This window comes from Aegilops tauschii, chromosome 6 (assembly GCF_002575655.3).
Source record: "Aegilops tauschii subsp. strangulata cultivar AL8/78 chromosome 6, Aet v6.0, whole genome shotgun sequence".
NCBI classification, from domain to species: domain Eukaryota; kingdom Viridiplantae; phylum Streptophyta; class Magnoliopsida; order Poales; family Poaceae; genus Aegilops; species Aegilops tauschii.
This window is the reverse complement of record NC_053040.3, coordinates 230,574,162-230,646,250: the sequence shown is the minus strand read 5'-3', so window position 1 is coordinate 230,646,250 and position 72,089 is coordinate 230,574,162. Positions and strand designations below refer to the sequence as shown.

The following is a 72,089-nucleotide window of genomic DNA, read 5'->3' as shown; positions in this document are numbered from 1 at the left end:
CCTAACGAGATCTTGGTATTTGATCTGAGTCTGGCCACTGGCCTATACGCACTAACCAACTACGCGGGAACAGTTATGGGCACTCGACGTCGTGGTATCAGCCGAAGCCTTCTTGACGCCAGCGAATGAGCGGCGCGCGCCGGGTTGGACCGTGTAATGCAACTTCCTTTGTAATGGAGGTTGCTAGGTCTGCTCACTGGCCGCCCTCGAAACGTGCAGGAGTGCAATGGGCGATGGGCCCAGACCCCTGCGCCATAGGATTTAGACCGGCGTGCTGACCTCTCTGTTGTGCCTAGGTAGGGCTGCAACGTGTTGATCTTCCGAGGCCGGGCATGGCCCAGGAAAGTGATACGGGGCTAACCCGGTGTAGGCCGATCTTTCACGATTGGAGTGGGTTCCCTCGAAGAACACGATGAACACGGGGAAGAACGGAGAGAAATCACAAGGGTAAACACTCAAGAACAAGTCCAATCACACATCCACTAGACAATCAAACACACGAGATCCACAAGGTACATGAACAACAAAGGGAAAGATACAAGGTAAAGTTCATCTCCATGAGGAGGTCTTGAAGGGGGGCCGCCCAAGAGGGGGTCTTGATGATATATCCCGCAGGATCTTCTCCTTGATGGAGGTCTTGGCCTCCATAAGGAGTAGTAGTCTCTCTCTCTCTCTCTCAAGAGTAGAGTGGTACAAGGAGCAAAGCTCTCTATCAATATCAAATGAGCTATCACTTTGCTAACCCTAACTAGAGGAAGGGGAAGAGTATTTATAGTCCAAGCCACGAAGGGGTAAGTGGGGAAGGGGATACATGGGCCTCTGGCCCGTGGCTGCGCGCAGGCATGCGCCGGATGTCCGGGCTGGGGGCCGGATGTCCGGGGCTTCGCGAGTCGCCGGATGTCCGGGGCACTGGCCGGATGTCCGGCCCGAAGATGGGAAAACTTCTGGTGCGTTCTGTCGTCGATGCCGGATTTCCGGGGGAGGCGCCGGATGTCCGGGCTTTGGCAAGGCGCCGGATGTCCGGCCGCTGAAGCTTGTTTGGCCTTCTGTTGGTGCAGCAGTTGGGCGGCTGCACAGGCGCCGGATGTCCGGCCCTTGGCCCGGATGTCCGGCCGATGTAGCTTCAGCAGCTCCATCTTCTTCCGTCATCGCTTCCAAGCTTCCCTCGCGGATGGTGTAGTTGTTCCTTGGCGCTTGCACTCCTCCTCCTCGTCTGTAGTGTTCCGACAATACCTATGCATGCACACGAGTGGAGTGTCAAGTAGTATACCATCCTCGAAGGTGTCAAGTGAGCACGTGTAAAGGAGATGATTCACCTTTGCGTATGTGAAGTAGATGTCGCATGTGTCACTTGCCAAACGAACTCTTGACATGGTGATGTCCATAGGATGCTCCGCATCATCTCCCCTCCCTTGGGAAAGATCCGACCTTGGATCGAAAACCAAATCACCATGGGAAAGAGATGGCTTCTCCGTGTAGAAGTGGACGTTCACCAAGTACTTGTCATCTTGAAGCTCGAAATGGGCACTCTCCAATGTCGCACCGTCTTGTGATTCCTTCAAAAGGAGTAAGGACAACAAACACTTGGAAAAATAAATGTGGTTACAGTTAGTGCAAAACCAAGCATTCAAGAGGTGAGTCACCAAACAAGTGTCGTCATCATGCAAAGCATATGGTTTGACAAAGGATTGTGACATGGCATGTAAGCATATCAATTGATCACAAGCAAAGATATCATGGGGACAAACATGTAAATGTGAGGTAGTGATGCAAATATGTGTGTGGAGATAATAAGCATCTACCTCAAGTTCATAGCAAGCATGGGCAAAGCGCTCAATGAAAGGTCTATGGTAGGCATAGGAATCATTCACAACACCTAAGAAGATGAGATGTCTAAACACATGGGTTAAGTGCAAGACAATCCAAGCATAATGTGCATAGGGTGTAGTGAACATAGTGTGGCACTCAACACAACAGAAAGAGCAATTGTTCATCATGTGTGAGGCAATCAAGTCAATCATGTGACAAGCAATGGGACATGGCATATGTGAAGTGATGACATTGTTGCAACCAAACATATGAGAGGAGCAAATAATCCAAGAATTGGATGCAACACACAAGGCATATATATCATGATGCATGGAATGGTTAAAATGACAAGTCGAAGCAAGATCTCTAACAAGTGTGCAATCAAGTGATCCAAGATGAACAATAAGTCTCATGGGGAAAGCAACACAAGTAGTATGATCCATAATATCCATGATCATGGTTTGGGGGTTCTCAAAAGAGAAGGATATCACCGTGAAAGCGTGTCCTTGTGCGTCCTTCACAATGCCGAAGTACAAGCAAGTGCGATGTAGAATCGTCGTGGTAGACGATGGTTCGCTCTCAAGAGCTCGAATGGTCAACTCACGTGAAGCGGAAGTCGACACGAAGTCCAAGTATCCTACACATGCACACAACAAAACAAAGAACGTATGCGCATGGTAGATAAACACATCATCCATCATGATGGTTCTCTTCTTTTGGACATAACCATTAGAAGCACAAGTGCATGAATAATATGATGCAACAATGGCAATATTCATGGCACTAGGTATATGGTGCAAAGAGGTAAGGCAAGCATGCTTCACAAGAAATATGTCAAAATATCCAATCATATGTGAGAATGCTATGGTTATCCTCCTAAAGGCATAATTGCACTCGATACATGGCAACTCATCTAGAATGAGAGAGGCACCACATGGAGATATATGACAAGAAGCAATATTAATCATGTGCAAAGCATGTAGGTGGTTGTCATCAACCGCATGAAAGGAGCAAGTATAAATCATTGGTGATACAACATAAGCAAGCATAGTAATCAAGTCGTGCAAGCTAGTGGAGCGAATATGCAACACACTAGAGGAAATCATGGCAATCATGTCATGTGAGCAAGTAATGGGCATAGGCAATGTACATGACATATCGCAAGCACGAACACAAATCAAGATCGTAGTATCATCATAGGCATGGGGCACAAAGCAATCATGGCAATAACAAACAATATCTCCACCACGCTTGCAAATAGACATACAAGTACTAGAATCAATCATCATGTGTAATGAAAGCATGGGTCACAAATGCATGGCAAAGGCATAGGAATGGGCATATCATGCAAAGTGAACATGGCAAGATGGTCAAAGGATATATAATGGACAACAACCCATAACCATGTGAGGGCCATGTAAAAGAAATGCGCGAAGTATTTGCGCGAAGTGAGCGGTGGGAAAGGCAATCCATGGGATCCCAAGTCATCATTGCTCTCTAGAGCTCGTTTTGTCAACTCGTGGGATTGCGAGGTTGACAAGTATTCATGGGTACCTACACAACAAATACACAAACGAAAGAAATTACATGTGTGGTAAATGTACACATCATCCATCATGATGTGTATGTGCACGTGTGAGTTAGCACAAGATAAGCAATGCTCGAAGAAATTTGATGCATGGTATAAGAACATGTCATCTATCATGAAAGAATAGTTGTTATGTATAACACGATGGGGATGCAAATTGAGCATACTAGTATATGGCACAACAATATCATGATGATTCATGGGGAGCATATTGTGCACACAAGTAGTGGGATCATGCAATTGATGGGATGGATCAAAATCTCCTAAAATGTATGAGGAAACTATGGGGGTCTCCTCTGAGCAATATTGGAAACATCATATGAAGAAAATGGACAACATCCAAAACAATGCATATCCGAAGCTAGGTGGTCATGGCATGGCATATGAGATAAATGATGCAAAGGAAGCATATCAATATCATCACAAGAAAAACAAATGCCAATAAACATGGGCTTGTCATCTATGCCATAAGTGTAAATTGGGTTAATTTGAATGGCATATGCATAGTCACTAAGATGAGATTGCAAATATGACATATGATTGATCTCATGCATAGCATATGACAAGTCAAGCGAGTTGTCAAACATGATGTGACCGAGAGAATTGTCACAAGAAATCCTATGTAACATGGCATCACAACTAATAGACTCCACATGAGAATCATCATACTCATCATAAATGGGCAAGAAATCATCACATGAGGAAGTCGCACTAGCATGAAGCATGGAAATAGGTTGATCAACATCATGCAAGCAATCAATGTCAAGAATGTCCACTATTGGGACTAGAGCATCACCTTCACCTATGTTACCTTGTTCATTCCACTCAAGTGGTGTAGGTGAGGTGGGAAAGACCAAATGGTGGTCATCATCATCGTGATGGAACCATGTGGGGGGTGCATCATATTCCACCATGGCCATCGTCTTGTCCAAAGGAAGGACGTAGTCATCGCGAATTGGCGCGTCATCATATATGGGACCTAGCACCAAATGAGAAGACACAATAGAGGTAGAGGTTAAGTCGTTAGAAATCATAGTGGCCTCACATGCCCTATCAACTACCTCACTCTATGTGGTGGTTCACTCACTCCCTCAAGGTAGGTGCACTCAAACTCACATATGGTGGAGTCACTCATCTCACTCAAATGGTGGAGGTTGTGGCTCTCCTCACATGGGAATTGGGGCAACACATCGTATATGGGGCTAGTGGTGAAATCACTCTCACTCTCAATATGGTGGCACAAGTCACTCAAGTCATCATACGTCGCCGTGGTCGAAGAGAAATACTCAACCATCTCATCGCCGTCACCGTGGATGAAGGCCGAAGATGGCACATCATCACTCTCGCCTCCTAAGATGGAAGCATCATCCTTGCTCGTCACCAAGTCGCTCGCCTCGAAAGCTTGGTCCTTGAAGGTCTCCGTAGTCGTACTCGTCGCCGCACCATCTTGAAAAAGAGTCGTGGAGGACTCGACATCATCAATGCCACAAAGAGGGATGGCGGTGAAGTCAAACTTGGGAGCATCGTCTTGGAGCTCATCGGGCTTGGACATCTTGGTGGTACTAGCCTCATGCTCGTCGTCTTTGAGCTTGGTCTTCGAGAAGTGTGCTTGGGGTGGAGAAGCCTTGGCCTTCATGAGTTCTTTGTCTGCCTTGAGAGCACCAATGTAGTTGTCGTCGAGGGACTTGTAGTTCTCGAGGAAGATAGTCTTGGAGATGTCGTTGTTCCATCCCATCATGAAGTGGAACTTCATTGACATGGGGTCGTCCACGCCGGCACGTCGCAAGGCATGCTTCATCTCCTTGAAGTACTCGTCGATGGACTTGGATCCTTGGATGGTGTTCTCCAATTGGCGTAGAAGTTGTTCCGTGTAGGTTGGAGGCACAAACTCTTGCCGCAACGCTCTCTTCGTCTTGGGCCAACTCATGTCGTAGTTTTCCGAAGGTGTGTGAAGCCACCATGTTGACGCGTAGTCGTGGAAGTTTCTTGTGGCGCACTTCACTTGATCTTCCGGAGTGACTTGATGTAGCTTGAGGTAGTCGTCCATTAGGCGCTCCCACTCGGGATACTCCTCGGGTTCTTGAGTCCCATAGAAAGGAATCGCGTGGTCGTTGTCGAGGTCGTAGTAACTCGTGGAAGTCGCGGACTTGAGCTTGGGGGAGCTTCTCTTGAGCGTAGTCTTGAGGTGCTTGTTGACGAAGATGTCGTATGTCCATAGGCGAAGATGCCTTGAAGTCGCTTGGCGAAGATGCCAAGGGAGATGGTGAAGTCGTTGAGCGGTTGTTGGTGTTGAGCTCTTGACCTTCACGTTCGTGGTGGTGATGGTGTCGATGCCGATGTGACCTTGCCGGAGATGTTAGCTCGGAAGCATGTGCTCGTGAGCGTCTTCTCGAAGATGAGGAAGATCGCTTGTAGGACTTGATGAGGGCTTTGATCTCCTCCATTTGAGCATTCATCTTGGCGTCGTTGGAGTTGTTCGTGGCATCGAACTCGTTGTTGTTGTTGTAGACCGAGGGTGAAATACCTTGCCTATCCATCACAAGACTCGAGTAGAGGTGAGTAGGAAATGAGAGAAACAATACCAAGTTACCTTTTCCCAAAGTTGAGGATGTATCCCGTTTCACTCAATGTAAGATGAAAGAATAGTGGAATTGGTACCGGACTTGTTCACTCACACCTATCAAGTAAAGCTTATGGAGTAGCTCGGTGAGGATAGTGGCACAAAAATTTAATGCAAAATGTTAGCAAGAGTCAATAATGTTGAAAGAGATTCACAAATTCGCAAGTGAAACAAGTAGACCAATAGCAATGGATGGCACGCGGAAACACACACACGGATAGATAGATGGGGTCATGCAACCAAGGAATGAGCACAAAATGTGGAATCCACGGAAAACGCTCGTGTTGCACAACTCAAGAGAGACGCTAGCACGATTGCTCAATAGGCGGATACGACACTTGTGCACAACCTGTAAGATGCAAAATGGATAAACTTTCTATCCGAAGTATGCTATATATGTATGGTTCCCGGTGTTTGATCCAAGATGATCGGATATGACAATCTTATATGCAATGTGGTATGATGCTATGGCTCTTGCTTACAAGCTTCTTTGCTCTTTCTTTTTTTCTTTGCTTAAAAGCTTATTCTTTCTTTCTTTTTTGCATGGCCACTTTTGCACAATGCACAAACCAAGATAGCAATTGTGTATATGCGGGAACAATCTTGTGACACAATGGATGATGTGATACCAAGATGATACCAATATGATATGGTATGTATGCAGTGGAAGGTGTATCGATGATCACTAATGTGCACAAGTAACGTTGCCGGCAATACTCAAATGGCTAGTCTCGATTGGCAAGTGACGCAAAATTGGCTTGGGGTTATCAATGCAATTGCATGGGGAATATACAATGGTGTCGTCGAGGTTACCGTCTGAGGCGATGATGAGTGGCGGTGTTCTTGATGGAGATACCAAGATGATGGAGACTCGTCTAAGTAGCCGAAACACCTTAGGAAACGCAAAAACTGCGAACTCAAAATCTCAAATGTCAAATGTCAAAATGGTGGTAGCGGGAATGCGGTGGAGGTTTTGCGGAAGCTCAATGGGATTGCGGAAATGCAAAGATGGGTTTTGGAGTACGCAATGCGGAAGTGGAGGGTAAGGTGGTGGACTATACACGGCGTCGGAGTTGGAAGCACGTCCCTAAGTAGCCGAAACACCTTAGGAGACACAACTCACAACACAAACAAAATTGGGTTAAGTTGGGGTGGCGGAAGTGTATGGTGGTCAAGCCTATGCAGAAGTTATGGTGGTGGTGGTGGTTGATGAAGATGCAACCGTCCCTAAGTAGCCGAAACACCTTAGGAGACTCGAATCACAACTCAAACAACCACAAATGCTAAGGGGAACAAAATGTGTTAGGTTGCGGAAGTCGGTGGTGTTTATGCGGATGAAATGGTGGAAGCCCTAGGCAAAGATGCCAAAATGCCAAAAATTTGATGGAATCAAATGGTGTTGAAACCTATCTAGATGGATAGAGGATGTCAATAACTACTCAACGAGCTAAAGAACGCGAAAATCGGATTCTGGATGTGAAAGTTACGGTCAAAACGGTGAAACACGGGAGGCTGATGCTCCAGGGGTCGGACATCCGGGGTCGGGGCCGGATATCCGGGACCTGATGTCCAGAACCGCGCGCGAAAATGCGCTCCAGGAGCCGGATGTCCGGCTTGGGGCCCGGATGTCCGGCCAGATGGCCCGGATGTCCGGCCCGACGATTCCAGATCGGGATTTGGACTTCGAAACTCTATTTGGGGCGGAAATGGATGATTTTGGGGGCAAAATTTGATGGATTTAGTGGATGGAAAGTGGGGAAACTTGGGAAAATGCTAGATCCACTCGAAACCAAGCAAATCCATGGATCAAAATCAACAAAACATCATCAAACCAACAAATCACAAAAAATTTGGGGGGCTATTTTTGGTGGGGATTTTCGAATTTAGGACGAAATCACACAAAACAAGGCTAGAAAACGGTGGGAGGGACTCCAAATACGTGATCAACCTGGCTCTGATACCATATGATATGGGGCTAACCCGGTGTAGGCCGATCTTTCACGATTGGAGTGGGTTCCCTCGAAGAACATGATGAACACGGGGAAGAACGGAGAGAAATCACAAGGGAAAACACTCAAGAACAAGTCCAATCACACATCCACTAGACAATCAAACACACGAGATCCACAAGGTACATGAACAACAAAGGGAAATATACAAGGTAAAATTCATCTCCATGAGGAGGTCTTGAAGGGGGGCCGCCCAAGAGGGGGTCTTGATGATATATCCCGCAGGATCTTCTCCTAGATGGAGGTCTTGGCCTCCATAAGGAGTAGTAGTCTCTCTCTCTCTCTCTCAAGAGTAGAGTGGTACAAGGAGCAAAGCTCTCTATCAAATGAGCTATCACTTTGCTAACCCTAACTAGAGGAAGGGGAAGGAGTATTTATAGTCCAAGCCACGAAGGGGTAAGTGGGGAAGGGGATACATGGGCCTCTGGCCTGTGGCTGCGCGCAGGCATGCGCCGGTTGTCCGGGCTGGGGGGCGGATGTCCGGGGCTTTGCGAGTCGCCGGATGTCCGAGGCACTGGCCGGATGTCCGGCTCGAAGATGGGCAAACTTCTGGTGCGTTCTGTCGTCGATGCCGGATTTCCGGGGGAGGCGCCGGATGTCCGGGCTTTGGCAAGGCGCCGGATGTCCGGGGCTGGCGCCGGATGTCCGGCCACTGAAGCTTGTTCGGCCTTCTGTTGGTGCAGCAGTTGGGCGGCTGCACAGGCGCCGGATGTCCGGCCCTTGGCCCGGATGTCCGGTCGTTGTAGCTTCAGCAGCTCCGTCTTCTTCCGTCGTCGCTTCTAGGCTTCCCTCGCGGATGGTGTAGTTGTTCCTTGGCGCTTGCACTCCACCTCGTCGTCCGTAGTGTTCCGACAATACCTATGCATGCACACAAGTGGAGTGTCAAGTAGTATACCATCCTCGAAGGTGTCAAGTGAGCACGTCTAAAGGAGATGATTCACCTTTGCGTATGTGAAGTAGATGTCGCACGTGTCACTTGCCAAACGAACTCTTGACATGGTGATGTCCATAGGATGCTCCGCATCAGAAAGTGTGTCCGGCCAAAGGGGATCGAGCGTGTTGGGAAATGTGGTGCACCCCTGCAGGGAAGTTTATCTATTCGAATAGCCGTGATCCTCGGTACCAGAACGACCCGGAGTTGTACCTTGACCTTATGACAACTAGAACCGGATACTTAACAAAACACACCCTTCCAAGTGCCAGATATAACCCGGTGATCGCTCTCGCACAGGGCGACGAGGGGAGGATCGCCGGGTAGGATTATGCTATGCAATGCTACTTGGTGAACTTACCATCTACTCTCTTCTACATGTTGCAAGATGGAGGCTGCCGGAAGCATAGTCTTCGACAGGACTAGCTATCCCCCTCTTATTCTGGCTTTCTGCAGTTCAGTCCATCGATATTGCCCCTTTACATTGATACCCATGCATATGTAGTGTAGATCCTTACTTGCGAGTACTTTGGATGAGTACTCACGGTTGCTTTTCTCCCTCTTTTCCCCCTTCCCATTTTTCTCGGTTGTCGCAACCAGATGCTGGAGCCCAGGAGTCAGACGCCACCTTCGACGACTCCTACTACACCGAGGGTGCCTACTACTACGTGCAGGCCGCCGACGACCAAGAGTAATTTAGGAGGATCCCAAGCAGGAGGCTTGCGCCTCTTTCGATCTGTATCCCAGTTTGTCCTAGCCATCTTATGGCAACTTGTTTAACTTATGTCTGTACTCAGATATTGTTGCTTCCGCTGACTCTTCTATGATCGAGCACTTGTATTCGAGCCTTCGAGGCCCCTGGCTTGTATTATGATGCTTGTATGACTTATTTATTTTTAGAGTTGTGTTGTGATATCTTTCCGTGAGTCCCTGATCTTGATCATATACGTTTGCGTGTATGATTAGTGTACGGTCAAATCGGGGGCGTCACAGCCATCTACTACTCTAAAGGGTGGTATTCCTCTCGAACGTCTTTCTGGTCGTTCTCCTGATTATTCGGCACTTCATCCGTTTGGTTGCGTTTGTTATGTTTTGCTTGCCCCCGTAAACGCATCAAACTGACCGCTCAGTCTGTTGTGTGTGTATTTCTCGGATATAGTGATGAGCAGTGGCGTAGCCACGTCAGAGGCACGCCCCAGGCCAAGCTTGTTGCTACAGTAGCGAACAGTGCTACTGCTGCTACAGGTAACGAAGCAGCAAGCTGCTACGCCCCAGGCCACAGCCCTAGTAGCCTGGGGCCTAGCTACGCCGCTGGTGATGAGCATAAGGGCTATCGATGTTGGGATCCTATCAGTCGTCGGATGCGTATTTCTCGAGATGTGACATTTGATGAGTCTCGTCCTTTCTACCCACGTCCATCTTCCTCGTTCTTTTCCATGGAGGACATCTCATTTCTTACATTTCCGGATACACCTCCCTTCTTGCCCAGTATTCCTACACCTCGTCCCACTGTTACAGATCCGACCCCGTCCTCTCCTACGGTTTCTTCTCCTCCATCATCTCATGACTCCCCACCTTCATCACCGATACCTTCCTCTTCTCCACCTTCATCACCGATACATTCCTCTTCTCCACCTTCATCACCGATAATTCCCCGTCTCCACCTCCAGTGATTCCACCTCTTCCCTCATTCCCTTTCCATTATACTCGTCGTCCACGTGTTGTGGATGAGTCTACTGATGTGCCCTCTACTTCTGGTGTGTCGTCTTCCTCCTCTCAGCCGACTTATGGTCTTCGTTCTCGGCCTTGCCCACGTCCTGATCGATATTCTCCTTCTTACTATGGTCTTTCGACCATTCTTGAGCCGAGTTCTTATCGAGATGTTGTTGTTCATCCTGAATGGCAGTTTGCGATGGCAGAGGAGATTGCTGCCCTTGAGCGCACCAACACATGGGATCTGGTTTCTCTTCCTCCCGGTGTTCGTCCCATCACTTCTAAGTGGGTCTATAAGATAAAGACTCGCTCTGATGGTTCTCTTGAGCGTTATAAAGCTCGTCTTGTGGCTCGTGGCTTTCAGCAGGAGCACGGTCGTGATTACGATGAGACTTTTGCTCCTGTGAACCATATGACCACTATCCGCACACTTCTCGATGTGGCCTCTGTTCGCCGTTGGTCTGTGTCACAGCTTGATGTGAAGAATGCCTTTCTAAATGGTGAGTTGCGTGAGGAGGTTTATATGCAACCACCACCCGGGTATTCTGTTCCCGATGGCAGGGTTTGCCGTCTTCGTTGCTCTCTCTATGGCCTTAAGCAAGCCCCCCGTGTCTGGTTTGAGCGCTTCGCCTCTGTAGTGACTGCCGCTGGTTTTTCGCCCAGTGCTCATGATCCAGCGTTGTTTGTCCACCTTTCTACTCGTGGGAGGACTCTTCTTCTTCTATATGTTGATGACATGATCATCACTGGAGACGATTCTGAGTACATCGCCTTTGTCAAGGCCCGTCTCAGTGAGCAGTTTCTTATGTTTGATCTTGGTCCTCTTCGCTACTTTCTTGGGATTGAGATTTCCTCCACCTCTGATGGCTTTTTATTTCCCAAGAAAAGTATATTCAGGATCTTCTTGCTTGTGCCGCTCTTAGTGATGAGCGCACTGTTGAGACTCCTATGGATCTTAATGTTCACCTTCGTGCTTCTGATGGTGAGCCCTTGTCTGATCCGACTCGTTATCGTCGTCTTGTTGGGAGTCTTGTCTATCTCGCTGTGACTCATCCGAATATCTCCTATCCTGTCCATATCCTGAGTCAGTTTGTTTCTTCTCCTACTTCGGTTCACTATAGTCACCTTCTTCGTGTTCTACGATATCTTTGTGGCACAATATCTCACCGTCTTTTCTTTCTTCGTTCCAGCTCGTTACAGCTCCAGGCCTATTCGGATGCTGCCTGGGCTAGTGATCCTTCGGATCGTCGTTCACTTTCTGCTTATTGTGTCTTTCTTGGTGGTTCTCTCATTGCCTGGAAGAGAAAGAAACAAACTGTTGTTTCCCGTTCGAGTGCAGAGGCTGAGTTGCGAGCTATGGCTCTTCTCACACTAGAGGTGACTTGGCTACGATGGTTACTTGAGGATTTTGATGTTTCTGTTACTACACCTACTACTCTCTTGTCAGATAGTATAGGTGCTATCAGTATTGCATGGGACCCTGTGCAGCATGAGCTTACCAAGCATATTGGTGTTGATGCTTTCTTTGTGCGCGCTGGTGTGCAGGACCATGTTATTGCTCTTCAGTATGTGCTTTCGGAGTTACAGCTGGCGAACTTCTTCACGAAGGCCCAGACTAGAGCGCAACATAGATTTTACTCTTCAAACTCAGTGTTGTGGATCCACCATGAGTTTGAGGGGGGTGTTAGAGTTATATTTATTGTAGCCTTTTGGTCTTTTGCATTCCGGCCTTTGACCTTCCCCTGTACATGTATATATGATGGCTTTTAGCCTCTTGGTAATATCAAGTTGCATATTCCTAACAGCCGCGACAAGTGTTGGAATATTTATTTATGAACCATGGCAAATTTTTACTTCATGGATCATGGAAATTCTTTAGTAATTCACCATGGCAGATTTTAGTAATTGATCATGGTAATTTTAGTAATTACCCATGACAAATTTACTTCATGGAACATGGCAATTATTAGTAATTCATTATTGCAATTTTAGTTTATAGATCATGGCAATTTTAGTAATTTGACCATGGCAATTTTTTTTTGTTTGAACCATGGCAAATTTAGTGCATAGATCATGGCAATTTTTAGTAATTCACCACGCCAATTTTGGTTTATGGTTCAGGGCAACTTCTAGTCATTTGAACATGGCTTTTTTTGAGTAATTGATGATGGATTTGTTTAATTATGAACCATGTTAAAATTAGTTCATGGATCATGACAAATTTTACTAATTCATCATGACAATTTTTAGTTCCCTTTTTTTCACACCATGGCAAAAAAATTTTGCAACATGGTAAAATGATGGAAAAGAATTATTTGTTGTTTGATCTTTGCACTTTTTAGCTTTTATGAGATTAGTGCAAATGTAGTCTACACTTTACCTTCTTCGACCATGGCAAAATTCATTATTTTTTGTAACATGTAAAAATTTAATTTAAAACCTAGGAATTTTGTAACGTGTCAAAATTTATTTTAAAACCTAGAAAAAAATAGTTGAAACATATCATGACAACTTTAGTGTAAACACCACGGCAATTTTAGCACTTTAGACATGATAACTTTTGACCATAAAAAATATCATCAAAACATATCAATATGAGACCTAGTTTTGAAGATCTTGCCAGGACAAATTTAATGGTGAAAACAGATTTTCAGTTGGATTTAATGGTATAAACAGATTTTCAGTCGAAGAGATAAAATATTTTAAAAACTGAAAACCCCAAAAGATTTTCGTATTTTTTTGTCCCTCTTTACATTCATGCATGAAATAAAAAAAACGATAAAAAGACTGACGTGGCACAGTGGGTGGCCATAAGGGCGTTCGGCCTAACCTCTTTCAGCCCACACGTTCAGCACACATCACCGTCAAAAAAAAAAGATTAACAAGGAGAGCTCCCCGGCTTCATTCAGAAAGAAGCCTGAAAAACATGACCACAAACACCTACAAAGATTCAAAATCCACCTAGGACAAATGGGAAGGGAACCGACTACCTAAAGGCAGAGAATCCATCTAAGTTGCTCCGGCCCAGGGCACCATTATTACAAAAATCTCATACATGGATAAGGAAACACGTCAACAAAGCAGTAATTAGGCGGCACCAGGTGAGTTCACACACATCACGTCCAGGGTAGACACTGGGCTTTCCATCGATCCAGCGACCTGCTGAGATTAACACTAAAAAAACGCCAGCGCCAGCTGCTATTCAGCCGGTCACCATACTGAGTGAGAGATACATGAGGGGGGACGCCTCCTTGACAAACCGTTTCAGTTTGTGCGCGAGTTGGAATCATATCACGCATATCCCATTCACTAATATGTAAACACAGCTCTAGTTTTTCATATCGAGCAGAAGGGTACAAAGGAAAAGGAGCTCCAGGTCGGGGAAATTGTGGTGGTGGTGGTGGTGGTGTGGTGTGGGGGTGGGGGGGGGGGGGGGGGGGTAAGAACAAACAGGATCAGATTTCTGTCATGCGTAAGCACCATTAGCCATGCATCGTGGCGGTCTTCTTGAAGTCGATCTTGTCAACCTTCACCTCGCCGTCAATGAGCTCGTACACGTAGACAACAACACGGAGGCCATCGATGTCCATGAGCACAAAGCTCGGGTTGACGTCATATGTGATGCTGCTGTGGGCGCCCGTGCCTGAGCCAGGGTTGATGACGACACCCCCCTCGTGCTTGTAGGCCTTGAACTGATGGGTGTGCCCGGTGACGAGGATGTCCACATCCAGCTGCCTCTGGAGCATCGCTAGGGAGTCCAGGTCGCCCCATGGAACAACCTGATGATGGTCATCAGAGTTGAGATGGTTAAGAAAAATATTCCAGTGACAATCATTAACAAACCGCACAATCCCAAGATGGAAGTAAGTATTGGTACCGACAACATGAAAGACAATTTTACTAGAATAATATCACATTGGTCTATCGAAATTCAAGAGCTACTTGTTCCAAGATAGAGCCCTCCTGCTAGGTAGCGACCTCCTCCTCCCCTCCCGCTCCCACGCTGGCCGCAACTCCGGCACCGGCGTCCACTCTGACTCCAGCAGCCACCTCATCTCCCCGTGCCACGTCCATAATTTGCTAATAGAAGCCTTGGGCGTGGATTGATGATTATTTCTTCTTGCCGGCTGTCGAAACGAGGGGCAGCATCATGGTGGCTCGGACAAGTCACGCGGTTGGTTGAGCAATTGCATTAGAGCAACTCCAACCGGGCGATCCATTTCGTCCACCAATGTCCGTTTGGGTCGCCGCGGACAAAAATGCAGGACCAACGCACCGACCCAAACCCAAAATGCGTCCGCTTCGTGTCTGCGCCGACCCATTTCTAAAATGGGTCGGCGCGGACACGAAGCAGACGCGCCGCACGTCCCCTCGGTGTGCGTCGCGGCCCCACATGTCGGCAGATGCGGTCGTATTTAACGCAGCCACCTACCGCGGGCCCACGCGTCAGCGACTCGAAGCTATGGGGGGTGTCCTTTTTAATCCACGCGTGGGGGGGGGGGGGGCTCGTGCACTTCCACTTCGGCTGCCCGTCCACATCTAGCCGCGTGCTCCCTCGCCGGCGACAAAGCAAACCCTAGCCATGGGCTTCTTCGGCGGCTCCAACAAGAAGGGGAAGCTCACCCCCGGCGCTTCCTCCTCCAGCGGCACATTCCGGTGCACCAAACGCGGTGGCACTAGGAGTTCAGGCAGCTGCTGCCATACCTGGACGTGACGCTACCGCACTACTGGCATCTGGGTCCGCAGCGGATTCCGGTGCACATGCGCCGGGAGCTACTCACGCCGGAGCAGCGACGGATGCTGGAGTACGCGTCGGACTCTCCCCATTGGGAGGTCTGGTTTGCCCTCGAGCACGAGGTGCAACGGCGCCATGGCGTGCAGCACCACCACACCAACCCGCGCCTCCCCCAATCGTCAAGCCGGAGGAGGAGGAGGCTACCTGCCAGGCGGCGCTGGCGGCGGCCATGCAGACCTCCATCAAGGAGGAGCAGCGCAAGGCAGAGGTGGACTACCATGCGAGGCTGGCGGGGGCCCTCGCCCCTCTCTGCGACAGACGACTGCGTGGTGCCGCCGTCGCCACCAAGACTCACCCCCTCCCCTCCCCCCCCCCCTAAGGCCAAGTTGACTGACCGCTACGTCTGGACCGAACAGCTGCGCGAGTGGGCCAGCCCCCACCCCCACCCCTCCGTTTGGCTCGGCGCGATACCGGCACAGGAGGCCGCGTACCTCGAACATTGGAGGCAACGTGCGCTGACGGAGAAGAGCGCCGACGGTGAGCGGCGCATGCAGAAGGAGCGCGAGAAGGAGGAAGAGCGCACCCGCCTCGCTGCAATGCCGCCGCCGCAGCAGACGCCGCAGGAGGCTGCCCTGGCGGCCTATCAAGTAGCGTTCGAGTGGGCTGGGCCACCTCCCATCTTCATCGACCTCACCGGCGGCGACGACAATGGCAAGGGCAAGGACAAGGCGGACGACTAGGGCAGCGTGCGGGCGCTTATGTTTTTTTAATGTTTAATTCTATACCTACTAATAAAGCACCTCCCCCTGCCCTCCCCCGCTCCCTGCCAGGTCAATTCCCGCTGCTGAGGTTCCCCGTCGCCATCGGCTCCCCACGTGCCCGGCGGCGGAGATGGTTGCAGACGCGAGGAGGACGACAAGGCGGCCGCCGTGCTCACGCGGGAGGAGGGAGGCCGCCTCCATCTGGCCGCCGACGGCCGCGTCCACACGGAGGAGCTGCCGCCACCACCTGTCGTTGCCTCGCGACGCGCAAGCTCGGCCATGGCCACCTCGAGTTCGTCTCGGGAGAAGATGCTCACCCGCGTTGACCCCCTACAGTCGTCCGCCAACTGGGCCGTGCGCGCAGAATCAGCTCGGATGGTGGCCGTGAGTGCAGTGCAGTTTGCCGTGGCTGCGGAGGAAGAGAGCGGAAGAGATGGTGGTGGTGCCCTCCGCTACACGGAGGTCGTCCAGGGAATCTCTCAAGGTGCTCAAGGCCGACATCCAGCATGCCAGCGTTGTTAACGTCGCGTCTCCGACTGCTCGAGGGACTATGACGGGCGTATCTGCAGATGCCGATGTCCTACAGCCCCGACGCAAACTTCTTCCTCTTCCTCCGCTCAGTGAACGGTCTGCAATCTCACCGGCGCTCCACCTCCTCGGATCCTCAGCTACAAGGCTCAGTCTTTGCGTTTGTGGGGTTTGATTCAAGAATTGGTGGCATATTGTGGTCACTGCACTTGTGTTCTTGTGGTAATTGTGCAGCTTTATGTTGCAGTTTGGAGATTGGACCTATGATACTGGCGCCCATTGTCTGTCAATAGCTGTGACATTTTTTTCCCTCATGCGACTGCAACGAAGGGGTGCGACAAGCAGAGGGCAGTTTGCTCGGAGTTAGTGGCGAGCAAGAGGTCGGTCTCCGAGATTGACGCTGACATAGACAAGGAGTGGGAAGTCTGCGTGGAGTTAGAAAACAGCAGGGGTTGTGCTGCCCAACTTCAGCCATGATATGTGCATCAAGTGCTACCATGAATGGTCAATGGTGAGAACAAGAACCTGATCCCCTCACCTTTTTCTCTGTCATGTTCAACCATAGCAACCATGTATGCTGTTTAGTTTAATGCCGTCTTCAGAGCTAGCTTAGTCGATACTAAATGTCCCGTGCTATTAAGTGTGTCACCAGTCACCACCGGAGCCTCTATATTCAGATGTCTATCCCATATAAGTAAGTTGGTGTGACCATCATTTATGAAAAAATATGCAGCAACCTCTGTATCTGCTTACCAGTTTTGTGCTTGGTTCTTACGAGGTCTGACTTTCACCACATACATGTAAGTATTAGAGATTTACAAGGTCAAATTTTTCTTTAGAATTTTATATGGCAAGTTCACCACATACATGTAAGTGAACTTAATGAGGTTTTAAGCTGCCAAATCAAGTTGCATTTAGATTCTGTTAGATTGACTGCCATACAGCTTTCAAACCCGGCTGACAATCATGGGGTTTTACATTGCATGTCTACTGTAGCAAAATGACTACAGGGAATTCCTTATCAGCTAGACGAGCATATGGAATGCACAAACTACTTACCGGTTCATAGTTCCTCACACACCAAAAAAGAAAACTTGCCTTTATACATTCAATGCATGAGCAGACGAGCTTTCTCTGCAGATAAACAATTATATTTCACTAAACTGCCTCCTGTCAAAAAACTGCTGTGGTCATTCAACCATGTATTTATAAACTAAAAATTCACATTTGAGATTAGTCTGGATCAATGATAAACATGTCCAGGCTCCAGATTATTCCATAAAGCATATTATGATTATTCCTTTATCTGGTTGATGGTTTTGGCTGCAGCATTCACTTTCATCTAGGATGCATGTGTATTTGTGGGTTATTTTTCCTTTGCACCTGACGCATGCCGTTTGGGCCTTCCAACTTTTATTCATCTGCATGTATTAGGAAATTTATGAAAATGGTTTATTCTTTTGTTTGTCATTGTTTCTGTTCTTACATAAGCAACCATCCTCAGGTGTTGGTTTTTCATTTCCGTTCGACGTCATTAAATTACAGTCTTACCTGTTTTGAAATGGTTCCAGTGTCATTAAATTACAGTCTTGCCTGTTTTGAAATGGTTCCAGCGTGTGCTTGATGCATTGTTCCCCTTAGTTTTGGAGGAACATGTGCTATTGCCGGTGCTTTTGGTTGTGAAAAAACTTTCGTTAGTTGGGCACTTTAATTATGAAGTGACCACCTTACTGTCATGTCGTCATAGCTGCATAAAAAGCTTCTTCTATAATATTTTTGTGGTACCATGTCTATACCACTACTGAGTTTTAAAATCTCCACAATACTACAATTTTGAAGTTGTGGTTTATGTGGGATGCGATGAAAGAGGAAATGAGATGGCCGAGTTCTCATGGATTTCCCCCAATCGACAATGACATTGGCCAATGAATGTGAAGGGTGGAGCCGCTCCAAGTGTGTGGCGAGCTCACCATGGTGTCCTTACTCTAGATTGAGAGCTGACAACTATGATCCGACGAGCCACCTTGAATAGAAGGTACACCGGGATGTGTTTTGGGTGATGAGGAGGAGCTCATGATTTCCAGGTCGGACTGTCCGCCTAGATCGTTGGCATTGTCGTCATGCTCGCCAATCGGAGAAACATGTGCAAATGACACCCTAGGATATCGGACAAATCTTGTGCCGAAGGCCGGAATCTCGCCTCGCTCAACCCATTGGCACTCATCACCGATACACAAGGATATGGACAACTTAGTTTTCTCCCATGGCAACGCACGAGCATGTGTGCTAGTAGTGTTTAAGAGGACTTTGGTCGGCAGTTGACTGGCCATTTATGTTTAATTATAGTATTTTATTAAATTTATTTCGGCCACATGGGCAAAATTGGGTATGCCTTCCGTTGGGCACACCAGCCGACCCAAATCAAAAAGCGGACGCGCACGTCCGCCTGGCCGACCCAAACGGACAAAGCGCGCGTCCGTTTGGGCCGGTCCACTTTTTGTCCGTTTGGGTCGGCGCGTTGGAGTTGCTCTTACAGCTCTTGTGTCTCGCGCCGTAGTGGATTATTGGTGGTTGACTTGCGTCTCAAGGACCACAAGCGCACGCGGACAAGATTGTCTTCCTCGACAAAATGCGAGAGGTGAGAGCTATACATCCGGGCCCTTTACTTTGAAGTGACTTCAATATGACCCACCACGACGAGGACAAGAGCAATAACAACCTCCACCGCCGCACAAGGGGCGCTGCTACCTAAATGATTGCGAGCTCAAAGAGTTGTACCTTCATGGTCAACGCTACACGTGGTCTAACGAGTGTGGCGCTCCCGTGTTGGTCAAGCTCGAGCACGATGAGCTAGGAGGAGCTCCACCCAAATTGTTCGCCTCGCTGTCTCTCCACCTTTATCTCCGACCACTACCCCTTCTGGATTGCACACCATGGCCTCCCTGTAGAGGACGTTTCTAGTTCGAGAGTTGTGGGGATTCAACAAGACGGTTGTTGAGGGTTGGGCGGCCGCGATCAATGAGCCCGACCAGTTTTGACGCCTCGTCATGCGGCTCAAGAACAAAACTCATCAATTGAGGAGTTGGAACGACAAGTAGATGTGTAGTGTCAAACTACCACTTGTGCTGGCCAGGGAGCTCATCTTCCGCTTTGATGTTACCATGGAGTTGAGGCAGCTCTCAGAGCTTGAGCGCCAGTTGCGTGCTAGGCTGAAGCACGCCTACCTAGGACTCGCTTCGCACCATGGCTAGGCAACGTTGGAAGATTGCCTGGTTGGCTGAGGGTGACACCAACCTCCTACAAAAAGCAAAAGCAAGTGATCCACAGCCTTGTAGCCGACGAAGCGGTGGTTTCTGACCACGCGACTATGGCCAAGGCTAACTTCGATCACTTCAACATGCTTCTTGGCACAGATGAGGGCTGCGAGTTCTCGCTGAACCTAGAATTACCAGGGTCATGCTTGGAGAACTTGGCCAGCCTTGACGACCCCATTAACGAGGAAGCTTAGGAGGTGGTTTGTCAGCTGGTGCGGGGGTAGGCGTCAGGGCCGGACAGATTCACTACGGAGGTCCTGCAATCTTGTTGTGGGAACCGTGAAGGATGATGCATGGTAGCCTTCACCAAGTTGCACTCGTTGCGTGGGCAGGGTTTCCATGGTCTAAACCAAGCCCTACTAATCCAGTTGCCCAAGACATCAGATCCATCGACCCTTCGGGACTACCACCCCATCAACTTCATACACATCTTTGCCAAGGTGGTGACCAAGACGTTGGCTAGCAGGTTGCCTCCCAGATTGGGGGGCTTGGTTGAGGAGAACCAATGCAAGGTCATCAAGAAACGTTGCATTCGTGATAATTTCATGTTGGTTCAGCAGACGGCAAGATATCTGCACGGTGCACCAGATGGGTGAGTCGCGTGCCATGCTCAAGTTGGATATCGCTCATGCATTCAGCTCAGTGTTGTGGGCTCTATTTGAGGTACTTCAGCGGGTAGGCTTTGGCCAACGCTTCCCTGAATGGATTGCCATACTCCTGTCCACTGAAAGCACGGGAGTGATGCTCAATGGTGAACCAGGGCCTCTGGTCTGGCATCATAGGGGCATGTAGCAGGGGAACCCACTCTCCCCTATGTTGTTTGTGTTGGTGATAGATACTCTCAACAGGTTTTTTGCTAGGTTATAAGAGAGTTCGGATTGCACCGTCGCCTAGCAACACGCATCCTGACAAGTCCGTCTCACTGTACGCGGACGATGTTGTCATCTTCTACCACACGGATAGGGTGAAGTTGTCCATTGTCCACAGCTTGCATGCGCACGCTTCGGGGTTGCACACCAACTTTGCCAAATGTTCGGTGTCCCCCGTTAGGTGTTAAGAGGCCTTGGAGAAGAAATCGGTGATGGAGTGTCAGCTAGCTCCTTTCCTGAATAAGTACCTCAGGATCCCACCTCGGGCTCAGGAAGTCCTCGTGTAAGGCTTTCCAACCTTTGGAAGACATGATCGCAAACCGCCTGGGCATCCATGATGCAAAGGCGGGGCGCCTCACCTTGGTCAAGTTGGTCCTGGCCACCATGCCTTTGCAGTAGTCCTGGGCATGCAAAAGAAGACCCGAAAGACTTGACAAACCACTTGGGTGTTTCGGACCTTGGTCAAAACGCGATCATCTTCGACAAGGTGTGGCTCAACTTGACACACCTGCTTGACACATTCAAAACAGAGGCCAGGCAATGGCCACCGACAAGTGCGAGGGGTCTGGCGGCTTTGCTTCCGGCATTTACCTTGCCTAGCAACTATGACCGTCGGGTAGTATTCTCTAGGTGTTGCCCATCTTTGGGCTTGTACAGACTCTCCTTTCTAACAATGCAATGAAACAAGGCTTTTGTGATTTCTTGGGAGAAAAAAAGGTTGTTGGCAAATTACATTCGAAGAAGACTTTTAGTAGAACAGAAGAGACATTGGCATACTCAAAATTGTCGGTGGTGTGCATTATATGGTGCAGGTGAATAAAGTAGACACAACAAACCAACAATGAACTACTCCTTCCGTTCCTAAATATTTGTCTTTTTAGAGATTTCAAATGGACTACCACATACGGATGTATATAGACATATTTTAGAGTGTAGATTCACTCATTTTGCTCCGTATGTAGTCACTTGTTGAAATCTCTAGAAAGACAAATATTTAGGAACGGAGGGAGTATCATGCATCATGCATGACTCTGCAAAGGTGAAAGTTCAATGTACTGAGCGTGCTTGATATCCCTATAGAGGAAGTATCAGATCGCTTCATGGACATTTTTTATCAATCTATTGCTTGGATGTAAATATTGGATGCGGAAATATGTGGAAAGAAAATTGTGTGCACCCTCGTTCACTCCATTACTCAAGTCAATGCTAAACCACATAAGGTCCATCACTCATCGAACATTGAAGGACAACTTTGGTCCTTCAATGAACCCTGGATCATTTGAACACACGACGGCATCTAGATTGCAACATCTCAACCAATTCGCCCGGTAACAGCAATCGTCTCTGGTTACAATTTGTGCGACTCGATAGGAGAACAGTAAGCCAGTTGACCTTCCAAGTGACAACTATGATCATATGGCATAGATATGTATGTTTAATTGTTAAGGATCTGATCCTAGTAGTTAGTAAACATTTCTCACTGAAAATACTAAGAGCAAATTATACTGCCATAATAGAGAGGCAGAAGCTCTGTTTTCAAGGCGTCGCCTAGGCGACGCTTAGGCGTCAGAGCGCTCGGGGACGTCAAGGCGTCGTCGTCGCCTTAGTTTTCTATCTAAGGCGTCCAAGGCGTCACCTAGGCGGATAAGGCGCCGCTTTAGTTGATTTTGGACGCCCTGGACATGCGTGGGCAGGTTGAGCGGGAACCAGCAGCTGGCGCGCGCCAGAAAGGGGAATTGGCGGGAGGGAAGAGAAATTGGGCGGGAGAGAGGGGGTAAACAGAGGCAGGAGAGAGGGGAACACACCCGTGACTCCAAATCGAGGGGAAAAGAGAGAGGAGCTCTCTCCTCTCATGCCGCCGGCCCAGATCCGCTCCTCCTCCGCCGGCCTCCCCCTCTCCGGCCAAGATCCATCTCCGCCGGCCCTCCCCCTCTCCGGCCAAGCTCCTCCGCCGACGGCAGCCCTCTCCCAAGGTACGGCTCCTCTCTGCCTCTCTTTTCCCCTCACCTGCCCATGTTTTCTGATGGTGCTGCTGCTTGTGCCTCACTGCCTTGCCTCTAAACCCTCTGTTTAGTATATGCATGTGTAGATGTGCTGCTTGTGCCTCTGCCCTCTGCCCACTGCCCTCTATTATAGTAGTGTTAGCTGCAAGTTGTGATTAAAATAGTTGCTGATTGTCCTTGTTAGCTGATTAGAATAGTAGGTTAGTGGGTCTTCTTTATACTAGCTTATTATTAGAATAGTAGTTGTTTGTCCTCTGCGGCTCTGCCCTCTATTATATTGTTAATTGTTTGCACTTTGCACTTTGCAGTCCCACAATGGCAGATGCAGGAGCTGATGGGGGTGGTGATGCTTATGATCCAATGAAAGATCCAGAACGCAGGCCACGGAGGTCAAATGATCCAGGCTGGAATTATGGGTATTGGTTGAAACCTGGCAACATCAATAATGTTGTGTGCAACCTTTGTGGCAAGATAACTAAAGGAGGGATCAAGAGACACAAAGAGCATCTTGCTGGCACCGGTGGGGATGCAACAGGTTGTCCAAAGGCTACCACACAGCTTAGGAGGGAGATGTTAGAATATTTGGAAAAGAACAGGAGAAACATAGGACAGCCAGATGATGATGATGATGTAGTGGAGGTAGATGTAGCAGGGACAGTTCAAAGCTCCACTAATGCAGCAGCAGTTCAAGGCTCCGCTACAAGACCAAGTTCAGGGACAGCAGCCAAGAAGAACAAGAAAGCCTTTGCGGTAAAAATGTCAGGCAAAAAGTTTCAATCTGTTGCAACCAAGTCAATTGTTTCCAAGTCAATTGCGGTAAAAACCTGAGGATGTTGTCGATGAAAGACGCTCCGGTTGCTCTCAAAGCACCATGGAGTCCAGCACAAAAACACCAGAAGAGAGGCACTATGTGAGTATGCAGTGGGCATTGTTTTTCTATGAGTGTGGCATTCCTTTCAATGTTGCAAGCTCTAGGCAATTCCAGATTGCAATAGAAGCCTCTTGTCAATATGGCTCGGTTACAAGCCTCCTTCTCCTCATGAGCTGCGGGAGCCATTGCTTAGGGATTGTGTCAAGGAAACAAAAAAGTTGAGGGTGACGCACGAGGTAGCATGAAAGCAATATGGCTGCACACTAATGTCAGATGGCTGGTCCTATAAAAGGGGACGCCACTTGATCAACTTCCTTGTAAACAGCCCGGCGGGCACTTACTTCTTGGAGTCGGTTGATGCATCAAGTGAATGCCAAGATGCTCGGATGATAGCAGATTTGCTAGAGAAGAGAATCGAGGATGTCGGCAAAGAGTATGTTGTCCAAGTTGTCACCGACAATGGTGCTAACTACAAGGCAGCGGACAAGATACTAATGGAAAGGATTCCTACACTATATTGGAGTCCATGTGCATGCCATTGCTTGGACCTAATGTTGGAAGATATAGGGAAGCTAAAGGCATTTAAGAAGCCTATTGCACGGGGTAGACGAGTCACCACTTTCATCTATAGGCATGGCAGAATTCTTAGTCTAATGAGGAAGGCAACGGGTGGGCTGGATCTTGTGAGACCCGCAGCCACTCGCTTTGCCACATCCATTCTTGCTCTTAAGAGTTTGGTCAAGCACAAGCAAGCATTGAGGAGTCTCTTTACATGTCAAGCATGGGTTGGAAACAAATTGGCCAAAACTGCAGCCGGTTTGAATGTGCAAGACATTGTGCTTTCAGCAGATTGGTGGCATGCAATTGAGGACTGCCTTAGAGCTTCAGGTCCACTACTTCGAGTGCTTAGGGTAGCGGATGGTGATGAGATTCCTGCCATGCCAGAAATGACAGCACTAATGAGGTTTACAAAGGAGAAGATCAATCAAGGTTTTCCCCACCAAAACAAGCAAGCTTTGCTCAAGAAGGTCATTGACGTTGTTGACAAACGTTGGGAGAATCAAATGGATCATCCATTGTATGGGGCTGCTTTGTTTTTGAACCCTGGAAAATACTTCTCTATTGTTGAGAGTGGTGATGATGCCCTAATTGGTGAGCTAAGAAGTTGTTTTAATGATGTCCTTGCACGAACAATACTTGATGTCAATACTCGCAACAAGATTGATGCACAAGCCGTTGACTATGAGGACAAGAGAGGACCCTTTGCTAATCAGATGGCAATCGATAACATGGTCGAAAAAAAACCTCGTAAGTGAACTAAAGTTAATTTCAGCAACAAGCAAGTTAATTTCAGCATGTTATTTTCTGTACAAAGTACAAACTCCTAATGCACGTGTGTGTTTATTTTACCATTTTAGTTGATTGGTGGCGTTCATATGGTGGTCGGGCAGTTGAGCTACAAAGGTTTGCAAAGCGTACTGTTAGTCTTTGTGCTTCATCTTCCGGTTGTGAGAGGAATTGGAGCGCATTTGAACATGTGAGTAACTTCTTTGTCTTTATTTCATCAAGAGAAAGTTAGTTTCAGGCTTTCAGCAAGTAATCTCAGCAAGTTATTTATTCACTCTATTTGCTATTTGTAGATCCATACCAAGAAAAGGAACCGGTTACAACACCGACTCTTGAATGACAATGTCTTTGTTTCATACAACCGGAAGAACTTGGATAGGTTTCAAAAGAGGCGTGAGAAGATGGGTGGCAATAGCTATGACCCTCTAGTCATTGAGGATTTTGATTGGGGCAATGAGTGGGTTGACCCAACAATACCTCCACCCCAAGGTGCTCGAGGGTGTCCCGATGACATTTCATGGGAGCTTGTTGATGAGGCTGTTGGTGCAAGTTCGTCGCTGCAAGGTCGCAACTTTCCTAGAGCTAGCACCATGGCAAGGGGGGCCTCAAATGTTAATGTCCAGTACCAAAGGCAGCGCAAAAGGGCTGCTCCGTCACCAACATTTCTTCATGAAGATGACGAAGAGGATGACCAAGAACAACAATCAAGTATCCCCAATGGAGAGGATGATGATTCAGACTTTCTTCAAGATGATGTTGATGTGACCGATGATGATGAAGATCCAACTAGTGCTGACCAAGATGGCGAAGACAACAGAAATACTATCATGGATGAGTTCGATGATGGCTATTGAGAATTGAGTGTGGCCAGCCTTGCTTATGATCATGTGTTTGCCTGTTTGGAACCTAATTTTATGTTGTGAACTTGTGAACCTAATTTATTGTGTTGTGGACCTAGTTTATGTAATATGTAATGCACTCATGTTTGTCATCTTGTTTTGCACTTGTTCTGTCATTTACTCTCTGTTTTTTTACCAATGGTGATCTATTAATTAAGTCTAGTTTTAACCATATATGATATATGTTCATCTTTATGCAGATTTCTATTGTGGAAGGCAGAAATGGGAAACAAGATGGGAGGAATGGATGCTATGTGGGCTCAACAACCAGGAAATTCAAGGTATGAATCAGTTACATGTCCACTCATGGCTGCCATATTAGTACCCCTAGCGCCTAATAATAAGTGTCTAAGGCGTCGCCTCCCCTCGCGCTTTGAGCGCCTAGGCGTTGAGGCGCCCCCCCAGCGCCTTAAAGCGCCTGGACGCCTTGAAAACATAGGGCAGAAGAAAAGCAAATTGCGTTTAGCATTTATTTTTCTGATACGTGAACTCATATTAAATTAACTATTTATTAATCCCATAAAAATGCCCACACTACAATACACTAAGAAGCTATTGGTTCAGCAATATCCCACCAGAATCGCACTACATTGGTATGTGATTCCGGTAACTCTTATTATACCACTTCCTCAACAGAACACATGGGATCTAAAACCATTTCCCTGATTGAACCACTGCGTCAACCATGCATTACCCACCTCCCTGTAATCCTTCTACAATTAAACTAACACTACAGCTCTTGAACAAAACATCACCTAACAATTATTACAGCAACAGACCATGCCAACAAGAGAAAATGACAAACATGCTAGTGATAAAAACTCAACCATGTTTCTGAGGTGTACGGCATAAAAAAAAGTGTTTATAATTTGTCAACAACAAGAACTCCAATTCAAGGTATTAACTGTTGACTTTCAACAACCAAAAAAGGCCATGAATAATTTTTCTCCAACAATGAGCATGACAGAAACTAAAAGAGCAAAACAAAATTATCAATTTAGAGCGAACCTGATGGCCATGGCATAGCCCTAGCTTGAACTGACCAATAGTAACTGTTTTTGTCTCTGGGTAGCGAGCATCCTCATCATATTCACCTCTGGTAATGTGGAGATCAGGACAGAGGCTTTTAAGGTAGTCGTGAACTTCCTAGAAGAATGTTGAGAAATTTATGAGTTAATATTTTATCAAAACAAAAAATTACAGTCCATACAAGAAAACATTATTAACACCCTATTAATAGGTGCAATACCCAGCCACAAGGAAACAAAAATCACTACATGAAATGGTACAAAGTCAACTATTTCTTCACAAAGATGGTTAGCCAGTCATCTCTACTACTATTAAACGAGCAAATATATTCTTCCCTAAGCGCACCGAAAACATGTATACAGGACAATCAAGATAAAATACCACCTCACAATCCAGCCCATCTAATTAGATCTAACCGTCCACATAAAAATGAACCCTCACCTGTGTACGATTAGCAGTTTACCAGAGCGGACGAAAACTCTGCCATGTATCGAGCGAGCGAACGGAATGTTTCGCTGCGTGACCAAAAAATAAATTGATTCCCGTGATTAGTGGCCTGCATGCAGCCGCATAGCCCACGATTCAGCAATATGGCGTTCACATGGATTGGTTCGGCCTGATCAGGTATTAATGGCGAATTAAAAGGGAGGATTTGTTACCACGCAAAAGAAGGGAGGATTAGCTGGAGAGAAGAGATGAGGAATGCGTGGGGCATGCACCAGCGATAGGGTTTCACTGCCGCCGTCCCGTGTGCTGCTCCGCCCGCTACATCTCCTCCCCGCACGACTCTCTGGCCTCCAAGCTTCCAAGTCTACCTTTCTCCGCCCTTGCTCGCCGTATCCTTAGGTCACGGTTCGCCACCGATGTATCGATGTCGTTGGCCGTCGATTCTGCCGTTTCGTTCCTGCTGTTCTTGGGTAGGTGCTCCTCCCCCTGCAGTCCTCCCCTCGCCGCCGCGCCTGTTGGTATGCTGCCAAGGACCAAGATGTGCTGGAATTACGCCAATGCCGGCGGGCAGCCTCCATCGTCAATCGTCTGCTGGTGCTGGTGCCTGGTGATCTGCATCCAATGGAGAAGGGACGGTGCGACCATCCATGTTCTGGAACACGCGGACCAATAGATCCACCCCAAAACCAGTCGAATACGAATGCAACCTGTAGGTACATTTTCTGTCTCTCTCTAATACTCCCTCTGTAAACTAATATAAGAGTGTTTAGATCACTACTTTAGTGTTCTAAATGCTCTTATATTAGTTTACAGAGGGAGTACTATATTTTTTTCTCTCTCACAGTGACATATCTGCACCTTCGGTCCTTTCTCGCTGTTAATCTTCTTTCCTAGGCGAGCACCCACGCAGTACGAGACTCAGTTGAACGATGACAGTTGGCCAGAAGCGTTTGATTTTCTTTGTGCATTTTGGTGACTGGATAGAAATTTGATATTATCACCAAACTCATTTCATTGTTTGCTTGCAGTTTACGTATTGGATTTGCCATGCAAAACATTCTATCTAGTCAGCATCTTTTTGTTGAAGATGTACGTGGGTGTTTTCCACTGTTTTCCACTTGCATATATGAAATATGATGCATACATCATGCCTAGCATGCTTAGGCAGAGACCAACGTATATCTCTACTGTGATTTTTGTATTATCTTGTTCTCTTGGGGACGATCAATAAAGGGTGCAGCAGCCCAAGACTATTACCGTTTCTTGAAACGCAGGTATCAGCTCGTTCACCGCATCTTAATGTATTGTGTACCTCCTCTTTCACAGCTATCGAAATATTTAGATTGTCATTTTAACTAATGCCCATACCATCATAAGCTATGAGCAAACAGGTGAGTCTTTCCACACTGCTCTTGCCTATTCATTCTCTGTACTTTTGACAAATCCAAGTTGTTTTTTTCTCTCATGCAGTAAGTTACACTAATGTACTATTCTGAATTGCATTTTCCAATTTAATATCCTTTTATGCACTGCAATAATGCCTGAATACTTTGTGGCGTGCATGCTGTTGCAATTCCAGTACTTGCGCTCCATTATCGTACTTCATTTTAGAAATTATGCTTTGTACGTGCTGCATCATCAAGCCTTTTTCAAGAGGCATCAGTGCAAGATTTTGAAGAATTGGATTCAGTGAAAATTGAGTTCTCACCAAACGGGCAAATATCTTCCAGGTCAGGTACAAGTTTTCTTGCAGTTCTTGCTCCTGCCTTCCGACTCCATATTATATAGCATGGAGGAGAGGAGAAACAATGAAGCCTAAATGGAGTATGTAGCTGTGCTTTTTTCTACCAACCACAAATAGTAGGCATGTAGTACTGATATCGCATTTCAGTTATTGTTATCCTTGGAACAAATATTAGCTTTGTAATGAAGTAAAAGTGACGGTCTTCGCATTTTCCACAGGAAATTCCTAGCAGATAGTGTCTCTTGACATATGTACTGGATAACGAATTCATTGTTTGCTTGCGGGTTACATCTTGGATTTATGTGTCTAACTTGTTTGTGCCATGGCGTGCAAACTGTGCAGATCATGCTTCTGGTGAAACATACACCACTCTTCTGGTGTGCCAAGTGCCTCTCATTTTCATTTGGGGCTGCATTCACTTTGAATGTAATTTTTACACTTGTAAAATGATAAAGAGCACATAACGTGTTTCCCCCAAAATATAGATTAATGTCTAGCTTATAGAGATAATAAACCGTCTTCATTTTACTGGTAAAATATTGAGGGCTCCTTTGATCCAACAAGCAAAGTTGAGGGTCGGGTGTGATTGTTGAAAGTATGGCGGGTTGATTATTGCTACTGCTGTTGGGTATGTGCAACAAGGAAGAAGTTTTTGACTTGTTGAAGACAGAAGGTATAGCAGTTCTCAACCTGATATAGTATTGGCGTCTAATGGGGCATTAACAAGCTTTGTATAAAAAATTAATTTGCTTTCTTGGTGGCGGCTCTCGGAGGGAAGGAGCATCATGTTGTGAACATGGTTATCTTCAAAACATTTTTTTTGTTGGTTAGCTGTTTCCATAAAGAAATAGTCAATGTTATTTCTCATGCATCAACTTATTTTAGTGGAGCTGAGCACTATGAGGATTTGTAAAGGCTTTGGAGTTGCTAATCTGAACAGCCATTATGATAAATGGAAGTTGTCCATTCATCTTTTTTTTTTTGAGGAAACATGTGCTTTCATCATATAAAAGATCAACAATAAGCATCATTGCCCAGCGTCTGGATATAACTCGGTAATATCTGCTTGGGTTTGTCCCAATTAATTGGACTAGCTCCTTTAGTCCATGTATTTGTATCATCCAGTGCAGCTAAGTGTATCTAGCAAATGAGTGCGACTGGGTTATTGAAGGCGGCCGAAGAAGCACATCCACCTTACACCTCACCTCCGGCTGCCTTCGCTATCTTGTGAAGTTTGGGTTTGTATCCTTGTAAGACTTCTTTTTATCTTGCTTTTCTTGGTTCGATTTTTGTGGTGTCCATCCTCCGTGATATCAGATGCGGCTAGGGAAACTAAATGTCGCTCCATGCTTGAAAACGCTGGTGCCAAGAAGCTCAGTTAGGATATAAAATAACATGCTGATCAGTCGTGCGTTGCACGTGCATGCTTACTAGTCATACAAAATAGTTGAAAAGCAACAAACAGTCTGCGATGTTGAGCATCATGACCCAACACTTCACAGGTTCACATCCATAATCCTATAGAATAATACATCGACTTCTCTTTGTTACGTTTTCCCATGGCTTTCAATTAGTTTGACACGCAACCGCCCAAATTCCTGTTGCTTCATCATGAATTAATAAGGCATTAAGATATAGCATCACATGCTTACCAAACACCTAGGTTCCATTAAGGCATTCTAGTGGCACTCTAGTGTTTTTAGCAAGCCAAAATATTAGTGTCTGAATCACAAGATAGCCTCAGGATGCAATCCATCATGACAAATGTGTTGGTTCATTTCAGTTTACAGGTCAATATAGCATCGACAGTGCAACAAGACTAACATAAACAATACCATACAACTTTTGAAATTGATGTGTTTGGGATTGACATGTAGAAAGCATATGGTATGAAAAATAAGATGATGATAAAATTGGTTAAAACCTATACATGGTGTACTATACCTTAAGTGTTCATTGGGAAAAAACTGGAAACCGTTTCAGCTCGCAAAAATAGGTGCAAGTAGATAAAACTTGATGTTAATGGACCATCACAAAAAATGTGAAGCGCAACAATCATTCAATCAGAAAAAATCATCAGAGAATTAAAATTTGCAAAACGATAATAAAACTCCATGAGATAGATGTACTATTGTCAGCAGGTTGGTAAAAAAAATCTTCACGCAGGCTCATTCAAAGACTAGGTTGGCACTAATGTTATCTTTCTTCTTTCTGATCCATATTTTCAAAGGAACAGAGATTGTGATTACCCTTTCAATAAGTTTCGGGAAAATTTCATAAACTGGGCATGGTGGGAATAAGTTTAGATACTTTTTTTGTAAAATAAGTTACTCTAAGCAATCAGACAATAAATAAACTAATGATAATTGAGCAATAAGAACAAAGAGAAACGATGATTTAATAATATTTCAGTTAATTATTTGGAGCCAAAGGTACATTCAGGATTGGTGGAACTAAAATTTATTATAGCTGCTCCAATAGAAAAAGTAAGCAGTACCCTTTAGATACCATGTATGTTTTGATCAAAGAAAACATGACCACCGAACTACTAGTCTACTGCAGAGAAAGAAAACAATTTTGTAGCTTTTCTAATATGATTTCTTGTATTTAAATTTAGAGATTATGTCATGGCCTAAGTTCCTGAGGGGATAGTGGTGGCTGGTGGGAGGTGGGAGGTCGGGGGCAGCGAAGGTTGCATTTGTCTGCCGTGATGTTAAGGGAAGATAGGACTGTGGAGAAGAACCCTCCCTTTTCTGTTTTACGTTTATTGCTTGCGTTTCTTAATACCAGTCCAGGACATAATATAGCCTGCAGTTTACATGACTTGAAAAGTAAGAACTTATATAAGCACATGCATCGTTCTGTGAGTAAGCGTGGTACTTTTCAGAATCGGAAGATACATGATGATCATACAAATTTCTACCACCACCTGCATAGTTCTGAGAGATAGGCGTGATATTTATACAGAATGAAAAAAAACTGCGTAGATAACGAACCAAAAGAGGAAACTATTGTCTCATGCCTACTCCCTCCGAAGCTCAAATCCCCCACACGTCTACTGCAAAACCGCATCATACAGACAAGCAAGCTTATGCCAATCGATAATCAGTCCACATGCCCAGGACGGGTGCCGTTGGTCCGAAAATCAACACGGCGACACCCAATAATAACTGAACAAGGAACAAAATTTGTCTAACAACCAATAAGCATGGCTTCACGAACTAGTCGGTCAACCAGATTTGACAGACCAGAGACACCGCGATCCAGCAGCAATCACGCGCACGCGGCATCGAGCATGTATCACGGGGATAAAAGGAGACTGACCTTGATGCAGAGGTTCCCGGTGCAGATGATGTGCTGGATCTTGCCCGGGACGAGCATGGACTTGAACTTGGCGGGCAGGTCGGGCGCACGGTGCGGGATGTGCAGATCCCCCAGCGCTAGGACCAGCACCATTGGATTGGGGATCGGGGGGAGGAAGGGGGACGGCGGCGGAAGGTGGAGAGCGATCCGAATCGCTCAGCCCGCTCTGCTCTCCTGGAACGCGATGATCAAATCTTCCACTCAAATCCCTAGCACGATCGATACCCCTCAAACTTGTTGGGACAACTCACTTCCGTCCTCATCAAACTTCCAAACCGGCAAAGCGGCAAAGCGTCCAGCCTGAAGGTCTTCCCCTCGAAAACAAAACAACTGAAGGTCCTCAAACTAAATTACGCGTCCATCTACCCTAGGGATGGCAATGGGGAGTACCTATAACATCTCCATCCCCATCTACTCCCTATCATTCCATCCCCATCGCCGTTTACATGACTGGGGATGAAATTTCCCCATACTCATTCCCTACTGGGGAACGGGGGCCCATTAGGGTCCACATCCCCATAAACAAATACTCATATACATAATATGACACCCTATAATCAACATACATAAATGGTGTTGTCCTTGTCCTGCTAATGCATATCTAGGTCATACTGACTTCTTGGTCATGGTGGCAGCTGAGGTGAGCATGTGAGATAGGTTTAAGGTTTTTTTAGAAATTTTTTCTGTCTTCGCAAGTTTGTTTGTGAATATTTTAAGGTTGACCGCAGTGTCACAGTTACTAACCGGCTTCCCGATGGGTATTCGGTCTGGGGAATAGGATATCGTCCCATCCCATTGTACCCTATGGGAAATAAATTAGTTTGGTAAATATCCCCATGGGGATGTTTTTCGTCCATTCCCACCCCCTAATAGATGAAATCCCCATGGTTTTGGCGGGTATGGGGACCCGTTGCCATCCCTAATCTACCCTATGTAGAGTATGTCTTTTCAAATCCACCTTATGTGTTTCGCTAACGTGGAGGTGTTAGAGCAACTCTAGCAGATCCTGCATCCCGTGGCCCGCAAAACGCTCGGGTCGACCTCCCAACCCGTAAAGATAGAGGTTGGGGGAGAAGATTTGTCGCGCCCCGCAAAAATATTTGCGGGCCAGGACGGGATGCGGGGTCTGATCGGGCAGGTTTTCCTGCCCCACCCGCAATTTGGCGGTTATTTTGCGGGCCGGGGCGGAATGCGAGGTCTGCTAGAGTTGCTCTTACTCGGAACAGAGGTGCCCCCTTCAAAATTGTTATGCATCCAATGCTCTACGATGGATGTACCACACTTCCTTTATACAAAGATTAAGGATGAGTTGGCTTAAGTTTGGGGATCGCAACACGGGAAGTTTTGCATCCGCCGGAAAACGTAACAGAATTTCCCGTCTAAAAAATGACATGGGCCAACGGCTGGATGGTACAAGTGCGATTAATCCTCTCATTCATTCTTATTTCAATAATCTCTTCACCTGAGGTGTATGGGAGAGATCCTAATTTCCTTGCAAAAGTGAAAGAAAAGGTTATTGTCCAAATGAATGAGATGCTGCTTAATCCTTATTCATCGGTGGAGGTTAAAAATGTCACTGATAGTATTGGTGATCTTAAGGCCCCGGGGCCGGATGGGCTACATGCCATCTTTATAAAAAATATATTGGCATGTCTTCTTGCATGATATTACTCATGAAGTTCTTCACGCACTCGACTCGGGTATGATCCCGGAGGGGTGGAATAATATTGTGGTGGTTTTGATACCTAAAGTTGATTCTCCTGAATTGATTACTCAATTTCGTCCTATAAGCCTTTGTAATGTTATCTACAAGATAATCTCTAAGATGCTTGCTAATTGATTGAAGACCATTTTGCCTGAGATCGTTTCAAAAAAACAGAGTGCTTTTGTGCCTGGTAGATTAGTAACAGATAATATATTGGTAGCTTATGAGTGTGTCCATAAAATCAAGAATAAGAGAAATGGGCAACCAGGGCTCTGTGACGTCAAGTTGGACATGCATAAAGCATACGACAGAGTTGAATGGGTCTTTTTAAGGAATATGATGCTGAAGTTGGGTTTTGATGACCAGTGGCTGAATTTAATTATGAATTGTGTTTCTTCAGTGAAATACACAATCGGTATAACTCCCAAGAGATAGAAGGAGTCACACCAACAAGAGGCCTTCGACAAGGAGACCCTTTATCCCCGTACTTATTTCTCTTGTGTGTAGAAGGTTTATCTAGTATACTACAATTTGAAGAAGAAGTTGGTGGCATTGATGAGGGTTTTGAACACAGTACAGACGTCGACACTCATATACTACGCGCATACACTCATGGTGTGTAGAAATGCACCATCAGTCTCACACCTTTTATTTGCTGATGATTCCCTAATCCTCATGACGGCGGATATGTTAAATGCAGCTTCCTTACAGCGAGCACTAGATGATTATTGCACTAACTCTAGCCAACTGGTGAGTAGATCAAAATCAAGCATATTCTTTAGCCCTAATACAAGTGTGGTGGTGAGGGCAGAAATTTATCCAGAATTACATATTGACACTGAAGCACTCTTAGATAAATATTTAGGCTTACCGGCTTTGGTAGGAGCAGATAGGAGTGATTGCTTCAAGAATTTTGTTGAGGGAATCAGAGAAAGAATTTGTGTTTGGATGGCCAAGTTTTTTATCAATGGGATGTAAAGAATTGTTGTTGAAAGCAGTTGCTCATGTTGGGAATCGTAGCATAATTTTAAAATTTTCCTACGCTCACCAAGATGCATCTATGGAGTATACTAGCAACGAGGGGAAAGGAGTGCATCTACATACCCTTGTAGATCGCGAGCGGAAGCGTTCCAATGAACGTGGATGACGGAGTCGTACTCGTCGTGATTCAAATCACCGATGACCGAGTGCCGAACGGACGGCACCTCCGCGTTCAACACATGTACGGTGCAGCGACGTCTCCTCCTTCTTGATCCAGCAAGGGGGAAGGAGAGGTTGATGGAGATCCAGCAGCACGACGGTGTGGTGGTGGATGTAGCGGGATGCCGGCAGGGCTTCGCCGAGCATATACGAGAGAGAGAGATGTTGCAGGGGGAGAGGGAGGCGCCCAAGGCTGTAGGTTGCTGCCCTCCCTCCCCCCCCTTTATATAGGCCCCCTGGGGGGGCCGACCCTGGAGATGGGATCTCAAGGGGGGGCGGCGGCCAAAGGGGGGAAGGGGGTGCCTTGCCCCCCAAGGCAAGTGGGAAGCCCCCCTCCCTAGGGTTCCCAACCCTAGGCGCATGGGGAAAGGCCCATGGGGGGGCGCCCAGCCCACTAGGGGCTGGTTCCCTTCCCACTTTAGCCCATGGGGCCCTCCGGGATAGGTGGCCCCACCCGGTGGACCCCCAGGACCCTTCCGGTGGTCCCGGTACAATACCGGTAACCCCCGAAACTTTCCCGGTGGCCGAAACTTGACTTCCTATATATAATTCTTCACCTCCGGACCATTCCGGAACCTCTCGTGACGTCCGGGATCTCATCTGGGACTCCGAACAACTTTCGGGTTTCCGCATACACATATCTCTACAACCCTAGCGTCACCGAACCTTAAGTGTGTAGACCCTACGGGTTCGGGAGACATGCAGACATGACCGAGACGCCTCTCCGGTCAATAACCAACAGCGGGATCTGGATACCCATGTTGGCTCCCACATGTTCCACGATGATCTCATCGGATGAACCACGGTGTCGAGGATTCAATCAATCCCGTATGCAATTCCCTTTGTCAATCGGTATGTTACTTGCCCGAGATTCGATCGTCGGTATCCCAATACCTTGTTCAATCTTGTTACCGGCAAGTCTCTTTACTCGTACCGCAATGCATGATCCCGTGACTAACGCCTTAGTCACATTGAGCTCATTATGATGATGCATTACCGAGTGGGCCCAGAGATACCTCTCCGTCATACAGAGTGACAAATCCCAGTCTCGATCCGTGCCAACCCAACAGATACTTTCGGAGATACCCGTAGTGCACCTTTACAGTCACCCAGTTACGTTGTGACGTTTGGCACACCCAAAGCACTCCTACGGTATCCGGGAGTTGCACGATCTCATGGTCTAAGGAAAAGATACTTGACATTGGAAAAGCTCTAGCAAACGAAACTACACGATCTTTTATGCTATGCTTAGGATTGGGTCTTGTCCATCACATCATTCTCCTAATGATGATCCCGTTATCAATAATATCCAATGTCCATAGTCAGGAAACCATGACTATCTGTTGATCAACAAGCTAGTCAACTAGAGGCTTACTAGGGACACGTTGTGGTCTATGTATTCACACATGTATTACGATTTCCGGACAATACAATTATAGCATGAACAATAGAAAATTAGCATGAACAAAGAAATATAATAATAACCATTTATTATTGCCTCTAGGGCATATTTCCAACAGTCTCCCACTTGCACTAGAGTCAATAATCTAGTTACATTGTGACGAATCGAACACCCATTGCGTCCTGGTGTTGATCATGTTTTGCTCTAGGGAGAGGTTTAGTCAACGGATCTGCTACATTCAGGTTCGTATGTACTTTACAAATATCTATGTCTCCATTTTGAACACTTTCACGAATGGAGTTGAAGCGACGCTTGATATGCCTGGTCTTCCTGTGAAACCTGGGCTCCTTCGCAAGTGCAATAGCTCCAGTGTTGTCACAGAAGAGAGTCATCGGGCCCGACGCATTGGGAATCACCCTAGGTCGGTAATGAACTCCTTCATCCAGACTGCTTCCTGTGCTGCCTCCGAGGCTGCCATGTACTCCGCTTCACATGTAGATCCCGCCACGATGCTTTGCTTGCAACTGCACCAGCTTACTGCTCCTCCATTCAAAATATACACGTATCCGGTCTGTGACTTCGAGTCATCCAGATCTGTGTCGAAGCTAGCGTCGACGTAACCCTTTACAACGAGCTCTTCGTCACCTCCATAAACGAGAAACATATCCTTAGTCCTTTTCATGTACTTTAGGATATTCTTGACCGCTGTCCAGTGTTCCATGCCGGGATTACTTTGGTACCTTCCTACCAAACTTACGGCAAGGTTTACATCAGGTCTGGTACACAGCATGGCATACATAATAGACCCTATGGCCGAGGCATAGGGGATGACACTCATCTTTTCTATATCTTCTGCCGTGGTCGGGCATTGAGCCGTGCTCAATTGCACACCTTGCAATACAGGAAAGAACCCCTTCTTGGACTGATCCATATTGAACTTCTTCAATATCTTGTCAAGGTATGTACTTTGTGAAAGACCAATGAGGCGTCTTGATCTATCTCTATAGATCTTGATGCCTAATATATAAGCAGCTTCTCCAAGGTCCTTCATTGAAAAACACTTATTCAAATAGGCCTTTATACTTTCCAAGAATTCTATATCATTTCCCATCAATAGTATGTCATCCACATATAATATGAGAAATGCTACAGAGCTCCCACTCACTTTCTTGTAAACACAGGCTTCTCCATAAGTCTGTGTAAACCCAAACGCTTTGATCATCTCATCAAAGCGAATGTTCCAACTCCGAGATGCTTGCACCAGCCCATAGATTGAGCGCTGGAGCTTGCATACTTTGTTAGCATTTTTAGGATCGACAAAACCTTCCGGCTGCATCATATACAACTCTTCCTTAAGGAAGCCGTTAAGGAATGCCGTTTTGACGTCCATCTGCCATATCTCATAATCATAGTATGCGGCAATTGCTAACATGATTCGGACGGACTTCAGCTTCGCTACGAGTGAGAAAGTCTCATCGTAGTCAACCCCTTGAACTTGTCGATAACCCTTAGCGACAAGTCGAGCTTTGTAGATGGTCACATTACCATCTGCGTCCGTCTTCTTCTTAAAGATCCATTTGTTTTCTATGGCTCGCCGCTCATCGGGCAAGTCAGTCAAAGTCCATACTTTGTTTTCATAGATGGATTCTATCTCGGATTTCATGGCTTCTAGCCATTTGTCGGAATCCGGGCCCGCCATCGCTTCTTCATAGTTCGAAGGTTCACCGTTGTCTAACAACATGATTTCCAGGACAGGGTTGCCGTACCACTCTGGTGCGGAACGTGTCCTTGTGGACCTACGAAGTTCAGTAACTTGATCCGAAGCTTCATGATCATCATCATTAACTTCCTCCCCAGTCGGTGTAGGCACCACAGGAATATTTTCCCGCGCTGCGCTACTTTCCGGTTCGGAAGGGGTGACTATCACCTCATCAAGTTCCACTTTCCTCCCACTCAATTCTTTCGAGAGAAACTCCTTCTTCAGAAAGGACCCGTTCTTGGCAACGAAGATCTTGCCTTCGGATCTGAGGTAGAAGGTATACTCAATAGTTTCCTTAGGGTATCCTATGAAGACGCATTTTTCCGACTTGGGTTCGAGCTTTTCAGGTTGAAGTTTCTTGACATAAGCATCGCATCCCCAAACTTTTAGAAACGACAGCTTAGGTTTCTTCCCAAACCATAATTCATACGGTGTCGTCTCAACGGATTTTGACGGAGCCCTATTTAAAGTGAATGCGGCAGTCTCTAAAGCATAGCCCCAAAATGAGAGCGGTAAATCGGTAAGAGACATCATAGATCGCACCATATCCAATAGAGTGCGATTACGACGTTCGGACACACCGTTTCTCTGAGGTGTTCCAGGCGGCGTGAGTTGTGAAACTATTCCACATTTCCTTAAGTGTGCACCAAACTCGTGACTTAAATATTCTCCTCCATGATCTGATCGTAAGAATTTTATTTTCCTGTCACGTTGATTCTCAACCTCACTCTGAAATTCCTTGAACCTTTCAAAGGTTTCAGACTTGTGTTTCATTAGGTAGACATACCCATATCTACTTAAGTCATCAGTAAGAGTGAGAACATAACGATATCCTCCGCGAGCCTCAACACTCATTGGACCGCACACATCGGTATGTATGATTTCCAACAAGTTGGTTGCTCGCTCCATTGTTCCGGAGAACGGAGTCTTGGTCATCTTACCCATGAGGCATGGTTCGCACGTGTCAAATGATTTGTAATCAAGAGACTCCAAAAGTCCATCTGCATGGAGCTTCTTCATGCGCTTGACACCAATGTGACCAAGGCGGCAGTGCCACAAGTATGGGGACTATCGTTATCAACTTTACATCTTTTGGTATTCACACTATGAATATGTGTAACATCACGTTCGAGATTCATCAAAAATAAACCATTGACCAGCGGGGCATGACCATAAAACATATCTCTCAAATAAACAGAACAACCATTATTCTCGGATTTAAATGAGTAGCCATCTCGAATTAAACGAGATCCAGATACAATGTTCATGCTCAAAGCTGACACTAAATAACAATTATTGAGGTTTAAAACTAATCCCGTGGGTAGATGCAGAGGTAGCGTGCCGACGGTGATTACATCGACCTTGGAACCATTCCCGACGCGCATCGTCACCTCGTCCTTCACCAGTCTCCGTTTATTCCGTAGTTCCTGTTTTGAGTTACAAATATGAGCACCCGCACCGGTATCAAATACCCAGGAGCTACTACGAGTACTGGTAAGGTACATCAATTACATGTATATCACATATACCTTTGGTGTTGCCGGCCTTCTTCTTGTCCGCTAAGTATTTGGGGCAGTTCCGCTTCCAGTGACCACTTCCCTTGCAATAAAAGCACTCAGTCTCGGGCTTGGGTCCATTCTTTGACTTCTTCCCAGTAACTGGTTTACCGGGCGCGGCAACTCCCTTGCCGTCCTTCTTGAAGTTCTTCTTACCCTTGCCCTTCTTGAACTTAGTGGTTTTATTCACCATCAACACTTAATGTTCTTTTCTGATCTCCCCTTCCGCTGATTTCAGCATTGAATATACCTCAGGAATGGTCTTTTCCATCCCCTGCATATTGTAGTTCATCACAAAGCTCTTGTAGCTTGGTGGAAGCGACTGGAGGATTCTGTCAATGACCGCGTCATCCGGGAGATTAACTCCTAGCTGAGACAAGCGGTTGTGCAACCCAGACATTCTGAGTATGTGCTCACTAACAGAACTGTTCTCCTCCATTTTACAGCTGAAGAACTTGTCGGAGACATCATATCTCTCGACCCGGGCATGAGCTTGAAAAACCAGTTTCAGCTCCTCGAACATCTCATATGCTCCATGTTTCTCAAAACGCTTTTGGAGACCCGGTTCTAAGCTGTAAAGCATGCCGCACTGAACGAGGGAGTAATCATCAGCACGTGATTGCCAAGCGTTCATAACGTCTTGGTTTTGTGGGATTGGTGCATCACCTAGCGGTGCTTCTAAGACATAATCTTTCTTGGCTACTATGAGGATGATCCTCAGGTTCCGGACCCAGTCCGTATAGTTGCTGCCATCATCTTTCAGCTTGGTTTTCTCTAGGAACGCGTTGAAATTGAGGACAACGTTGGCCATTTGATCTACAAGACATAGTGTAAAGATTTTAGACTAAGTTCATGATAATTAAGTTCATCTAATCAAATTATTTAATGAACTCCCACTCAGATAGACATCCCTCTAGTCATCTAAGTGAAACATGATCCGAGTTAACTAGGCCGTGTCCGATCATCACGTGAGACGGACTAGTCAAGATCGGTGAACATCTCCATGTTGATCGTATCTTCTATACGACTCATGCTCGACCTTTCGGTCCTCCGTGTTCTGAGGCCATGTCTGTACATGCTAGGCTCGTCAAGTCAACCTAAGTGTATTGCGTGTGTTCCGAGGCCATGTCTGTACATGCTAGGCTCGTCAACACCCGTTGTATGCGAACATTAGAATCTATCACACCCGATCATCACGTGGTGCTTCGAAACAACGAACCTTCACAACGGTGCACAGTTAGGGTGAACACTTTCTTGAAATTATCATAAGGGATCATCTTACTTACTACCGTCGTTCTAAGCAAATAAGATGCAAAAACATGATAAACATCACATGCAATCAAATAGTGACATGATATGGCCAATATCATTATGCTCCTTTGATCTCCATCTTCGGGGCACCATGATCATCTTCGTCACCGGCATGACACCATGATCTCCATCATCATGATCTCCATCATTGTGTCTTCATGAAGTCGTCACGCCAACGATTACTTCTACTTCTATGGCTAACGCGTTTAGCAACAAAGTAAAGTAATTTACATGGCGTTATTCAATGACACGCAGGTCATACAAAATAATAAAGACAACTCCTATGGCTCCTGCCGGTTGTCATACTCATCGACATGCAAGCGTGATTCCTATTACAAGAATATGATCAATCTCATACATCACATATATCATTCATCACATCTTCTGGGCATATCACATCACATAGCACTTGCTGCAAAAACAAGTTAGACGTCCTCTAATTGTTGTTGCAAGTTTTTACGTGGTTTGTAGGTTTCTAGCAAGAACGTTTTCTTACCTACGTATGACCACAACGTGATTTGCCAATTTCTATTTACCCTTCATAAGGACCCTTTTCATCGAATCCGTTCCGACTAAAGTAGGAGAGACAGACACCCGCTAGCCACCTTATGCAACTAGTGCATGTTAGTCGGTGGAACCTGTCTCACGTAAGCGTACGTGTAAGGTCGGTCCGGGCCGCTTCATCCTACAATGCCGCCGAAACAAGAAACGACTAGTAGCGGCAAGAAGAATTGGCAAACTCAACGCCCACAACTGCTTTGTGTTCTACTCGTGCATAGTAACTACGCATAGGCCTGGCTCATGATGCCACTGTTGGGAATCGTAGCATAATTTTGAAATTTTCCTACGCTCACCAAGATGCATCTATGGAGTATACTAGCAACGAGGGGAAAGGAGTGCATCTACATACCCTTGTAGATCGCGAGCGGAAGCGTTCCAATGAACATGGATGACGGAGTCGTACTCGTCGTGATTCAAATCACCGATGACCGAGTGCCGAACGGACGGCACCTCCGCGTTCAACACACGTACGGTGCAGCGACGTCTCCTCCTTCTTGATCCAGCAAGGGGGAAGGAGAGGTTGATGGAGATCCAGCAGCACGACGGCGTGGTGGTGGATGTAGCGGGATGCCGGCAGGGCTTCGCCGAGCATATACGAGAGAGAGAGATGTTGCAGGGGGAGAGGGAGGCACCCAAGGCTGTAGGTTGCTGCCCTCCCTCCCCCCTTTATATAGGCCCCCTGGGGGGGCGCCGACCCTGGAGATGGGATCTCAAGGGGGGGGGGCGGCGGCCAAAGGGGGGAAGGGGGTGCCTTGCCCCCCAAGGCAAGTGGGAAGCCCCCCCTCCCTAGGGTTCCCAACCCTAGGCGCATGGGGAAAGGCCCATGGGGGGGAGCCCAGCCCACTAGGGGCTGGTTCCCTTCCAACTTCAGCCCATGGGGCCCTCCGGGGTAGGTGGCCCCACCCGGTGGACCCCCGGGACCCTTCCGGTGGTCCCGGTACAATACCGGTAACCCCCGAAACTTTCCCGGTGGCCGAAACTTGACTTCCTATATATAATTCTTCACCTCCGGACCATTCCGGAACCTCTCGTGACGTCCGAGATCTCATCCGGGACTCCGAACAACTTTCGGGTTTCCGCATACACATATCTCTACAACCCTAGCGTCACCGAACCTTAAGTGTGTAGACCCTACGGGTTCGGGAGACATGCAGACATGACCGAGACGCCTCTCCGGTAAATAACCAACAGCGGGATCTGGATACCCATGTTGGCTCCCACATGTTCCACGATGATCTCATCGGATGAACCACGGTGTCGAGGATTCAATCAATCCCGTATGCAATTCCCTTTGTCAATCGGTATGTTACTTGCCCGAGATTCGATCGTCGGTATCCCAATACCTTGTTCAATCTCGTTACCGGCAAGTCTCTTTACTCGTACCGCAATGCATGATCCCGTGACTAACGCCTTAGTCACATTGAGCTCATTATGATGATGCATTACCGAGTGGGCCCAGAGATACCTCTCCGTCATACGGAGTGACAAATCCCAGTCTCGATCCGTGCCAACCCAACAGATACTTTCGGAGATACCCGTAGTGCACCTTTATAGTCACCCAGTTACGTTGTGACGTTTGGCACACCCAAAGCACTCCTACGGTATCCGGGAGTTGCACGATCTCATGGTCTAAGGAAAAGATACTTGACATTGGAAAAGCTCTAGCAAACGAAACTACACGATCTTTTATGCTATGCTTAGGATTGGGTCTTGTCCATCACATCATTCTCCTAATGATGTGATCCCGTTATCAATGACATCCAATGTCCATAGTCAGGAAACCATGACTATCTGTTGATCAACGAGCTAGTCAACTAGAGGCTTACTAGGGACACGTTGTGGTCTATGTATTCACACATGTATTACGATTTCCGGACAATACAATTATAGCATGAACAATAGACAATTACCATGAACAAAGAAATATAATAATAACCATTTATTATTGCCTCTAGGGCATATTTCCAACAGCTCAATCTATCCCTGTGTTTGCCATGTCGGTGTTTAATATCCCCAAGGGGGTCTGTAAGGACATAACGGATCTTATAACACAGTTTTGGTGGGGAGGGGGTGGAGATAAGAAAATTATGCATTGGTATGCATGGTGGAAGCTATGTACTCCAAAGAAGATGGGAGGGATGGGGTTTCGAGACCTTCACTCCTTTAATTTGAACATGCTAGCTAAGCAGTGCTGGAGATTCATAACTAGTCCAGATTCTCTATGTGCTAAGGTGTTGCGTGCTAAGTACCATCTGGATGGCAATTTATTATTGGTTGGCCCAAAAAATGGCTCCTCTTTTACTTGGCAAAGTTTGGTAGCGGGGCCGCAAACTTTTAAAAGGGGCCACATTTGGCGCATTGGTGATTATAGCAAGGTTAATATTTGGACTGGTCCGTGGATTCCATCTAGTCCAGACTATCATATAATAACTCCTAGGGGTCAAATTTTAATCTCCAAGGTACCGTACCTAATTGATCTGACAAATGGAGAATGGGATGAAGAATTGATTAGAGCTATATTCAATCCAGTGGATGTTGGGAAACGTAGCATGCAATTTCAAAAAATTTCCTACACTCACGCAAGATCTATCTAGGAGATGCATAGCAACGAGAGGGGGAGAGTGTGTCCATGTACCCTCGTAGACCGAAAGCGGAAGCGTTTGACAACGCGGTTGATGTAGTCGAACTTCTTCTCGTTTCGACCGATCAAGCACCGAACGTACGTCACATCCGAGTTCTGCACACGTTCAGCTCGATGATGTCCCTCGAACTCTTGATCCAACAAAGTGTCGAGGGAGAGTTCCGTCAGCACGACGGCGTGGTGACGGTGATGGTGAAGTAATCCGCGCAGGGCTTCCTTCGGCATCCAGGAGTTGCATAATCTCATAGTCAAATGAATATGTATTTGACATGAAGAAAGCAATAGCAATAAAACTAAACGATCAACATGCTAAGCTAACGGATGGGTCATGTCCATCACATCATTCTCCTAAGATGTGATCCCATTATCAAATGAGAACTCATGTCCATGGTTAGGAAACCTTAACCATCTTTGGTCAATGAGCTAGTCAAGTAGAGGCTCACTAGGGACTCAGTGTTTTGTCTATGTATTCACACATGTATTAAGGTTTCCGGTCAATACAATTATAGGATGAATAATAAACATTTATCATGAATAAGGAAATATAAAATAACAACTTTATTATTGCCTTTAGGACATATTTCCTTCAGTCTCCCACTTGCACTAGAGTCAACAATCTAGTTCATATCGCCATGTGATTTAACACCAATAGATCACATCGTCATGTGATTAACACTCATAGTTCACATCGCCATGTGATTAACACCCAAAGGGTTTACTAGAGTCAATAATCTAGTTCACATCGCCATGTGATTAACACCCAAAGAGTACTAAGGTGTGATCATGTTTTGCTTGTGAGAGAGGTTTAGTCAACGGGTCTGCCACATTCAGATCCGTATGTATTTTGCTTAGTCCTCTTTAGGTACCTAAGGATAATTTTGACCGCTGTCTAGTGATCTACTCCTGGATCACTATTGTACCCTCTTGCCAAACTCATGGCAAGGTACACAATAGGTCTGGTATACAACATGGCATACTTTATAGAACCTATGGCTGAGGCACAGGGAATGACTTTCACTCTCTCTCTATCTTCTGCCATGGTCGGGTTTTGAGTCTTACTCAACTTCATACCTTACAACTCAGACAAGAACTCCTTCCTTGACTGATCCATTTTGAACTCCTTCAAAATCTTATCAAGGTATGTACTTTGTGAAAGTCCTATTAAGTGTCTTGATCTATCTCTATAGATCTTGATGCCCAATATATAGGCAGCTTCACCGAGGTCTTTCATTGAAAAACTCTTATTCAAGTATCCTTTTATGCTATCCAGAAATTCTATATCATTTCCAATCAACAATATGTCATCCACATATAATATTAGAAATGCTACAGAGCTCCCACTCACTTTCTTGTAAATATAGGCTTCTCCAAAAGTTTGTATAAAACCATATGCTTTGATCACCTCATCAAAGCGTACATTCCAACTCCGAGATGCTTGCACCAGTCCATAAATGGTTCGCTGGAGCTTGCACAATTTGTTAGTACCTTTAGGATCGACAAAACCTTCTGGTTGCATCATATACAACTCTTCTTTGAGAAATCCATTAAGGAATGCAATTTTAACATCTATTTGCCAGATTTCATAATCATAAAATGCGGCAATTGCTGACATGATTCGGACAGACTTAAGCATCGCTACGGGTGAGAAAGTCTCATCGTAGTCAACTCCTTGAACTTGTTGAAAACCTTTCGCGACAAGTCGAGCTTTGTAGACAGTAACATTACCATCAGCGTCAGTCTTCTTCTTGAAGATCCATTTATCCTCTATGGCTTGCCGATAATCAGGCAAGTCAACCAAAGTCCATACTTTGTTCTCATACATGGATCCTATCTCAGATTTCATGGCCTCAAGCCATTTTGTGGAATCTGGGCTCATCATCGCTTCCTCATAGTTCGTAGGTTCGTCATGGTCTAGTAACATGACCTGCATAATAGGATTACCGTACCACTCTGGTGCGGAACGTGCTCTGGTTGACCTACAAGGTTCGGTAGTAACTTGATATAAAGTTTCATGATCTTTATCATTAGCTTCCTCTTTAGTTGGTGTAGGCATCACGGGAATGGTTTTCTGTGATGAGCTATTTTCCAATTCAAGAGAAGGTACAATTACCTCATCAAGTTCTAATTTCCTACCACTCACTTCTTTCGAGAGAAACTCCTTCTCTAGAAAGGATCCATTCTTAGCAACAAAGATCTTGCCTTCGGATCTGTGATAGAAGGTGTACCCAATAGTTTCTTTTGGGTATCCTATGAAGACGCACTTCTCCGATTTGGGTTCGAGCTTATCAGGTTGAAGCTTTTTCACATAAGCATCGCAACCCCAAACTTTAAGAAACGATAGCTTAGGTTTCTTGCCAAACCACAGTTCATACGGTGTCGTCTCAACGGATTTAGACGGTGCCCTATTTAATGTGAATGCAGTTGTCTCTAATGCATAACCCCAAAACGATAGTGGTAAATCGGTAAGAGACATCATAGATCGCACCATTATCTAATAAAGTGCGGTTACGACGTTCGGACACACCATTACGTTGTGGTGTTTCAGGTGGTGTGGGTTGTGAAACTATTCCACATTGTTTTAAATGAAGGCCAAACTCATAACTCAAATATTCACTTCCGCGATCAGATCGTAGAAACTTTATTTTTCTTGTTACGATGATTCTCCACTTCACTCTGAAATTCCTTGAACTTTTAAAAATGTTTCAGACTTGTGTTTCATTAAGTAGATATCCCCATATCTGCTCAAATCATATGTGAAGGTTAGAAAATAACGATACCCGCCGCGAGCCTCAACACTCATCGGACCGCATACATCGGTATGTATTATTTCCAATAAGTCAGTGGCTCGCTCCATTGTTTCGGAGAACGGAGTCTTAGTCATCTTGCCCATGAGGCATGGTTCGCAAGCATCAAATGATTCATAATCAAGTGATTTCAAAAGTCCATCCGCATGGAGTTTCTTCATGCGCTTTACACCAATATGACCTAAACGGCAGTGCCACAAATATGTTGCACTATCATTACCAACTTTGCATCTTTTGGCATCAATATTATGAATATGTGTATCACCACGATCGAGATTCAACAAAAATGGACAACTCTTCAAGGGTACATGACCATAAAAGATATTACTCATATAAATAGAACAACCATTATTCTCTGATTTAAATGAATAACCGGCTCACATTAAACAAGATCCAGACATAATGTTCATGCTCAACGCTGGCACCAAATAACAATTATTTAGGTATAAAACTAATCCCGAAGGTAGATGTAGAGGTAGCGTGCCGATGGCGATCACATCGACCTTGGAACCATTCCCGACGCGCATCGTCACCTCGTCTTAGCCAATCTTCGTTTAATCCACAACCCATGTTTTGAGTTACAAATATGAGCAACCGAACCGGTATCAAATACCCAGGCACTACTACGAGCATTTGTAAGGTACACGTCAATAACATGTATATCAAATATACCTTTGTTCACTTTGTGTAACATCGCAAAATTCTAAATTTTGGAATGTTATAATAAATAGATAGATTTGATTGATTGTTTGATTGATTGAGTGAAATTGAGTGAAATTCGAAGTTTGAAAGTTAAATGAGAGGGAATAAAAGGACTTTCCCAAACTTTCATTTTTGCTTTTATGATCTCCGTGAATTCAAATTCTTTTCACCACAAAACTCTAGAGAGAAGATGACATGACTTCTTCCATTTATTTAAATGACAAGGGGTGTTGAAAATATTTGAATTTCATTTGAAAATATTTCCAATTCTGAAACTTTATGCAACTCAATGATTTTCACGAGAGAAGATAAAATGACTTCTTCAAAATATATGAAATATGAGTTGGGAGTTTCAAAGAAACTCAAATTTAAAATCCATTTTGAAATTATTTTCAATATTGGAGTTATTTGAGTTTTATTCAAATTATTTTTCTCCAAAATAAAAATTTATGGAAAATAGGGTAACATGATTCCCTACAATAGAAATTTGAGAGAAATAAATTTGAATTCATTTTGGTATTTTAAAATGATTTTTATTGGACTTTATTAGAGCAGTAGCACTGTTTGATTTATTTGAATTTTTGAGGATTTTATTTGATGCTGGATTAATGTTCACGTTGTAGAAAATCTTTTTCTGCAAATTTTGGTATATTATATGCCTATATAATATTTTGTTTTATTTATTTTTCTTTGTCTGGAAAAAAACATGTTTAAAAAAAAACTTCTCCTCGGACCGACTGGGCCGAAGCCCAGCCGGCCCAACAACGCCGCCGTCTCCCTCGCGCGTGCCCGAGCAGGACTCCCCGAGTCCGAGCCGCCGCCGCCGCTCGCCGTGGTCGCCCTGGCCTCCTCCTACCCCTTCCCCAAGCCGCGCCTCCCCACCTATAAAGGGCGCCGCCCCGGGCCCCGTCTCTCCTCTCCTCGTCGCGCCGCCGCAGATCGACGCCGCCGCCGCACGCGTCAGCCGGAGCCGCCACCACCGCCACCTCCGACTCCGCCGCCCCGCGCCGCGCTGACCGCCGTCTCCGCCCATCGCCGACGACCCCGGAGCCGCCGCCGATCCAAGTCGCCGCCTCGCCCCGCTCGCCAGAGAACGCCGCCACCGCCGTTGGTTTTTCTCGCCGCCGGCCGAATCCGCGAGAACCGGTACAAAACCGCTTGGTTTCCTACGGTTTTTATTGTTTTTTTTTCAAAAACCCTAGTTTTTTATAAAACCGGTTTTTGTTTAGGTTTATTTATTTAGAGAACGTTCGCTGGTTAGGTTTAGAAAACGAACGTTCATTATTTTAGTCTTTTCTTTTTCTGTTAGTTTTAGTCAGGGACCTATCCGTAATTAGTTTCTTTACAGTTTGGCCCATGTTTTTCAATCGATCACAACTTTTTGCTCGTTAGTCGGAATTCAACAAAACCAACGCCAATTTCTTCGTTATGATCTCCTCTTTCCCGTAAAACAACATAAACATGTTTTTGAAATTTTAAAACTTGAATTAGATCAGATTTGAATCTGAAACTTCGTTTGATCGTAACTTGAGTTTCGTAGCTCCGATTTAGTTGATTCTTTTTGCAAATTAAAGCTCTTGACCTGAACTTTCTGATAAGGCCAAATTCACATAATTTTGGTACTGTTAGAAATTGTTTTATGTTGCAAAAGTTATTTGCTTTGTTTTTGATGTTTTCCGAACTGTCTTCTTCGTTCTTCCCGATTTTTTTGAGTGATTGCTTATGTGTGGTTACTATTGCTTGCTCACGATAGATTGACTGGAGTGTGACGAGTAGAACTATCAAGAGTTATGAGTGCGAATCATCTTCATCAACATTGCAGGCAAGTTCACACTTTGATCATATCCCTTTCATACCCAGTTTTTATGCATTAGATTCAACCCTCAAACATTGCATGAGTAGGATTGATAACATGTGGGTATTGGGAAGTAGTTGATGAGGTAGGAACCTATTGCCCTGTTTATTATCAAACCTTTGGGAGTTACTTCTACGTTTGCTTATATTGTGCTATGCTCGTAGACGTGGATTGGGTTTGAGTGAATTTCCATACAAATGTGAGATTGTTAATTAATGGTTCAACTTCAGGTGGCTACTTAACTAAACATCTGGGTGGATTGAGGCACCTGGATAACCCAGTGTTGCCTGTATTTTTGGATATCCCGGAGTACCCGTGTGATCATCCTATGGACCGCCACCCAGACTCAAAGGGATCATAAGATTATTCATGCTAAAAACTTCCGTGTGCAGCCACAAGCTATTATGGGCTCTAGCATAGTTGAGTATGTTGCATGACCTCTTCCAGTGGTAGGCTAGCAGATGTAGGGGGTGTAGGTTGGTACTGTCTACCCAGGGTTAGAGTTAATGCTTCTGAAAGACTGTGTCTCGGTCATCCGTTTCTCAAACACCATGCAGTGCGAGAAATCCAACGGAGGAGATCGAGTCTTGTGGGGAAAAGTGCGCAAACCTCTGCAGAGTGTACAAACTAATCATGATTAGCCGTGTCCCCGGTCATGGACAATTTTGAGTCTCTGGTCCCTGGATATTCATATTGATCTCATCATGTTACTTTAATTAATCCTGTTGGGTTAATGATGATACTTAATTGGGATTGAGATGCTGTCAACCATCTCAATGTTTAACAACCACCATGATAGTTAAATAAAATTTATTCCTTTGCAGTAGGGAAAAATTGACTTTTCGCAAAAACATTATAACCATAGAGCTTTTCCACAAGCCATATATGCATGTAGTGATAGCCTTTGTTCATCATTTCTCTATGGTGTGAATTTGCCAGCATATTCCATGTGCTGACCCGTTTTCGGGCTGCAACGTTTCATGTTGCAGGATTCTTACGACGAGTAAGTGATACGTTAGGGTTATGATTTCTACACTCAACTTTGCCGTTGGTGTTGATGGGAATCCACAACCTTGTTACTTCCGCTATTTGGATTGAGGTAATAGTATTTACGTTACTTTATACATGTGATTTACCTCTGTTATAAATCCTCGAGTAGTGTGTGTGTCAGCATACCGATCCAGGGATGACACTTAAGCACAGAGACTTGATCCGTTCGGGTCGGGTCGCTACAAGATGGTATCAGAGCACATGTTGACTGTAGGACGTGACCCTAGAAACTGGCAAGCCCATAGGAAGGATTTTCCCTAAAACTTTCCTTTTCAAAAAGATCTTTTACCTCTCTCCTTTTCTGAGCTTATTCAAATATTCCCTTTAAGTGAGACCATACCCTTTTTCCTTTTGGACCACTCGAAGATTCGACGGATAAGACCACTTCAAGAAGTACAAGATATCAGACAACTAAGACCACTACGGAATGAAGGAGATTCTACCGTGCATCTGAATAATGGAAACTACAACAGTTGAAGACTCTGAATACTAGGAGAATTTGAAGGCTCTGAAGAATTTCCGGATTGATATGACCTAGGAAAAGCTACCCTTATGGAACTTGGCAGACTATGGAAGCTGTTAATACCCGAGATCAAGTTGTATCGGAGAAAGACCGGAGCATGGAGAGTTAAAAACTCAAAGTTCTGTCAAGGAAAACCCTAAGGCAGAAGATATCAACTATGGGGAGATAGCTCATGGAAATGACAAGAGCAGAAACACGGCTATCCATGATGTTATCGCCCGCTTATGCTATTGTCACCGTGCTGAGTTAAGCATGCATTTCTTCGGAAGGATTGGATGGTAGAAGGCTGATGGAGCATCTGCCAAGCAAAGGATGCAGTTTTAACCTTAGCTGGTGTATCACCAGGATCTGGAGTATTATATCAGGAAGTTTAAAGATGAACCTTTAGGAAACAGTATTTGATAAGGAAGCGTTTCGTGAAGAACTCAGGACCCAGAAGCTGAAAGTAGCCAAGCTAGAGGAGCAAAACCTTGAGACATCAAAGATTCGTCAGGAACTGAAGGACAATAAGATCATGGTCCATGTCGAGGTTGATGAAACCCAGAAGTTTGGAATGCAACTCCAGAATATTCAAGGATGTCACGAGAGACTTTGAGTCAATAGAGATGATATGGAAAAAGAACTTGAGAAGACAAGCATGATCTGAAGAAGCCATCGGAGACATGAACAAGACTTGAAGAGTTTGATGACTTTGAAGATTTTGACCTCTAGAAGACCCAACCCCTGTTATATACCTACGTTAGTTGCGATGATTGTGAGCTGTCATTTGTTTGATGTTTTTCCGACAGCCACAAATAAAAATCTGTCTTTTCAAAACCATTGTTTGTATTGTGTGCATCTCTCTCTATCTCTCTTATACCCCAAACCCATGGACCCAATAGAGGATGAATGGAGATGAGCTTATATTTTCTGGACCAATGACTCAATTGGAGACGGACTGATGGATTCAGAACATGGAGGATCACATGGAGAATAACCCTATAGCCGGAAAGGATATGACCCAGCATGCTCTTGAGTGCTTTGAAAGAGGTGCCACTACCTGGTAGAGGATGTACCAAACCATCAATGGATGGCAAGGAGTAACCACTTGGAAGGAATTTAAGTGGATTTTTTTAAAGTCTTGGCTTGTGTCCCAAAAGTTGAGGCCTTATGGGAAGGATATGAAGAAAATGTGTGCATGCAAGCTTTGTGGAGAAATAGGACACAACCATAAAGAAAACAAGGACGAATACCCTCATAAGCGGAGAATTACCAAAGGAGTTAGCAGAGGATCTCAGGGAACTTCGGTTGGAGATTGTTCCCAAAGGTTTTGTTGCAGCAATGGAAGTTCAATCTACATTGTTGGGAAAGATCCGCGAAGCTCAGAAGGATGACAAAGAGATTGCCAAGATAAAAGTGAGAATGAGCAAAGGAAAGGCCAAAGGTTTTCGTAAGGATGAGCACGACACCTTATGGTTTGAGGACAGTGTACCTATACCCAATAATGCAGAGATCAGGAAGTTAATACTTCAGGAGGCTCATGACTCACCATACTCGATTCGCCCTGGAAACACCAAGATGTATTTGGATTTGAAGGAGCGTTTCAGGTGGACAGGTATGAAGAAGGATATTGCGGAGTATGTAGTCGTAGGTGATGTATGCCAGAGAGTAAAGGCAGAGCATCAGAATCCCGCAGGATTACTACAGCCTATGCCGATACCCGAATGGAAGTAGGATAAGCTTGGCATGGATTCCATTACCGGATTTCCTAGAACCAGAACGGGATATGATTCTATCTGGGTAGTAGTTGATGTGCTTGACCAAAATGGCTCACCTTATCCCAGTGAAAACCACCTATACAAGTGCGAAGTTGGCCAAGATATATATGACCAGGATCGTATGTCTGCATGGAGTTCCGAGGACCATCGTATCAGATAGAGGAACACAGTTTACCCCCAAAGTTTTGGAATCAGCTGGACCAGACTTTGGGTACTAGGCTAGAGTTCAGTACAGCCTTTCATCCGCAGACAGATGGATAGACCGAGAGAGTCAATCAGATTCTGGAGGACATGTTGAGAGCGTGTGCGCTAGATTATGGATCTAGTAGGGATGATAATCTACCTTACGCGGAGTTCCCATACAACAACAGTTACCAAGCCAGTTTGAAGATGGCCCCTTTTGAAGCTTTGTATGGGAGAAGGAGCCAGACACCGTTGATGTGGGATGAAGTGGGAGACCGTCAGTTGTTTGGACCAAATGTGATCAAGGAGTCAGAAGAAAATGTTAAGTTGATTCAAGATAGACTGAAGGTAGCTCAGTCCAGGCAGAAGAATTATGCAGACTTAAAAACACAAGGAGGTAGTCTATGAAATTGGAGACAGAGCATGTCTTCGTGTGTCCCCTCTGCGAGGAGTTAAACTATTTGGAGTTAAGGGAAAGTTAGCCCCGAGATTTGTAGGACCATACCGAGTTTTGGAGCGTATGGGAGAAGTGGCCAACAAGTTGGAGTCACCTGAAGGACTGTCAGGAGTTCATGATGTGTTTCACGTTTCCCAGTTGAAGAAGTGCCATGCAGAGATGGCCAATATTCCCCTGTAAGGACGCTTGACCCTGGAAAGGATAATGATGTTCCATGAAGTGGAGTATGGACTTCATAAGTATAAGTTTTATCTCGGTATGTGGGATATCCCACGAGGATGAAGAGATAAATTACTATTGGATATAAAGGAGGTATGATGTTGGAAATATGGATCAATGGAAATTCCATGATGAGTCTGAGTAATCATGTCTTAGTTTGGTGCCAATAGAAGGAAGGAAGACAGTACAATTGGATGGATTTAAGAATACCAGGAAGTTGGATGTTGGATTAAGGATCAGTTGCCCGATGATGAGTTCAAGGTTTACAAGTGATGAGATGGGCCATAACCCACAGGCCCCAGGACCTGCCAAGAAGCAAGCACACTCTTACTGAAGGAAAAACCCTAGAAGAACTTATGATTTTATCGACAGACGATCTTATAGGAGTTACGCAAAACCTGAGGGTTGGGAAGGAACGATAGATGTTTGTTTGGCTTGCAGAATCCATGGATTTATCCGAACTTGGTTCGTCGACAAGAGAAATTCTGCAATGCTTGCGAGGATGACCGAGTGTTAGAATGCGAGATTCGCTAAACCATGTACAAGGTAATGATTTGGGTGCGGGATGGATTGATCACCATACCGACTTACTCTTATTATTCGCCTTGCTATACGGGATGGTAAATCTGAGTGACTTACCTATAGTAGAGTGACGACGATTTAAACCTTGAATGGTATAGGTATTGTCCCTTGTACACGGCAGTTGTTGCCAACCGTAGGTTATATGGTGAGGTTCAACCCAGACCCATTTCCTGCAGGAGAAACCGTAAATTGTTGACCACCATGAGATGTCGATAGTTGTTTAGTATTGGCGCCAGACCCGTCAGCTATGAAGACCCAGTCTCGGAATAACCTTACCAAGATGAAAGACAGAAGAATTGAGGAAAAGGTTATGCCGCTACCCAAAGAGCCATAGAAGGAATTTTTCCTGAGAATTTGAGAAGACCGGCCCCGTCAAGAATAAGGATGGAGTATATGAGTATTGATGGGACCATAAACATGCTTCTAAGGGTGGTAGCACCCCAGACCCCCCCTGTGATGATCGATGGATTTTGAGAAGACCCCAAACCTAACCTATTTCTTGCTAGCCTCTCCGAATCTCGAGGACGAGATTCATTTTAAGGGTGGTAGGTTTGTAACATCCCAAAATTCTAAATTTTGGAATGTTATAATAAATAGATAGATTTGATTGATTGTTTGATTGATTCAGTGAAATTGAGTGAAGTTCGAAATTTTTGAAAGTTAAATGAGAGGGAATAAAAGGAATTTCCCAAACTTTCATTTTTGCTTTTATGATCTCCGTGAATTCAAATTCTTTTCACCACAAAACTCTAGAGAGAAGATGACATGACTTCTTCCATTTATTTAAATGACAAGGGGTGTTGAAAATATTTGAATTTCATTTGAAAATATTTCCAATTCTGAAACTTTATGCAACTCAATGATTTTCACGAGAGAAGATAAAATGACTTCCTCAAAATATATGAAATATGAGTTGGGAGTTTCAAAGAAACTCAAATTTAAAATCCATTTTGAAATTATTTTCAATATTGGAGTTATTTGAGTTTTATTCAAATTATTTTTCTCCAAAATAAAAATTTATGGAAAGTAGGGTAACATGATTCCCTACAATAGAAAATTTGAGAGAAATAAATTTGAATTCATTTTGGTATTTTAAAATGATTTTTATTGGACTTTATTAGAGCAGTAGCACTGTTTGATTTATTTGAATTTTTGAGGATTTTATTTGATGCTGGATTAATGTTCACGTTGTAGAAAATCTTTTTCTGCAAATTTTGGTATATTATATGCCTATATAATATTTTGTTTATTTTGTTTTATTTATTTTTCTTTGTCTGGAAAAAAACATGTTTAAAAAAAAAACTTCTCCTCGGACCGACTGGGCCGAAGCCCAGCCGGCCCAACAACGCCGCCGTCTCCCTCGCGCGTGCCCGAGCAGGACTCCCCGAGTCCGAGCCGCCGCCGCCGCTCGCCGTGGTCGCCCCGGCCTCCTCCTACCCCTTCCCCAAGCCGCGCCTCCCCACCTATAAAGGGCGCCGCCCCGGGCCCCGTCTCTCCTCTCCTCGCCGCACCACCGCAGATCGACGCCGCCGCCGCCGCCGCATCTCATCGCCGCCGCCGCACGCGTCAGCCGGAGCCGCCACCACCGCCACCTCCGACTCCGCCGCCCCGCGCCGCGCTCACCGCCGTCTCCGCCCATCGCCGACGACCCCGGAGCCGCCGCCGATCCAAGTCGCCGCCTCGCCCCGCTCGCGGAGAACGCCGCCGCCACCGCCGTTGGTTTTTCTCGCCGCCGGCCGAATCCGCGAGAACCGGTACAAAATCGCTCGATTTCCTACGGTTTTTATTGTTTTTTTTCAAAAACCCTAGTTTTTTTTTATAAAACCGGTTTTTGTTTAGGTCTATTTATTTAGAGAACGTTCGCTGGTTAGGTTTAGAAAACGAACGTTCATTATTTTAGTCTTTTCTTTTTCTGTTAGTTTTAGTCAGGGACCTATCCATAATTAGTTTCTTTACAGTTTGGCCCCTGTTTTTCAATCGATCACAACTTTTTGCTCGTTAGTCGGAATTCAACGAAACCAACGCCAATTTCTTTGTTATGATCTCCTCTTTCCCGTAAAACAACATAAACATGTTTTTGAAATTTTAAAATTTGAATTAGATCAGATTTGAATCTGAAACTTCGTTTGATCGTAACTTGAGTTTCGTACCTCCGATTTAGTTGATTCTTTTTGCAAATTAAAGCTCTTGACCTAAATTTCTGATAAGGCCAAATTCACATAATTTTGGTACTGTTAGAAATTGTTTTATGTTGCAAAAGTTATTTGCTTTGTTTTTTATGTTTTCCGAACTGTCTTCTTCGTTCTTCCCGATTTTTTTGAGTGATTGCGTATGTGTGGTTACTATTGCTTGCTCACGATAGATTGACCGGAGTGTGACGAGTAGAACTATCAAGAGTTATGAGTGCGAATCATCTTCATCAACATTGCAGGCAAGTTCACACTTTGATCATATCCCTTTCATACCCAGTTTTTATGCATTAGATTCAACCCTCAAACATTGCATGAGTAGGATTGATAACATGTGGGTATTGGGAAGTAGTTGATGAGGTAGGAACCTATTGCCCTGTTTATTATCAAACCTTTGGGAGTTACTTCTACGTTTGCTTATATTGTGCTATGCTCGTAGACGTGGATTGGGTTTGAGTGAATTTCCATACAGATGTGAGATTGTTAATTAATGGTTCAACTTCAGGTGGCTACTTAACTAAACATCTGGGTGGATTGAGGCACCTGGAGAACCCAGTGTTGCCTGTATTTTTGGATATCCCGGAGTACCCGTGTGATCATCCTATGGACCGCCACCCAGACTCAAAGGGATCATAAGATTATTCATGCTAAAAACTTCCGTGTGCAGCCACAAGCTATTATGGGCTCTAGCATAGTTGAGTATGTTGCATGACCTCTTCCAGTGGTAGGCTAGCAGATGTAGGGGGTGTAGGTTGGTACTGTCTACCCAGGGTTAGAGTTAATGCTTCTGAAAGACTGTGTCTCGGTCATCCGTTTCTCAAACACCATGCAGTGCGAGAAATCCAACGGAGGAGATCGAGTCTTGTGGGGAAAAGTGCGCAAACCTCTACAGAGTGTACAAACTAATCATGATTAGCCGTGTCCCCGGTCATGGACAATTTTGAGTCTCTGGTCCCTGGATATTCATATTGATCTCATCATGTTACTTTAATTAATCCCGTTGGGTTAATGATGATACTTAATTGGGATTGAGATGCTGTCAACCATCTCAATGTTTAACAACCACCATGATAGTTAAATAAAATTTATTCCTTTGCAGTAGGGAAAAATTGACTTTTCGCAAAAACATTATAACCATAGAGCTTTTCCACCAGCCATATATGCATGTAGTGATAGCCTTTGTTCATCATTTCTCTATGGTGTGAATTTGCCAGCATATTCCATGTGCTGACCCATTTTTGGGCTGCAACGTTTCATGTTGCAGGATTCTTACGACGAGTAAGTGATACGTTAGGGTTACGATTTCTACACTCAACTTTGCCGTTGGTGTTGATGGGAATCCACAACCTTGTTACTTCCGCTATTTGGATTGAGGTAATAGTATTTACGTTACTTTATACATGTGATTTACCTCTGTTATAAATCCTCGAGTACTGTGTGTGTCAGCATACCGATCCAGGGATGACACTTGAGCACAGAGACTTGATCCGTTCGGGTCGGGTCGCTACACTTTGCCATCCTTCTTACCCGCCAAATACTTGCGGCAGTTCCGCTTCCAGTGACCAATCCCTTTGTAGTAGAAGCACTCAGTTTCAGGCTTAGGTCCAGACTTGGGCTTCTTCCCGGGAGTGGCAACTTGCTTGCCATTCTTGTTGAAGTTCCCCTTCTTTCCTTTGCCCTTTTTCTTGAAACTAGTGGTCTTGTTAACCATCAACACTTATGCTCCTTCTTGATTTCTACCTCACAACTTTGAGCATAGCGAAGAGCTTGGGAATTGTCTTATCCATCCCTTGCATATTATAGTTCATCATGAAGTTCTAGTAACTTGGTGATAGTGACTAGAGAACTCTGTCAATCAGTATCTTATCTGGAAGACTAACTCCCACTTGATTCAAGCGATTGTAGTACCTAGACATTCTGAGCATATGCTCACTGGCTGAGCTATTCTCCTCCATCTTGTAGGCAAAGTACTTGTCAGAGGTTTCATACCTCTCGACACGGGCATGAGTCTGAAATACTAAATTCAACTCTTGGAACATCTCATATGCTCCATGGCGTTCAAAACATTTTTGAAGTCCCGGTTATAAGCCATAAAGGATGGCGCACTAAACTATCAAGTAGTCATCATACCGAGCTTGTCAAACGTTCATAACGTCTACAGCTGCTCCTGCAATAGGTCTGTCACCTAGCGGTGCATCAAGGACATAATTCTTCTGTGCAGCAATGAGGATAATCCTCAGATCACGGACCTGGTCTGCATCATTGCTACTATCATCTTTCAACTTAGTTTTCTCTAGGAACATATCAAAAAATAAAATAGGGGAGCTATACGCGAGCTATTGATCTAGAACATAGATATGCAAATACTATCAGGACTAAGTTCATGATAAATTAAGTTCAATTAATCATATTACTTAAGAACTCCCACTTAGATAGACATCCCTCGAGTCATCTAAATGATTACGTGATCCAAATCAACTAAACCATGTCCGATCATCACGTGAGATGGAGTAGTATTCAATGGTGAACATCTCTATGTTGATCATATCTACTATATGATTCACGTTTGACCTTTCGGTCTCCAGTGTTCCGAGGCCATGTATGTACATGCTAGGCTCGTCAAGTTTAACCCAAGTATTTCGCATGTGCAAAACTGTCTTGCACCCTTGTATGTGAACGTAGAGCTTATCACACCCGATCATCACGTGGTGTCTCGGCACGATGAACTGTCGCAACGGTGCATAATCAGGGAGAACACTTATACCTTGAAATTTTAGTGAGGGGTCATCTTATAATGCTACCGCCGTACTAAGCAAAATAAGATGCATAAAAGATAAACATCACATGCAATCAAAATATGTGACATGATATGGCCATCATCATCTTGTGCCTTTGATCTCCATCTCCAAAGCACCGCCATGACCTCCATCATCACCGGCTTGACACCTTGATCTCCATCGTAGCGTTGTGGTTGTCTCACCAACTATTACTTCTACAACTATCGCTAACGCGTAGTGATAAAATAAAGCAATTACATGGCGTTTGCATTTCATACAATAAAGCGACAACCATAAGGCTCCTGCCAGTTGCCGATAACTTATACAAAACATGATCATCTCAAACAATAGCGTATATCACGTCATGTCTTGACCATATCACATCACAACATGCCCTGCAAAAACAAGTTGGACGTCCTCTACTTTGTTGTTGCAAGTTTTACATGGCTGCTACGGGCTTCAAGCAAGAACTGTTCTTACCTACGCATCAAAACCACAATGGTGATTTATCAAGTTTGCTGTTTTAACCTTCAACAAGGACTAGCCACAGTCAAATTCGATTCAACTAAAGTTGGAGAAACAGACACCCGCCAGCCACCTTTATGCAAAACTAGTTGCATGTCTGTCGGTGGAACCGGTCTCATGAGCGTGGTCATGTAAGGTTTATCCGGGACGCTTCATCCAACAATACCACCGAATCAAAATAAGATGTTGGTGGTAAGCAGTATGACGATCACCGCCCACAATTCTTTGTGTTCTACTCGTGCATATCATCAACGCATAGACCTGGCTCGGATGCTAATGTTGGGAACCGTAGCATGCAATTTCAAAAGATTTCCTACGCTCACGCAAGATCTATCTAGGAGATGCATAGCAACGACAGGGGGAGAGTGTGTCCACGTACCCTCGTAGAGCGAAAGCGGAAGCGTTTGACAACGCAGTTGATGTAGTCGAACTTCTTCTCGTTCCGACCGATCAAGCACCGAACGTACGACACCTCCGAGTTCTGCACACGTTCAACTCGATGACGTCCCTCGAACTCTTGATCCAGCAAAGTGTTGAGGGAGAGTTCCGTCAGCATGACAGCGTGGTGACGGTGACGGTGAAGTAATCCGCGCAGGGCTTCGCCTAAGCACTACATGAATATGACCGGAGGCATAAACTATGGAGGGGCGCCGCACACGGCTAGGAATCAATCTTGTGTGTTCTAGTGGTGCCCCCTCATATATATAGGTTGGAGGGGAGGAGAGGTAGCCAAGGGGGCGCCCCACGTAGGAGGAATCCTACTTGGGCGCCTCCCAATTCGGCCTCCCCCGCTTCCATATTCATCCGGAGGGGGAAGGATGGAGGAGGGAGGAGAGAAGGAAGGGGAGGCCGAATTGCTCCCCTTCCTTTCTCTCTTCCCCTCTTTCCTTCCCCCTTATTTCGGCCTACATGGGGCGCACCAGCCCCCTAGGGGCTGGTCTGTCCCCTTCTTGGCCCATTAGGCCCATGTAGTTGCCGGGGGGATGCCCGGAACCCCTTCCGGTGACCCGATGTGTACCCGGTACCCCGAGAACACTTTTGGTGTCCGAATATCATCGTCCTATATATGATTTTTTACCTCTCGACCATTTCGAGACTCCTTGTCATGTCCATGATCTCATTTTGGACTCCGAACAACATTTGGTCACCAAATCACATAACTCATAAAATACAAAATTGTCAACGAACGTTAAGCGGGCGGACCCTACGGGTTCGAGAACTATGTAGACATGACCGAGACACCTCTCCGGTCAATAACCAACAGCGGAACCTGGATGCTCATATTCTTACTTTTTCGGTGAAAACTGCATTCCATGCAGAATGGGCACATAAATTCAGAGGCAATCAAACTGGTCCCGGTCCATCAGTTAACAATCCGATTTGGAACAAGATTTGGTAGCTTGAGGTGTTCTGTTCTACACTAGGTGCATCGGCTGCAATTTCAAATTTTCCCTATGCGCAGATCAACCAGGAACATGCTATGAGAGATGGTTCGCGGATCGTTACCAGTAGATGCGCAGTATCGTGCAATGGAAGTAGAATTGAGGCAGCGCATCTACAGAGTTGTCTCCTTCTCGTCGATCTCCCACATAGCCGATCGGATCCCACAAATAGGTTCACCGAAGCGGTGCAAGTGCACCGCCTCTAACGGTTTCTGTGCGTGCAGAAGGAACTCGTGCGACGACTGCTAGATCCGATCACACAACCGGCGTCAACTGGAGGTGGCTAGTTGCGATACATGTAAAGCCCTAGTGATGGTGTCGAAACGATCAACTGAATGAGTGTGCCGTGATACGTCTCCAACATATCTATAATTTTTTATTGTTCCATGCTATTATATTATCTGTTTTGCATGTTTTATATGCATTAACATGCTATTTTAATTATTTTGGGGACTAACTTATTAACCTAGGGCCTAGTGCCAGTTTCTGTTTTTTCTTGTTTTTGAGTTTTGCAGAAAACGAATACCAAACGGAGTCCAAACGGAATAAAACTTTCGCGATGATTTTTCTTGGACCAGAAGACACCCCGGAGACTTGGAGTTCAAGTCAGAAGAGCCACGAGGCGGTGACAAGGGGGGAGGGTGCGCCCAGGGGGTAGGGCGCGCCCCCTACCTTGTGGGCCCCTCGGTGACCTCCTCACCTAGATCTTCCTCCTATATATTCACATATATTCGCAAACCACCAGAAGTACCCATGAAAACACTTTTCCAGTGCCGCAACCTTTTGTTCCCGTGAGATCCCATCTTGGGGTCTTTTCCGGCATCCTGCCTGCCTTAGCTTTGGGTTCAATCTTGCGGTAAAGTAGGAGTAGCGAGGCACGTATTGTATTGTTGCCATCAAGGATAAAAAGATGGGGTTTACATCATATTGCTTGAGTTTATTCCTCTACATCATGTCATCTTACTTAAAGTGTTACTCTGTTCTTTATGAACTTAATACTCTAGATGTAGGCAGGAGTCAGTCGATATGTGGAGTAATAGTGGTAGATGCAGGCAGGTGTCAGTCTACTTGACACAGACGTGATGCCTATATTTCATAATCATTGCCTTGGATATCGTCATAACTTTGCGCTTTTCTATCAATTGCTCGACAGTAATTTGTTCACCCACCATATTATTTGCTATCTTGAGAGAAGCCTCTAGTGAAACCTATGGCCCTCGGGACTATTTTCCATCATATAAGTTTCCGATCTACTATTTTGCAATCTTTTATTTTCATATCTATAAACCAAAAAACCCAAAATATTTACTTTATATTTTGTCTATCTCTATCAGATCTCACCTTTGCAAGTGACCGTGAAGGGATTGACAACCCCTTTATCGCGTTGGGTGCAAGTGTTTGATTGTTTGTGCAGGTATTGGTGATTTGTGCATTCTTCTCCTACTGGATTGATACCTTGGTTCTCTAACTAAGGGAAATACTTATCTCTACTTTGCTACATCAGCCTTTCCTCTTCAAGGGAAAAAACAACGCAAGCTCAAGAAGTAGCATGCCACTCCTCCACTATATATAGGCATCCGTCACGGGTTCAATACTTGGGCCTCGCATGGATCCTAAAGCCCAAAGTCTGTTTGGCCTGGATCCGAGTCCGAGTAGTATCACATCTAACTCGTGGAGTCGGTTCCAGCCTCACAGGTTCCTTCCCTTAAGCGTGCGACCCATTAGGTTCAAGTCAGCTTGGTCGCAGGTCGGATCAGCTCCGACCTGCTCGGTTGGTAGCGGCCTCTAGCAAGGCGTGCCGACCACCAAGTACACAATGAAACTGGTTGGCGAACCTGTACAACATGTCACACTTTTGTTCCCTTTGCCACATGATATATGTTTTCATGCTCAAGGCGGGTCTGTCATCCTTGTGCTAGCCCGACCACTTTCTCATTCCAGTGATGCCGACCATAAACCGGATTACCTCATAATCCTTGTTGCATGGCCATGCTTATCTTGGTCGGATCACACTAGGGGCCTAGAGTATATCTCTCCTGATCGGAGGGGCAAATCCCATCTTGCTCGACCATGTCTCGCAGCATGCGTCAGAACAAGCCTGAAACCTACCTTTATAACTACCCAGTTACGGAGTAGCATTTGGTATGCCCAAAGGAGGTTTGTTACCATCCCGAATACATGCGCTAGCTCAGGGCTTGGGACATAGAACATATGTTGTACTAGAGACTCATGGATGACCTATCACTACATCTCTTAGTCAGCCTGATACGTCTCCAATGTATCTATAATTTTTGATTGTTCCGTGCTATTATATATTCTGATTTGGATGTTTATGGGCTTTACTTTACACTTTTATATCATTTTTGGGACTAACCTATTAACCCAGAGCCCAGTGCCAGTTTCTGTTTTTCCCCTTGTTTCAGTGTTTCGAAGAAAAGGAATATCAAACGGAGTCCAAACGGAATGAAACCTTCAGGAGAGTTATTTTTGGAATGGAAGCAATCCAGGAGACTTGGAGTACACGCCAGGGAATCAACGAGGAGAGCACAAGGCCCCCAGGTGCGCCCTCCACCCTCGTGGGCCCCTCGTGGCTCCCCTGACCGACTTCTTTCGCCTATATATATCCATATACCCTAAAACCATCGAGGAACAGAATAGATCGGGAGTTCCGCCGCCGCAAGCCTCTGTAGCCACCAAAAACCAATCGGGACCCTATTCCGGCACCCTGTCGGAGGGGGGTCCCTCACCGGTGGCCATCTTCATCATCCCGGTGCTCTCCATGACGAGGAGGGAGTACTTCACCCTCGGGGCCGAGGGTATGTACCAGTAGCTATGTGTTTGATCTCTCTCTCGTGTCCTTGAGGTGATACGATCTTGATGTATCGCGAGCTTTACTACTTTAGTTGGATCTTATGATGTTTCTCCCCCTCTACTCTCTTGTAATGGATTGAGTTTTCCCTTTGAAGTTATCTTATCGGATTGAGTCTTTAAGGATTTGAGAACACTTGATGTATGTCTTGTCGTGCTTATCTGTGGTGACAATGGGATATCACATGATTCACTTGATGTATGTTTTGGTGATCAACTTGCGGGTTCTGCCCATGAACCTATGCATAGGGGTTGGCACACGTTTTCGTCTTGACTCTCCGGTAGAAACTTTGGGGCACTCTTTGAAGTTTTTTGTGTTGGTTGAATAGATGAATCTGAGATTGTGTGATGCATATCGTATAATCATACCCACGGATACTTGAGGTGACATTGGAGTATCTAGGTGACATTAGGGTTTTGGTTGATTTGTGTCTTAAGGTGTTATTCTAGTACGAACTCTATGATAGATTGATCCGAAAGAATAACTTTGAGGTGGTTTCGTACCCTACCATAATCTCTTCGTTTGTTCTCCGCTATTAGTGACTTTGGAGTGACTCTTTGTTGCATATTGAGGGATAGTTATATGATCCAATTATGTTATTATTGTTGAGAGAACTTGCACTAGTGAAAGTATGAACCCTAGGCCTTGTTTCCTAGCATTGCAATACCGTTTACGCTCACTTTTATCATTAGTTACCTTGCTGTTTTTATAATTTCATATTACAAAAACCTATATCTACTGTCCATATTGCACTTGTATCACCATCTCTTCGCCGAACTAGTGCACCTATACAATTTACCATTGTATTGGGTGTGTTGGGGACACAAGAGACTCTTTGTTATTTGGTTGCAGGGTTGTTTGAGAGAGACCATCTTCATCCTACGCCTCCCACAGATTGATAAACCTTAGGTCATCCAATTGAGGGAAATTTTCTACTGCCCTACAAACTTCTGCACTTGGAGGCCCAACAACGTCTACAAGAAGAAGGTTGCATAGTAGACATCAAGCTCTTTTCTGGCGCCGTTGTCGGGGAGGTGAGTGCTTGAAGGTATATCTTTAGATCTTGCAATCGAATCTTTTAGTTTCTTGTTTTATCACTAGTTTAATTTATAAAAGAAAACTACAAAAAAATGGAATTGAGTTTGTCTCATACGCTTCATCTTTTTAATATCTTTCGTAAGTATGATGAAAAGGAAAATTGTGCTCAAGTGCTAGAAGAAGAAGTCTATAAAATGTTTGGCACTAAATCTTTGTATGATGAGCAAGATTGTAATGTTGTTAGTATGAATTCTATGAATATCCATGATGCCAATGATATGCAAAGCCACAAGCTTGGGGATGCTATGTTTGGTGAAGATGATATTTTTCTTCCCCCAAGCTTTGATGAGCAAATTTACTATGATGAAAGCATGCCTCCTATCTATGATGATTATTGTGATGACACGTATGTTTTAAAGAATAATGATAACCATGAAACTTGTCATCTTTATCTTAATTTTCAATCACATGATAGTTATTTTGTTGAGTTTGCTCCCACTACTATTGATGAGAATATATTTGCTTATGTGGAGAGTAATAAAAATTCTATGCTTGTAGATCATGAAAAGAATGCTTTATGTGATGGTTATATTGTTGAATTCATTCATTTTGCTACTGAAAATTACTATGAGAGATGATCATATGCTTCTACATATTGCAATAATATCATGTTTCCTCTCTATGTGTTGAAAATCTTGAAGCTATGCTTGTTTTTCCTTCCTATGCTAGATGATTCTTGCTCCAATAAGTTGTTTGTTCACAAAATCCCTATGCATAGGAAGTGGGTTAGACTTAAATGTGCTAGTCATATTCTTCATGATGCTCTCTTTATGTTTCAATTCTTATCTTTTATGCGACCATCATTGAAATCATCATGCCTAGCTAGGGGCGTTAAATGTTAGCGCTTGTTGGGAGGCAACCCAATTTTATTTTTGTTATTTGCTTTTTGCTCTTGTTTAGTAATAAATAATTCATCTAGCCTCTGTTTAGATGTGGTTTTATGTTTTAATTAGTGTTTGTGCCAAGTAAGACCTATAGGATCTTCTTGGATGATAGTTATTTGATCTTGCTGGAAATTCCATAAACTTTCTGTTCACGAAAACAATTGTTAAAAATCACCAGAACGTGATAAAATACTGATTCCAATTGTATAAGATCAATAAAAAATTATTTAGGTCGTCCTATTTTGGTAGAATTTTTGGAGTTCCAGAAGTATACGTTTGATACAGATTACTACAGACTGTTCTGTTTTTGACAGATTCTGTTTTCTATGTGATGTTTGCTTATTTTGATGAATCTGTGAGTAGTATCGGAGGGTACGAACCATAGAGAAGTTGGAATACAGTAGATATTACACCAATATGAATTTAGAATGAGTTCACAACAGTACCTAAGTGGTGATTTATTTTCTTATACTAAAGGAGCTTACAAGTTTTCTGTTGAGTTTTGTGTTGTGAAGTTTTCAAGTTTTGGGTAAAGATTCGATGGGCTATGGAATAAGGAGTGGCAAGAGCCTAAGCTTGGGGATGCCCAAGGCACACCAAGGTAATATTCAAGGACAACCAAGAGCCTAAGCTTGGGGATGCCCCGGATGGCATCCCCTCTTTCGTATTTGTTCATCGGTAACTTTACTTGGAGCTATATTTTTATTCACCACATGATATGTGTTTTGCTTGGAGCGTCATTTTATTTTATTTTGTTTTGCTTGTTGTTTGAATAAAATACCAAGATATGAAATTCTTAAATGTTAGAGATTCTTTACATACTTGCATAATTATTCGACTACTCATTGATCTTCACTTATATCTTTCGGAGTAGTTTGTCATTTGCTCTAGTGCTTCACTTATATCCTTTTAGAGCACGACCGTGGTTTTATTTTGAAGAAATAGATGAACTCTCGTGCTTCACTTATATTATTTTGAGAGTCTTTAGAACAACATGGTAGTTTGCTTTGGTTATGAATTTAGTCCTAATATGATGGGCATCCAAGAGAGATATAATAAAAACTTTCATATAAAGTGCATTGAATACTATGAGAAGTTTGATTCCTTATGATTGTTTTGACATATGAAGATGGTGGTATTAGAGTCATGCTAGCTGAGTAGTTGTGAATTTGAGAGATACTTGTGTTAAAGTTTGTGATTCCCGTAGCATGCACGTATGGTGAACCGTTATGTGATGAAGTCAGAGCATGATTTATTTATTGATTGTCCTCCTTATGAGTGGCGGTCGGGGACGAGCGATGGTCTTTTCCTACCAATCTATCCCCCTAGGAGCATGCGCGTAGTACTTTTGTTTCAATAACTAATAGATTTTTGCAATAAGTATGTGAGTTCTTTATGATTAATGTTGAGTCCATGGATTATACGCACTCTCACCCTTCCACCATTACTAGCCTCTCTTGTGCCGCGCAACTTTCGCCGGTATCATACACCCACCATATACCTTCCTCAAAACAGCCACCATACCTACCTATTATGGCATTTCCATAGCCATTCCGAGATATATTGCCATGCAACTTTCCACCGTTCCGTTTATTATGACACGCTCCATCATTGTCATATTGCTTTGCATGATCATGTAGTTGACATTGTATTTGTGGCAAAGCCACCGTTCATAATTCTTTCATACATGTCACTCATGAGTCATTGCACATCCCAGCACACCGCCGGAGGCATTCATATAGAGTCATATTTTGTTCTAAGTATCGAGTTGTAATTCTTGAATTGTAAGTAAATAAAAGTGTGATGATCATCATTATTAGAGCATTGTCCCAGTGAGGAAAGGATGATGGAGACTATGATTCCCCCACAAGTCGGGATGAGACTCCGGACAAAAAAAAGAGGCCAAAGAAGCCCAAATAAAAAAATAAAAAAAGAGGCCATAAAAAAAGAAGGCCCAAATAAAAAAATAAAAAAAAGAGAGAAAAAGAGAGAAGGGACAATGCTACTATCCTTTTACCACACTTGTGCTTCAAAGTAGCACCATGATCTTCATGATAGAGAGTCTCCTATGTTGTCACTTTCATATACTAATGGGAATCTTTCATTATAGAGCTGGGCTTGCATGTTCCAATGATGGGCTTCCTCAAAATGCCCTAGGTCTTCGTGAGCAAGTGAGTTGGATGCACACCCACTTAGTTTCTTTTTGAGCTTTCATACACTTATAGCTCTAGTGCATCCGTTGCATGGCAATCCCTACTCATTCACATTGATATCTATTGATGGGTATCTCCATAGCCCATTGATACGCCTAGTTGATGTGAGACTATCTTCTCCTTTTTTGTCTTCTCCACAACCACCATTCTATTCCACCTATAGTGTTATGTCCATGGCTCACGCTCATGTATTGCGTGAAGATTGAAAAAGTTTGAGAACATCAAAAGTATGAAACAATTGCTTGGCTTGTCATCGGGGTTGTGCATGATTTAAATATTTTGTGTGATGAAGCAGAGCATAGCCAGACTATATGATTTTGTAGGGAATGCTTGCTTTGGCCATGTTATTTTGAGAAGACATGATTGCTTTTTTAGTATGCTTGAAGTATTATTGTTTTCATGTCAATATTAAACTTTTCTCTTGAATCTTATGGATCTGAATATTCTTGCCACAATAAAGAAGATTACATTGATAAATATGTTAGGTAGCATTCCACATCAAAAATTCTGTTTTTATCATTTACCTACTCGAGGACGAGCAGGAATTAAGCTTGGGGATGCTGATACGTCTCCAACGTATCTATAATTTTTGATTGTTCCATGCTATTATATATTCGAATTTGGATATTTATGGGCTTTACTTTACACTTTTATATCATTTTTGGGACTAACCTATTAACCCAGAGCCTAGTTTGTTTCAGTGTTTCGCAAAAAAGGAATATCAAACGGAGTCCAAACGGAATGAAACCTTCGGGAGAGTTATTTTTGGAACGGAAGGAATCCAGGAGACTTGGAGTACACGTCAGGGAATCAACGAGGAGAGCACGAGGCAGGGGGCGCGCCTACCCCCCCTCCAGGCGCGCCCTCCACCCTCGTGGGCCCCTCGTGGCTCCCCTGACCGACTTCTTTCGCCTATATATATCCATATACCCTAAAACCATCGGGGAACAGAATAGATCGGGAGTTCCGCCGCCGCAAGCCTCAGTAGCCACCAAAAACCAATCGGGACCGTGTTCCGGCACCCTGCCGGAGGGGGGATCCCTCACCGGTGGCCATCTTCATCATCTCGGCGCTCTCCATGACGAGGAGGGAGTAGTTCACCCTCAGGGCTGAGGGTATGTACCAGTAGCTATGTGTTTGATCTCTCTCTCTCGTGTTCTTGAGGTGATACGATCTTGATGTATCGCGAGCTTTGCTACTTTAGTTGGATCTTATGATGTTTCTCCCCCTCTACTCTCTTGTAATGGATTGAGTTTTCCCTTTGAAGTTATCTTATCAGATTAAGTCTTTAAGGATTTGAGAACACTTGATGTATGTCTTGTCGTGCTTGATGAGGACATCAATACCATTGTTAAACCCACAACCCCTACTGTTACATATAATGGACCAATTACTAGAGCTCGCGCACACCAATTAAATTACCAGGTACTTTCGTTTCTTGGTAATGATTCTAATGTTCATGAGAATATGATGCCGCCTAAATTGGATACATTTGTTTTGCTTACAAATGAAGGGCCTAGCTTGGAGAAGGATGAACATTGGAGCAAGAACAAGCATGGAGTTGATGGCATGCGCAAGGGGAACAAGACCAGAGTTACAAGTGATGATTTCAGGACTTTGAAGCCACCATAAGGAGTGAATGAAGCCTTGGACGAAATATACAAGATGCCACTTCATAAATTTCGTCCAGAGGCTATTCTAGGTGTTGCGTCACCTTATTATTGGGCCAGGCCCATGTAAATTCAAAATACATAAGTATAGGCTGTTTTTAGAGTCCGTATGTGTGGGGAAACAAGAGATAGGGTTGGTTTCGGACCCCTTCCCCAAGGGCCACGAAATTCCCCCCTCTTCCTCCATATATACAGCCCTTAGGGCACCGTTTAGACTTTGGGTTTTGTTTAGATTAAAAGTTCGCCATAGCTGCAACTTCGCGTACTTCGTTTGTGTTCAACGACCAGACAAAGGCGTCACAGAACCCCACCTTCATTAATAAAGCTTTCCTCTTTTATTCGCAATATCCAGATTGCAATCTCAGTTTCTTGCTTGTTCTTCGTTTGCTCGCAGGAAATAGACCCTCGTGGTCAGGTTGATCGTGCTCCGGTGTGGTCAATAACCCCTCGGAAGTTGGTTTAGCGATTGCTAAGGCGCGGCGTCTTTGCACATTCGTAGTCCGATCGTGAAAGTCGACTCCCACAGAAAACGATTGCTATCTCATCGAAACATCGGGACACCTTTGCCTCTATCAAGTGGTATCAGATTTTCAGGTTGGTCGGTGAGATTTTATAGTTTTTCGTAGTTTAGATCGAGTCTGTTCTTCATACCTACAGTCCACGAAAAATCCAAAAAAAATTAGGGTTAGTTCATCATATCCGAACCAGTCTGAGCCTTTGCATAGTCTTTTCAGTATTTTGCTTTGTGGAATTTGCGGTTGCATCGTCGTGTCAAGTTGCTGGTCTTAGTGTCTGGTTTCCCTTAGAGTTTTGAGTTCTGTTCACAAGTTGTCACGCCGCCGCCGCACCATCGTCATCGTTCCTAGCATATACCACCACCACCAACATATTCCTTACCGCTGCCATATACATCCGCCTGTCCACCACCAATCCGAGTCCACATATACATCTGCCTGTCCACCACCAATCCGAGTCCACATATACATCCGCCTGTCCACCACCAATCCGGGTCCACATTTACATCTGCCTGTCCACCACCAATCCGAGTTCTTTTCATATTAGGTTTGTTTTCGAGATCCATTTAGTTTTCGTTTTGTGTTTCCTTGCCTGAGTAGGAGACCCCCTCGCAGTTTTTAGGCCAAAATTTTGGCGACCAAAAATATTTTTTCCCTATCCTATTTTTAGGTTTTTCTGAGTCTTTTGAGACACTCGCAATCATAGTGATTTTTTGTCGCACTTTTTCGTCATCGCTGCCCTGATTTCCGAAAAAAATAGTCAAAAAAATTTCGTGCCCATCCTGTCAGTTTGACCTGGGAAGAGTTTTGAGACACTCGCCATTATAGTGAATTTTCGCAAAAAAAGGAGCGCAAAAAAAACAGAGCGAAAAAAAATTCCAGAGTGTGCTTTTCCTTTGTTTACGTGCAGCGCCGTGATTTTGTTAGTGTTCTAGGCTCGCGTCTCTAGCATGGTCTAGCCTAGGACCAACACAGTACCATCGTTGAGCGTTTATTCAACTTTGCATCTCTGAATTGATTATTGCTGATCCTTTTTGCTACCATATTATAAGCCTTCCTA

At 44.9% G+C, this 72,089-nt stretch overlaps 1 protein-coding gene across 1 annotated transcript; it reads right to left on the bottom strand.

Moving 5' to 3' along the window:
• Positions 1-13,548: 13,548 nt before the first annotated feature.
• Positions 13,549-32,935, bottom strand: LOC109749268 (vacuolar protein sorting-associated protein 29). The gene is made up of 3 exons (XM_045229875.2): positions 32,542-32,935; positions 27,006-27,143; positions 13,549-14,449 (listed from the first exon to the last, which is right to left on the bottom strand). Exons 1-3 carry the CDS (start codon positions 32,671-32,673, stop codon positions 14,153-14,155), a joined length of 567 nt encoding a protein of 188 aa, XP_045085810.1. The 5' UTR covers positions 32,674-32,935; the 3' UTR covers positions 13,549-14,152.
• Between the last annotated feature and the right edge of the window lie 39,154 nt (positions 32,936-72,089).

What these genes read in the sequence shown, in the direction of transcription:
- LOC109749268 (XM_045229875.2), bottom strand. Translation starts at nt 32,673, where the DNA reads ATGGTGCTGGTCCTAGCGCTGGGGGATCTGCACATCCCGCACCGTGCG. An exon ending in CCGGGAACCTCTGCATCAAG is followed by an intron (nt 27,144 to 32,541) that starts GTCAGTCTCCTT and finishes ACATTCTTCTAG; the next exon opens with GAAGTTCACGACTACCTTAA. An exon ending in GGCTATGCCATGGCCATCAG is followed by an intron (nt 14,450 to 27,005) that starts GTTCGCTCTAAA and finishes GACCATCATCAG; the next exon opens with GTTGTTCCATGGGGCGACCT.